The 72,089-nt window shown below is 44.2% G+C and overlaps 1 protein-coding gene across 1 annotated transcript; it reads left to right on the top strand.

Annotated features, from left to right (window-relative positions):
- Positions 1 to 27,601: 27,601 nt before the first annotated feature.
- On the top strand, positions 27,602 to 34,844 carry LOC142309811 (syncytin-B-like). Its single transcript, XM_075347267.1, has 2 exons — positions 27,602 to 27,760; positions 31,914 to 34,844. Exon 2 carries the CDS (start codon positions 33,083 to 33,085, stop codon positions 34,343 to 34,345), a length of 1,263 nt encoding a protein of 420 aa, XP_075203382.1. The 5' UTR covers positions 27,602 to 27,760; positions 31,914 to 33,082; the 3' UTR covers positions 34,346 to 34,844.
- The last annotated feature ends 37,245 nt before the right edge of the window (positions 34,845 to 72,089 follow it).

The raw sequence follows: 72,089 nt of genomic DNA, 5'->3' as shown, positions 1-72,089 counted from the left end.
GAGGTGGGCCTTGATGCCCAGAAATGGGAGAAGGAGGTTTGCGATTTTAAATCTAAAAAATTCCAGCGTGACGCCAATGACTATCATTCGAACAACGTTTACAAGTGGAGCCATCGCTTTTCAAGAGCCAGGAGTCTATCCAGGCAGAGCCGTTCCTCCAGATCTCGATCCACCTCGCTCATTTCTAGTTCCTCAGCTGATAAAATGCCTCCGGCTCCATCTGACAAGACACATTATATACCACACATTGGTGGCATAACGACTCGTAGTCGAGTAAGGGAGCCACGTGTACCACAGAAATTGGTGACTGAGGCTAATACATCTAAACATAAACTTCAGGTAATCAATTTATCTACACGTGTTTTTTCAGATGCTGAGCTGGAGGTTTTGTCCATGGGTCTTAACTTTTGCCCTACGAACTCTTTCAATTTATTTTCAGCCTTGAAGGATACAAATTTGTTTGCCAGGAAGATCCTTTTTAAAAGGCTCTATTCCCGGAAACAATCATCGAGCGAGCTGGATCTGACCGAGAGGAACGCCCTACAGGACCTCCAAGATCTTCTGGATGAGCAGAATTCCACCACGGGTAGGTCCCCTGACTTCCTCAAACCCAGGTCAACGAGGTTCCCCCCTTGTCCCTCTGCCCGGCAATTGACATCTTCACTAGGCTTGTAACCGAAGATTTTAAACAACTATCAACTGAACGTCGTCATGACAATCTTACTCACCATCAAAGATTGGCCATTAAACGGTTGCAGCTATGTGATGATGTCGTTGTCAAAGCGGCGGACAAGGGGGGCAACATCGTGATCTGGCCTGTCGATAAATATGAGAGAGAGGCTTATCGACAGCTTCGCGACAAATCCACTTATACACGCCTCTCATGTAGTCCAATAGCCTCCTTCTCCCAGGAGCTTAAGAAGATACTGATTTATGGCTCATGACCGGGGAACTATTGATGAGAAGATGTTTGAGGGCCTGCTTACTGGCTGTCCTCGTATTCCCACTTTTTACCTCTTACCAAAAATCCACAAAGATGCCCTCAACCCCCCAGGACGTCCCATAGTGTCAGGCATAGGAGGGGTTTGTGAACCCATTTGTAAGTTCATAGATTTTTATTTGAAACCATTGGTAGAGTGCCTCCCCTCCTATGTCAAAGACACTACGGACGTTCTGCGGCATCTTGATGGCATCTTTGTGGATGATAACATGCTCCTGGTTAGTGCCGACGTGGAATCTCTCTATACCTGCATCGGACACACGGACGGTCTGGAGGCTGCCCGCTTCTACCTCACAACCTCCGGTCTGGATGGCACCCTGGTGGACCTTTTACTCGAGTTGCTCAGTTTTGCCCTGACTCACAACTTTTTTGTATTCAAGGATGTAGTTTATTTGCAGCAGCGCGGCACTGCGATGGGCGCGGCCTGCGCACCGGCCTACGCCAACCTCTTCCTAGGCCACTGGGAGAGGTTGGTATTTGGCGACGGTTTCCCGCAGGCTAGCGCCCATGTGCAGTGCTGGCTGCGTTACATTGACAATATTTTTATTTTGTGGCAGGGTTCTGCTGAGCAGCTCGAGTCATTCATGTGTGGCCTGAACCGGAATTCCCTTAACATCAAATTGACTTATAGATATAGTCGGTCCAATTTGGACTTTTTAGATATTGGAATTTCGGTGGATTCCCGGGGGGGCATTCAGACGGACGTTTTCCGAAAGGACACGTCCGTCAATGCCCTCCTTTTGGCATCCTCAGGCCACACCCCTCCCACCATATGTGCCATCCCGACCGGACAGTTTCTGAGGATGAAGCGGGTTTGCTCCACCACTTCCAACTTTGAATCCCAGTCGTCCGATCTCCGATGCAGGTTTAGAGAGCGGGGGTACAGCAACAGATGCATAAAAAGAGGTTATCTTCGTGCTAAAAATACCCCGAGGGATCAGTTGCTTTGTTACCGACCACGTCGGCTGACCATGGACAATCACATCAGGTTCATTGGTACTTTTAACCATCAGTGGGACGCAATGAGGGGGATCCTCGGCAGACATTGGCCGGTCCTTCTTACGGACCCAATTTTGGCTAACGTCTTGCCGGAGAGACCCCTCATGACAGCCAGGAGGGCGAGGAACCTTGGAGATCTTCTCATCAATAGTCATTACATCCCCCCCCCCGCCTCATTCCATTCGGCTCTGGTGGTCCAATTCTTGGCTGCTTTCCATGCGGCCATTGCGTGGCCTGTCCCAACATTCTACGTACCACATCTTTTGTTTGCTCTAAGGGGAAGAGGACTTTCTCCATTGACCGGCGTATCACTTGCGCATCTACACACGTGGTATACTACGCGACCTGCCCGTGCTCCCTGATTTACATTGGTCTTACTTCACGCGAATTACGCGTACGAGTCAGGGAGCACGTCAGGGATATAAGCGCCGCTGTGTCCGTGGAGGATGTTTCCCTTTTAAAAACTCTTCCCCGCCACTTCCGTAAATTTCATGGATGTGATGCGAGGTCTTTAAGTGTACGTGGCATAGACGTGATCCACGCGGGTGTTCGGGGAGGCAACCTGCGTAAGACCCTCGCTCAGCGGGAGTCGAAGTGGATTGTCTCCCTCAACACTTTGGTCCCCCATGGCCTAAATGAGACAGTCAGTTATTCCCCATTTTTGTAGGTTCCTTGCTGTCTTTAATTATTACTTTTTGTTATGTGCATTTGGACCCTGTTCCGATGGTCCCTCTCTATAGGTTCCTTTCCTTTCCCCCCCTTCACCCCCCCTTAGCTTTTGCCCACTTAGTGGCGTGGACCACATTCTCCCTTCCTTGGCCCACGCCACTGGGTCTTTGGGGGCATAATTTTGCTATGAACACAATCGTTTGTCCTTCTTTTTACCATTGTTTTTAATCCCATTCTGTTTTTGTTTCTACTAAAATTTTCTCCTTTTTTGTGTATGATTTTTATATAGGTATTAGGTCGCCGTGGATTTGCATCCTTTTCATTCCATCTACATTCTTCTCTCATTGGTGCACAACTCGGATAGCACAGAATACCTGGATTGAAATATATTTGGAACTTGCATTTTTTCATACACTTTAATGTACGTTATTTATCAATGTCTCTGTGCTATCTATTTGTTATACATCTCACTTCTTTTTCTCTTTTTTTCTTTATCTGTTTTATGCATATTCATGCGCCTTATTTAATAATGGTTTGTTGTGCCACTATAATTGTTATTCATCTTACTCTCCTTGCTTTACACTTGGTGTCTGTGCGCGTCTGCCGGTTCGCCGACTGCTGGGGGGGCCTAGCTTGGCCGTGTCCGCCTTGTGCGCATGCGCGGGAATTATGGAGACGTCCGTTCTCCCGCGCATGCGCACTGTGCACGGTGGTCTTGGCCCGCTCCGCCCACTGGCCTCGGCTTCCGGCGCATGCGCAGCTACAGACACTGCTTACTTTTGAATAAAAACAAATGTGCTGACCCTTTATATAGCGGTCAGCACTACTTGACATCTTACTTCCCTCGAAAAAGCGTCCAGGCGAAACGGCTGTTGGGATCGTCTATCCGCCGCCACGTTCCACTACCCCACCAGGTATACTTGTACTCTCACTTAAATGTGCCAACAACGCATTATACAGCATTGTACTATCTTTGGCTGGCATATTTATTGTCTTCCCTCTTTCCTCTTTGCCTGTCCACTTCTTCCAGTCTAGGGGCTGTGCTGCACCCTGTCCGCACTCTCTCAAGATTTGGCCGTTATTTTTGCTATCAGGCTACGGCACCTCTCGACCCCATGACTACATGTGATAACTTCATCTACTATTTGAGTCTCCTCTCTTTGCTCCACGACTAGACTAGGAGCTGTGCTGCACCCTGTCCTCATTTTCTCATACCTGGCCGTAATTGTGCTATTAACTTATGACACCTTTCGGCCCCATGACTATACTTGATATCCTTATTTATCATCAGAGTCTCCTCTCTTTGCTCCACGACTAGTCTATACTATTCTATTACTATCCGTGCTGTACTCTGTCCTCATTTTCTCAGACCTGGCTGTAATTGTGCTATTAGCTTATGGCACCTTTCGGCCTTGTGACTACACTTGATTTTCTTATTTATCATCAGAGTCTCCTCTCTTTGCTCCACGACTAGTCCATGCTAATCCATTACTATCTGCATCTCTCTGTTCACGACTATTGTTCTCATCTACTTTATTATTCATTTTCTTGGTGTTCAGGTGTACCACTGCCAGTCCTTACCATCCAGATTTACTCAATTATGTTTACTACTTTTACCTTTGGCATTCCCTGTTATATACAGGTTTATGCATCTGGATTGTAAATTTTCCCACACCCATTTTTTAGTTATGGACTGCCACTGATACACCTGTCCCCCATTCTTTATTTTCCTCTCCTTGGATACTACTCCGATACCTCCTTTCAGCCTTTTGAATAGCCATTGTACTGTGTCCATACTTAGCGGTTTTGGGGCTTCCGGCTACTTGTTACTTGCTGGGGTTCAGGGGCTTTTTCCTGGGCCTATATATCTTGGACATACAATTCTTCAACATCACTTTTATCTTTTTCTATGGGCCCTCCCCCTGTTTTTCCCTAGTGGCGGGTGGACTGTTTTATATCAATTGTGTTCTACACCAATTCTTGTATCCATTTGCAGCTTTGTGACTCCATCCCCTTTTGTCTTACTTGATTTTGCAATTCCTATGACTAGCCTGATATTTATATACTTTTATATCGGTGTTAATAAAATTTGATACTTTTTGCATTCCATTTTGTGCCAATCTTCTTCTTTTCCTCATTGTTTATAATGTTCATCATTGAAGTAGGCACTTCCCCTGTGGGAACCATCGGTTTCTTTCCCTCAGTGAAAACATAATTAGCCATGTACTTTTTGTTTACAATATATATATATATATATATATATATATATACATATACTGTATATATATATATATATATATATATATATACTGTATATATATATATATATATATATATATATATATATATATATATATATATATATATATATATATATATATGTATATATATATGTATATATGTATATGTATATGTATATATATATATATATATATATATATATATATATGTATACACAGCTCTGGCAAAAATTAAGAGAGAACTTTAAAATTTTCAGTTTTTCTGATTTTTCTCTTTAAATTTTTAAGTAAAATGTAAATTGTTCTTTTATTCTATAAACTACTGACAACATGTCTCCAAATTTCCAAATAATAAATTTTGTATTTATTTTCTGAAAATACTAGTTTATAGAATAAAAGAGCAATTTACATTTACTGAAAAATATACCTATAAAGAGAGAAATCAGAAAGACTGAAAATTTTGCACCGGTCTCTTAATTTTTGCCAAAGCTATATATATATATATAGACCCCTCAGACCTCAATTTAATCAAACATTTGTGGATAGAGTTGAAGAAAAAGCTATATACATACCTAAGTGAGTCGACTACTATGCACCAACATTGGGAACGTGTAGGAAAGACCGAGGAGCAGATTTCCATTTTGAAATGCTTAAATCTAATTCAAAGTATGTCCTTAAGAATTCAGGCAGTGCTGGAAACTGCAGGTGGTGTGCAAACATGAGGGTCAGTGGGTGCTCTTGTCCGCTGGTGTGGCTGTCTTTAAAAAAACTACACGGGCCAGAGCTCATCCTATTGAGCAGCTGTACTCCTTTCACGTGATCAGAACACTACTTAGACAAGATAGGGTGAGGGTACCAAAAGCTGGTAAGACTTTTTTGGATTACTAACAGATAACAGAATATAGTACATTCCCTGTAAGGACACAAAATGGTGCAAGTGAAAGAGTCTCACACTTCCACTTACTTACATAGCATTAAAACCTCTTTGACTTCCAGGCATCTATGTCAAGATGTGACAGCACGATATTAACGGCGATGGAGGTAGATCTGTACTCACAGGCCGATACCGGAGGTCACGAGACGTGACCACGTGGATCCGGTGGTTGTTTGGTAACACAGGGCCATGTGATGATTCCTGTAGATCACATGACTAAGGTCCTGTAAGAAGCAGCCGAGTACTGCAGCTTACAGAAGATGATTATTTTTCCCGGTCTGAGCAATGCTGCTCTGATGGAGAGAAATGGATGAGTGATCAGACTGCTGATCCATATAGCCCTTTGGGGGACTAGTAAAATACAAAAAAACGTTTTAAAAAAAGTTTTAATTTTTTTTTAAAAAACTAAGTTAAAATCACCCCTCTTTTGCCCCATAGAAAATTAAAGGGTTAAAAAAATAAAAAATATACACACATTTAGTATCGCTGCGTTCATAAATGCTCGATCTATAAAAATATAAAATCAATTAATCTGATCGATAAATGTCGTAGTGGCAAAAAAATTCCAAACGCCAAAATTACTTTTTTGGTCGCCGCATATTTTCCGCAAAATGCAATAATAGGCAATCAAAACGTAGCATTGGCACAAAAATTGTACCGTTAAAAACATCAACCCAAGGCACAAAAAATAAGCTGTTACTTAGGCATAGATCCCAAAAAATAAGAACACTATGGGTTGCGGAAAATGGTGCAAAACATACACCCTTTTAATCGGACCAACTTCTGATTTTTTTAACCTCTTAGATAAAAGCAAACCTACATTTGTTTGGTTTCTACGAACTCACACTGACCATCACAAAACACATCAGTTTTACCATATAGTGAACATGGTGAATAAAATATCCTAAAAACAATAGTGCAATTTTTCCACATTTGGATTTTTTTGACGCTTTCCAGTACACTATATGGTAACACACATGATTTCATTTAAAAGTACAGTTTGTTCCACAAAAAATGAGCCCTTACATGACCAGATTGTCTGAAAAATAAAAAAGTCTCTCAAAAGAAGAATGGCGGAAAAAAAACCGGAAAGCCAAAATTGGCCAGTCATGAAGGGGTTAATATAGGTGATACATTTACTTTAGAAACTCACTTGAAAATCACAATGGATTGTGATTAAACTAATTTACAGATTCTTTAGGGGCTATATCATGTTAAAGACCTCAGCAGAGAAATAACAACTATATGAGAACATGACCTAAAATGCTTTTTTTTACAGTGTGAAAAGCTGGAAAAAAAAATAATAATGTAGTCTTTTACTTTTATTTACAAATTGATGCACTGGGTTTCATTGGTCATTCACGTGTTCATCTACACATAGCATGTGTGCTTTAACATTATGGTTTCAAAGTAAATTTTATTCCTACAGTATTCTTGCAAGTGTAGAACATAAATCGTCAATAAAATCTAATGGACTATTTGTGATTTAATAAATTTGAAAAGATACTAGAGGCAAGTAATTGGCTCTAAATGAAGTTGTCTTCTGCTGGAAATTTAAGGTCCATTATTGCGTCAAAGACTGGACAGTGTATGATACTCTGGAACTCTGATAAGTGATTACAACACTGATCAAGTAATTCTCTATTTCAATTTGGTCTTAAAGGGAAGCTGTCACCAGATTTTTGCCTTCTAAACTAAAACTGAGCACCTGAGCTGGATTCCATAAAGGTGTAAGTTACTCCCTGACCCCCCTGTAGACCTCAAAAATACCTTTAGAAAATCTACCGCCCTGTATGTAAATTTTCCAATCTGATCCGATGATCATTCTAATCTGTACCTTCTGTCCCTCCTTTCACCCTCTTTCTGTGCTGATTTACGTGGATGACACCTCGGACATCATCCATGTTGGCAGTTAACATCTACACATTACGGACTCACGCATGCGCACTTCGCTTTGCCCTTTTGCGGGCAGAGATGAAAACATACTATAGGTGTGTGGCACCCCTGACCTGGTCAGGCACCACTGAGTACTGCACCCATGCTGGGGACAGTACAATACAGGTAATCCAGAAGGCTGACCGAGGTGTGACTACACAGGCGCATAGTGATCAGGTCTCACACATGTACCTATGAGAGGACCCCTGGGGATCCCAGGAGGGGGAAAAGCCTTCACCTCCACTGGAATAGTGGAGGGGGCCAAAAGCCTCCATCTCCTCTCAAGGGGTGTGGTAAGAGAATCTGGTTGCTAGGTGGCGTAGGCAGGCACAAAAAGGGAAAAGAGAAGGAGGAGTAAACAGTCTGCAGCAGAGTGTGGAGGAGTGAGGAGCAGGAAAGTGAAGCTCTGACAGGAGCAGCAGTGAAGGTCCCAGATGTGAGCCGGTTCAGAGCAGAGTCCAGGGAGCTCCGAGGAGAGCTGACCCCTTCCCCTGGGCTGCTGTAGTCTGACAGCGTCCGCGCAGTGGCTACCGACGGGGGAGAACGGTCACCTAGGAGTGCTACCCGAAACCCATCTCCAGCTAGAGAGAGAGCACAGAGTGGGAAGTAAGGAGACTGCTAGGGAGAACCAGGCCCAAACGGGCGGCAGATCCCGGAGCGGGGATAGATCCACCTTTCCCTGCTAAACCTGCCGGTGTGGGGCCCTCAAAGCCCACACCACAACACCACAAAAGCCGCAGCCACGTAGCCACAGTTAGGGCCCATAGCTCACAGGAGGCAAGCAGCTGGAGTGAGCTGGTCCAGGCCACAAGCAAACGGCAAACGAAGGGGAGTGAGGCTTCAGCAACTTCCCTGGGTGACCCCCATAGGGACTAAAAGTCGGGGTCACCCCAAACCACCAAGGGCTAAGGAAGGCGAGTTGGTAGTCACCATCAGAAGTCAGCCTGAAGGATACCTGGTTCCCGCCTGGTTCATCCCAGCTACGCCTGGGTTACTCACCCTGCCACCTGAAGTGAGTAAAAACCCTGAAAGACATTCTGCCTGTGTGGAGTTATTCTGCGCCTTGTGGTTCTACGCACCTACACAGGGCCCTGGGGCTTGCCTCACTCTCAGGAGGCTATTCCAACTAACTGCACTCACCATCAGCCCCAGGCGTCCCTCAACCTGCAGTGGCGGTCCCCACTGACCGCAATACTGAGAGTGGCGTCACGACAAGAAGAAGATCTCCTACCTGTGACCAGATCCAGCTGCGTGGAGTCCCTGAAGGTAATGCACCGACACAACACCTGTGGGGCTTCACAGGTGCACCTGTGCGAACTGGCGAGTTCTCTGCGCAGATGTGACATTTTCACCGGCGATGTGGATGATGCAGGCAATAGGGTGAGCGAAGTGCGCCTAAGTGAGCCAGGAATATGTCTGTGCAGGCATGAGATTTTGCCCACCTACATGGATGGTGTTGAAGACGTCATCCAGGTCAATCAGCACAGGAGATGGATGAAAGGAGGGACAGGCGGCACAAATGAGGATGCCCATCTAACCGGACCGGACAATTTACATGCAGGGCAGGAGGTTTTATAAAGGTATTTGTGGGGTCTACAGGTGGGGTCAAGGGGTAACATGCACTTTTATAGAATGCAGCACAGGCGCTGCTTAAAGTGTTAGTTTTAGGTTAGAAGGCCAAAATCTGGTGACAGGTTCCCTTTAAACACCAAAATGAGGTAATAGGTTATATGAAAAGTGGCTATTTGTAGTAGACCTCACTTTTAAAAGCTATGAACACCTTTGACAAAGGAAAACTATTTTTAGGAATAGTTTTGGATGTCAATAACCACTTAGGGTATGACCACACTTTGCTTTTTACCTGCTTTTTTACTGCTTTTTCAACTGTAACTTTTAATGCCAAAATGGATGTGTTCTGCTTTTCAAGTATAGTCTATGGGAATTTGGGTTTCTTGTCCGTACTATGCTGTTCAAAATGCTGCCTTTTTGTCGCAGAAATTTGGGCTAAAACTCTGCTTTGCAGTTCAAAACGCAAATGGCAAAAACAATTGACAGGTGCATAGTATAGAGAAGGAAGAAATGCAGGTCACTACTCTGAAGGGTCGGAGAAGGTTCACAGTAAGCGTTTTCACCAATTAAATTACTGCCAGTCGTGCATATAGGTGATATACTGCCAGGAACTATACAGCTATGTGGTGCTCATGTACGAAGTCCACAATAATCCAAGAATCCAAAGGTAAGAAAAACATGGGCACTCACCGCTTACTGCTGTGTAGAAAAAAATGTTTTTTTTCACGCTTCGGAGTTACATGCTGTGCTGAGGGGGAGTGAGAGGGAGCGGACAGCACGTTAGACGACGGCTGTTTTGCACACCTCGAGGTGTCGTCTAATGGCCGTCGTCTAACGTGCTGTCCACTCCCTCTCACTCCCCCTCAGCACAGCATGTAACTCCGAAGCTTGGATAAAAGTATTTTTTTCTACACAGCAGTAAGCGGTGAGTGCCCATGTTTTTCTTACCTTTGGATGCAAAAACAATTGACATGTTGCTTCTTTGAAAAGCAGAGTTTTTGCCCAAATTTCTGTCACAAAAAGGCAGCATTTTGAACAGCATAGTGCGGACAAGAAACCCAAATTCCCATAGACTATGCTTGAAAAGCAGAACACATACATTTTGGCATTAAAAGCTGCAGTTCAAAAAGCAGCAAAAAAGCAGGTAAAAAGCAAAGTGCGGTCATACCCTAAATACGGAGATTGCAGAGCTATTACCTTTAAAATATACAACTATGTTCGAGTCTGCAATCTTCAATCCTTAATTTATTTTCACATTGATAGATTTACAGTTTGCAATCTGATTCAAGTTTAAAATTTTTCTCCTTTAACAGTTTCTCTCCCAGTAATATAGGCTGATTTATGTATTTATCTGCATTACTAGGCTCTTGAATAGCTAATATATCAGCACAACCTCTATCCTGTACTTCCTTTTCACATGATTTTCTCCTTTTCTGTGGGCTGTTTTTCTGCCTTCCCTAAGACCTCTTTCACACGTCCGTGAAAATCACACACGTTTTTCATGGACGTGTCAAAGGTGCGTGTGATGGGGTCCTTCTCCCATATCACACAATCAACAGAGCGAGAGATTGCTGTACATTCCAAAGAGCATGTATTCCAAGCAAATCAAATGGTCCAGGACATAATCCACAAAAACAAAGGTAAAATTAGTAAAGAAACATGAATATAGTCCAGAAAGCGATAAATAAATGTCCAGGTCTCCCTGAGAAGCCACAGCTACCCTCAGAGGTTCAATCTTCTTCCTTTTCTCTTCAAGTTCCCAACAGACTGCCCAATTCTTCAGGTAAGCAGAGAGTTTAGGTGGATCTCACGCTCCCTCCCCCAACTTAGGAACAAAATCCTGGCAGGGGAGGGATTAAACCTGCAAACAGGACAATGTACACACAAGGAATACAGAATGGACAGTGAACCATGCCTAAAACAGAAGCCTACACAACATGGTACATAACCCACAATATCCCACCATCACTGTGCGTATTGCCCTCCGTGTGCCGTGTTTATGGCACACGTATGTTCTCCGTGTGCTATCCATTATAACACACGGAGAACGGGAACTTTCTGCTCACCTGTCTCTGGTGTTGCTGTCCGTGGTGCTGATCTGCGGTCCCTGGTCCTGCCGACTTCCTGCTGCTGCTGCTTCCAGCCAGCAGTGGTGTGAATAAGCGATGAGCATAATGAGCAGGGATTGGAAGCAAGTGCCAGCAGTGGCAGAGACAGGAGGGCAGGAGAAGGTGAGTGTAGAAATTCATTTTATTTCATTTTATTTCACAGACACGTGTGTTTTCTCTGGTGCATGTTACACGGAGCACATCCGTGCAGTCTGTGTGCTGTCCGTGTGACACCCGTGATGCCGGAGAAAAATGGAAATGTCTATGTGTGGAACACACGGGTACACATATGCTCCACACGGACACACGGTCCATGGCAAAACACGCACATGAGTGCAGACCCATTGATTTTAAGGGATCTACATGTGCCCGTGTCTCCGGCACGTGAGGAAATGGACCAAACGTACCGGAGACACGGACGTGTGAAGGAGGCCTAAGAGAGTGAATGTTTTCTCCCTTCATGACACTACACAGATCTGTTTGAAACTCATTCCTATGCCTGCGTCCAATTCTTACACAGAATGAAGAAAAAGGTGAGTAGAGAGAGTCGTCAGAAAAAAAGAGCATGAGATCTGATGGTTTTATAACATTCTGCAACAGCATAATGAAAGAAAATATTTAATGAAGAGTTGAAGACTATTTAGAAAGTTGCTTAAAGAAACCTTCCTGTCAACATTTTCTTTCTTTAAATGTGTATATGTGTACCTACTGTAACATCACTGTGTTAATATACTTACCTATCTTCATCTTCTCCAGTATCCACAACCGTTCTGCTCCTCTTCTCAGTGACAACACTGATCCTCAGATTCTCTATGTGCTGTGTGACCCATAAGTGGCTTTTACAAGATAAGCCTATGGAGTGGGAAAATCAGGTTTCATTGGCTCACATTGTAAAATGAGACTTCTGGCTCACGCATAAAGCCTAGAGTGAGCTGGATAGTCTAAGGCCCTTTGCACATGCTGCGGTTTTTGATGCAATTTTTGATGCAATTTTTTTAAAACGTGCATCAAAATCTTCATGCCTCTCATGAATCTAGTAAAGTTTATGGGATTTTTGATTTGCTGTGCACATAGTGCGTTAGATTTTGTTACACAAAAAATCTGCAGCATGTCAACTATTGGTCCAGTTTAGCAGTGATTTTTACCCATTGACTGCAATGTTGTGATGAAAAAACACTGCAAAACTGCAGGAGTGTTCACACTGTGCAGTTTTTGTTCAGTTTTGAACATTTTTTTCAACTGTGGCAGTACAGGATCTCCGAATCTCTCCCTCTCTCTCTATCTCTCTCTTCTCTCTCTATCCCTCCCTCTCCCTCTCTTTCTCTCTCAATCTCTCTCCATCCCTCTCTTTCTTCATAAGTTTCTTTCTTTGTGGCCCAAAAATAAACGCATCAAAAACTGCACCTAAACCGCACAAAACACACATCTGGTTTTTCATGCAGTTTTTTGCCACACCTTGCAGATTTGCTGCAGAAAATTTCTGCACCAAACTGCAGCGTGTGCACATAGCCTAAGGAGCTGAACAGCGAAAGATACTGGGCAAGATAATGGTAGCTGAATATATTAACACACTAACATACACATACACTAGTTATGCATTTAGGAAGCAAAGGACAATTTAACAAATTCTGTGCAAAGGTGTTTAGGACCTGGATCCTGTTTCAATAAGCAGAAGCACTTGGCTGAATTCTCTTCCCTTATGGCCTCAGTAAACTTTATTCTGCTTTTCTGGGAAATCTGATCAGAGTAGTGTGCAATCTTAGAGTATATCAATTATAAACTGATAACCTGTTATCTTCTAAAATAAGCAGCTCATATAATAAGTGTTACATTGCTCAGTGGAGCACATCTGTAACTTTATTCTAGTGACTGATAGAGGATTTAGCACCTGAACACTCAGCACTCAATGCTCAAGACTTTCCATTTACCTGGAAGAAACTAAGGCTATGTGTCCACGGTAGAATGTACCTGCGGATTTTTCTGCATGAAAATCCGCGACTTTCGCGGCAAATCCGCACCTTTTTTTTGCCGCGGATTTACCGCGGAGTTACCGCGGAATTGCCGCGGATTTTGATACGGATTTTTTTTTTTTTTCCCCCATTCTATAGCCAAAATCCGCACCAAAATCTGCAACAATAATTGACATGCTGCAGATTTTTCTGGATCAAAATCCGCGGCAAATCCGCCGCGGAAAAATCCGCAGCATGGACACAGCATTTCCAAAATGCCATTGAAATGGCTGGGAAGTGCCGCTGCTGCAGATTTTCAGGAAATCCGCGGTAAATCCGCGATAAATCTGCGGCAAAATCTGCGAGAAATCCGCAGCGTGGACACATGGCCTAAAAGTTATATTACTGTATCACTGAACAACTTACAGTATAGAAAAACATATTCTAAATTATGATATTGCATCTGTATTTACCTATGCTCTACTACCTTGTTGGAAATGCTCTTGTGCTCTATTTACTCATGTCAAGTGCAAAAGTCTATTTAGCCTGTTTATGAGAATGACAGATTGTAAACATCTTTCATGATCATTACAATATTCATTTGCTTACAAAATTTCTTGTCCTTTCCAGATGGTTCAAGTCAAGTGAGATACTTTGGTAAATATTTTCGAACATGAAACTCCATCTGGCATCAGAAAACAGCTACACGATATTTACTGTATATTATATTATTTGGATGCAAACATTTTATATAACAGCCGTCTGAACAACTAAAACATTGTTAAGGTAAATGATGCATGTCCCCACTCTCGATTAATTTCAGTGTGTATTTTGTTTGAAGATACGATATATATACGTAGATCAGGGAGATCATGAATTTTATGATCTATGAGCTAAAGATTGTATTACTAGACATGGAAAATAATTCAACAAGAGTTATGAATCTATTGATTTTAAGCCTGTTGATTGTAATCTGGGGAATTACTAGAATTTAACCCTTTCAACCTCGTGCGTTTTTCCGTTGTTTTTTCTTTCCTCTCCTTCTTGCGAGAGCCGTAACTTTTTTATTTTTCCATCAATCTCGCAATATAAGGGCTTGGGGCTTATTTTTGTGGGACAAGCTGTACTTTTAAATGAAACCATAAGTTTTACCATATAGTGTACTGGAAAACAGCAAAAAAATTTCAGGTTTGGAAAAACTGCAAAAAAAGTGTGATTCCACAATAGTTTTTGGGATATTTTATTCACTATGTTTACTATATGATAAAACTGATTTGTTGGTGTGATGTCTCAGGTTGTTATGAGTTTGTAGACACCAAACATGTATAGGTTTACTTTTCTCTAAGGGATTAAAACAAAATTACAAGTTTGTACAAAAGAAGTGACACACTTTTTGCGCCATTTTCCGAAACCTGTAATGTTCTCATTTTTCAAGATCTATGGCTCATTGATGGCTTATTTTTTGTGTCTTGAGCTGACGTTTTAAACGGTACTATTTCTGCACAGATGCTACATTTTGATCGCCTGTTATTGCATTTTGCACAAAATTTGCAGCGACCAAAAAATATAATTTTGGAGTTTCAAATTTTTTTTGCTGCTACGCCATTTACCAATCAGATTAATTGATTTTATATTTTGATAGATCAATTCTGAATGCGGAAATACCAAATATGTGTGTGTATATATATATATATATATATATATATATATATATAAATATATATGTATATATATTTACATACGATGTGTATGTATATTGTGATAACACGCTCCGGGATCGCCTTCGCTGGGTTCAAAGGGCACGTATTCACCTCAGGCAGACAGCCGAATTCAAGGTGTAACTGACCCTTGGCCAGGTTTATTGCAGTGAAGCATAAACAAAAAAAAAAAAAAACACCAACAAAATAAATCCTTGCCTGTCCGGCACTAACTATACACGGTGTTATCCTAACTACCAACTGGAGGGCTTCTCCCTTCCAGCTAAACCATACAGACATCAAGCATTGCTCCAACTTACAAGTGTCTCCTACACAGACAGGCTTTCTGTGTTCCCAGATGGAGACCCTCCCCCAACTTCCCAGATTCCTTTTACCTCCGTCCTTCACCTCCCATTAATCCATTAGTAGCCAGGTGATCCTGACCAGGCTAAGTCACATAGGACCGATACCGGGGTGAGATATACCTGCCCTCATCCACTAATCCCACATGAGTCTCACACTATATATATATATATATATATTTTTTTTTTTTTTTTTTATTTATCTTTTTTTAACCCTTAGATTTTCAATGGGACGAATAGGGGGTGAGTTAAACTTTTATTTTTTTTATTTTTTTAACTTTTTAAAACTTTTTTGTTAATCTTTTTTTTATTTTCCTAGTCCCCTTAGGGGACTATAATGATCAGCAGGCTGATTGTTCTTCCATTTTTCCAGATCACAGCTACACAGCTGAGATCTGAAGATAAGCTGCTTTTCTTTCACCACGGCAGTCTGCCGGCTGTGAGAGAAAGTGACTTATGATAGCTACTGGCGTAATCACATAACCCTGTGCTACCATGGCAACCACTGGAAGTCATGTGATCACGTCATGTTACTTCCGATGGGGCTGGGTACGTTATGGTTATGGCAGTGCGCTGATACATTTCAGAATTTGACAGCGAGATCTAAGGTGTTAATAGGCGTGGGTGGAGCGTGATTCCACTTGCACCTAGCAAGCACACATGTCAGCTGTTCAAATCAGCTGATATGTGCGCAGATCGCCGCAGACTGCCCACGGCAGGCAGCGGGGATTAACTTGACACGATTCATGACGTACCTAGTATGTCATGTGTTGTGAAGAGGTTAAGGCCATTGTAAGGTGTATAAATTTGAATAAAATGAATAAAAATCATAGACAAGGCATTATTCTTGAAGATTTTGGAATAATTAATTTTATTACATATACAAGTGGCAGGAATTGGATGAAAATATGAATTGTAGGAAATGTATGCATTATTATCAATAAACATGCTTAACAGATCACTACTGTTCATGTTTAGAGAAGTTTGATGTATTTAACCCCTTAGTGACAAAACCAATTTTTACCTAATAACCAAGCCAAATTTTAGATATCTGATCACTGTCACTTGTATGTAGTAACAACTCTGGAATGCTTCAATAATTTTCAATGATTCTGAGATTGTTTTGTGATACATTGCACTTTATGTTCAAGGTAGATTACGGGTGATCATTTTTACATTTGTTTGTGAAAATATTGGAATTTTGGTGAAAATGTAGAAAATTTCTTCATTTTCAAACTTTTCATTTCTATATCCTTAAACCATTTAATCATGCAGTACAAATTAATCATAAATCATTAACATTGCCCATATGTCTACTTTACATCTGCATCATTTTCAAACGTCATTTTATAGAGTTAAAAGTTTAGCAGCAATTTCTGATTTTTTTTTCAATAAATTTCCAAAATCTTTTTCTTTTGAGAACTATTCAAATTTAAATGGACTTTCAGGGAGTCTATATGTTGCAAACTCCTCAAAAGTGTTACAATTTAAAAAAACACACTCTTTAAATAGTTCAGGTTCTTTTTAACCCTTCAGGAATTAAATTGGAACAAAATAAAAAATAATTTCACTCTAAAAGGTTGCTTTAGCCCCAATTTTTTCAATTTTACAAGGAATAGCATGAGAAAATGGATGACAAAAATTAGCAGCCAGTTTCTTTTCAGTGCGCTGATGCCACACATGTGGTAAGAAACCATAGTTTGTTCAAACGTAAGGGCTCTGAAGGGAAGAAGCACCATTTGAATTTTTGAACATAAACTTGTCTGAAATAGTGGGCCTCATTCACATTTGAAGGGTCCCTAAGGTGCTCAACCCCTTCACGACCAAGCACGTACCAGTTCTTCCTAAATCATGAAAGGGTAATCACTGCTGGCTGCTGCGGTGAGCCGGCGGGGATCCCTGCACGTGTCTGCTGATTTGAACAGCAGACATGTGCAGCTAACAGATGCACATGTCTGTGTATGCTTGTTTACCCATCTCAATAATTGACAGCGCAATTGAAATGGCTGCAGCAAGGACATCGTCTTTCCCTGCCGCCATCTCAGGCACCATGACGGGATCATGGGGAGCCGATAGTTGCCATCGCAGCGACGAATCATGTTATGACTCCTGTTGTTATCATGACATAGTTCTTGTTACAGTCAACAGAGCAGCATCTCTAACAGGAACACAGCAGCTCTGATCAACAGAAATGAATCAGCGATGAGACTGCTGACCCTTATAGTTCTCTAGGGGGACTAGTAAAATAAAAAAAAGTGAAAAAAAAATGTTTAAAAAACCCTTAAAAGTTCACATCACGCGCCATTCGTCCCTTTGAAAATTAAACGAAAAACGGAAAATCACCTGGGGTGAAGGGGTTAAATAGTAAAAACTCTCCACAGCACAAGTGACCACATTCTGTAAACTATACTGCTGAAGGATTGTATCCATGGGTTCAGTGAGCATTTTGAACCCATAGTTACTACACAGAATTTGATTTGATCGGCGATCTGATCAGCGAACCAAGGCAGTAGTATTGGCAATCCTGAACTGATCCAATCCTTGGCAGGATTGCTCAACTCTACTCTTTATAGCAATGTCCTCATATAATATTTAGATAGGTGGTGATCCAACAGTTAAATAACCCCTGGTCCTGAGAATGAGACCTATTAAAATGGACCAACGGCTGCAAGCCACCAATCCATTCATTTTGTATGAGACTGCTAAGCAATGTCAGCTGGGGCATTTCAGAGCCCATTTTCTGGATCAGTGGGGATCTCATTTGTTAGTTCCACACCAAGTTGTCAACTTTTCAATGGATAGTGAAACAAGAAACAGATCCTGCACTATAATTAAAAAAAAAGGACTTGTATGCACATCAACAACAGAAAGGATGCATACATGAAGTCAATTCTAAAAAGTTTTCATGTTATTGACAAAATACAAAAAATCAGATAGAAGAAAAAATAGACACTAAAACATTTAAGAATGCAAAAAGTGCACCCAAAGAACCAAGGATATGTTACAATAAACCAATAACCCAACATTTCTAACTACAGAGCAATTTAATAGAATGAATATAATAAATAATCTAAGCCATAGATGAACATTGCACAAATATCCAATATCCACAGCAAGATATCAAGCATGATCATAATCATACGTAAAGTATAATCCAAATGTTAAGAAATACAATAAAGTGCCTGTGCTGAATCTTAATGATCGGTGATGAAAATAAAGAAACGCAGCAATTTCTTGGGTCTGTTTTTGTAGCTTTAGTCAGTACAGTATACATTTTTATAATGTACTACATGTATCCGTTTTCTGATGTTGATGTATTATGAATAGGCGATAATTCCTAATGTTGGGAATAACCTTTTAAAAATGCATCTACAGTCTTTGTATATCATTTTTTTATATATTTCACTGACATTTTTTTAAGTAATTCACTGTCATATTTGTATTTATAGTTTTGTAACTCATAAGCATTATAAACAGCATTTACCATATTAAATAAATTAGAACAAAATCAGAGATGCTGGTGCTCGCTGCTTTTACATAAACAGCTGAATATTGAAATGAACAGTCATTTTGACATGAAAAAGCAGACAATAATTACATGAATAATTGCCTGCTCATTTTTAAGCTGTCATACAATTAAATTTAATTGAAAACTTGTACACTTGACTAATCTTGTATAAGAAAAAAGCTAGAAGATATGCCATGGGCGTGGCAATATTGAAGGTGACAATTTCAAGGTTACATCTAATAACTTGCAACAAAAGTAATTCAGAAAGTAAGTTCTTGTATTAAGCAATGTACTGTACAGCCTTGTCTGATGAGAATGTTACTCCAAGAAAATATGCACAATGGACACAAACTGTGATTCATAGAGACATGCAATACATTAAAGGGAACCTGTCGCCAGATTTTTCATGTGTGAACTGACTACTACCTTCAATAGTCTTGTGCTGCATTCCATAAAGGTGTATATTATCTCTTATCTCCCCCTGTATAGCGCACAAAAACTTTTTATATTCTCCCGTACTGAATGTAAATCTGGACGGTCGGGTCCAATGAGTGTGAATGTTTTTCTTTGGTTTCTCTCCTAATTTTAACTTACACATACTAATGCAAAATTTTGAAAATATACTACGTACAACTTAAGGTCTCCATACCAGGGACTAGGACCAGGGGGCATACACTGTGAGTGGAAGAAAAGCAATTCCAGAAGCTAAAAAGGAAAGGGTTCTTTACAGTTAGAGCAGTCAGACTGTGGAATGCCCTACCACAAGAGGTAGTGATGGCAGATACTATAACAACTTTTAAAAAAGGGCTGGATGATTTCCTCAGTACACATAATATTGATGGTTATAAATGACTTAGTGACAAAATGAATAATTGGTACAGGACGGTTGAACTAGATGGACCTAGGTTTTTTTCAAACTTTGTAACTATATAACGCTGCAACTATAAATAGTTACATAGTTTGAAAAAAGACCTAGGTCCATATAGTTCAACCTTCCTCCACCAATTATACATTAGCACTAAATCAATTATAACTGACAATGTTGTATGGAAATGATCCAGCCCTTTTTTAAAGTTATTATAGTACCTGCCATTACTACCTCTTGTGGTAGGGCATTCCACAATCGTACTGCTTTAACTATAAAGAACCCTTTCCTATTTAGCTGCCAGAATCACCTTTCTTCCACTCGCAGTGAGTGCCCACTGGTCCTTAGTATTGTCTTTGGAAGGAATAAGTAATGTGCCAGTCCTTTGTATTAACCACACATGTATTTATAAATATTAATGAGATCTCCTCTGAGACGTATTTTTTCTAAGCTAAACAAATCCAATTTTTCCAACCTCTCATCATATGGGAGACCTTCCATTCCTTATAATAATCTACTTGCCCGCCTATGAACTGACTCTAACTTCTGTATATCCTTATTAACATGTGGAGTTCAAAACTGGATCCCATATTCTAGATGTGGCCTTAGAAGTGACCTTTAGAGTGATAACAATACGTTGGGATCACGGGATCTAATCTCTCTTTTTATACACCCTAAAATCTTGTTTGCTTTTGCAGCTGCTGCTTGACATTGAATGCTGCTGCTCAGCTTATTTGTAATGAGAATACCCAAGTCATTCTCCTGTTCTGTAGTCCGGAGTTTACTTCCATTTAATGTATACGCAATTATGGGATTACTCCGTCCTAGGTGCATTACTTTACATTTATAAACATTAGATCTCATTTGCCAAGTATCTGCCCATTCTGACATTTTATCCAGATCATTTTGTAATATTGTACTATCATGGTCAGTTTTTAATATCCTACATAGTTTGGTGTTGTCGGCAAAGGCTGACACTTTACTATCTATCCCATCCACAAGGACATTAAGGCTATGTGCGCACTAGAAATGTCCTTTTTCTCAAAAACTTTCTTGAGAGACATTCTGGTAGTTGAAGATTCCCGCACCTGTGGGAAAAAAACGCACCAAATTCGCGGTAAAAACGCATGTGTTTTTACCGCGGATTTGCCGTGATTTTACCGCGATTTCACCGCGGATTTTCCGCAGGTTGTTCCTGACACATGCAAGTATAGAAATTCCGGGGGTATTCCACAGGTAATAATGAACATGCTCATTTTCTCAAGAAAGTTTCTCGAGAAAATTTTCTCAAGAAATTTTCTTGAGAAAAATCCGCAGCGTGCGCACAGCTATTTTTTTTTCCACATAGGTTTTGCTGGGAAATGTCTGCAGAAAGATTTCTAATCTTTCTCAAGAAATTTCCGCAGTAAATCCGCGGGTAAATCCGTGGGTAAAACGGTCTAGTGCGCACATAGCCTAATAAAGAGATTAAAAAGAATCGGTCCAAGCACAGATCCCTGCGGCACCCCACTGCTGACTATAGCCCATATAGAGAATGTACCATTTATGACTACTCTTTGTTTCCTATCTTTTAGCCAATTCCTTACCCATTTGCTTATAGTTTCCCCTAGTCCCTGCTTTTGGAGCATTACAAGACTGTTATGTAGCAACAGTATCAAATGTATTTTCAAAGTCCAAATAAATCACATCAGCTGCATTACCAATATCCAAATTTGCACTTACCCCCTCAACATGTTGGTTAGACATGAATTATCTTTCATGAATCCATGCTGTCAGTTATTATATTATTCTCTCTAATATATTGTTGCATGTCACCTTTTAAAATGCCATCAAAAGCCATGCATGGAACTGATGTCAGACTTACCGGATGGTAGTTGCCTGGATCCACCCTCTTACCTTTCTTAAATATCTGTACACTATGGATGTATGTTGGCACAGTGATTTAATTTGGATTGACAAACACCTGATGTGACTGGAGTCCTCCTAACTCTTCCCTACAGATTATGTAAGGGAAGAGAAGGATTAAGCTATTGAAATTGCCATGTAATATCCTTTTGTTTTCAAGGCAGATAAGCCACTACCAAAGGAATATTGCATCTGCTTATTTCTTTATTTCAATATTGAAAGGCCCTCCACCTTCTCCATTTGCTAAACATTTTATATCCTATTTAGTGATGAGCAAACCTGTAGATATTTGGGTTAGCCAAATCAGCCTGAACCCCAAAGAAATTTGGGTTCAGCGGTCGAACTTGAACACGAACAAAAAACCCTGTACAAGTCAATGGGGATCCCAAATTCAGGACTGTAAAATAGTCGTATTAAGGACCTAGGGAGCTGCAAAAGGAATCTAAATGGGGATAAAAGCATGCTATTTACCCTGCAAACATATATGGATCAGTAAATGATTAAAGGACTTCTGTCACTATAACAATTATAGTTACATAGCAAGTAAATGAAGAAACTAAACATTTTAACAGTGACCCCACAGAGATGGATTCCAGAAATTCTCCACAGACCAATTGTAAAAAGTACCCTTATAGAGCCAGTATTCCCAGTTCACCCACACAGTCAATATTGCCAGACTTTCAACACAGATCAACAAATTTAACCCCTTCACGACCATGGACGGATCTTTCCATCATGGATCGTGTCCCGGTAAGCCCCGCCCCCTGCCGCGGGCAGGCGGCGTGGATCGGCACACATATCAGCTGTTTTCAACAGCTGACATGTGTGTCTACATGTTCCGAGTGGAATCGCATTCCACCCGGAACATTAACCCCTTAGATCTCGCTGCCAAAGTCTGGCAGCGAGATCTATATGCGCGCAGCCATGTTTTTTACTTACCGCCGCCCCCTCCGGACGTCACGTGAGTGATCACGTGACGTTCGGTGGTTGCCATCGTAGCACAGGGTCATGTGATGACGCCTGCTGGTACAAAGTTTCACTTTCATTCTTCCTCGGCCGGGAGCAGAGGAAAAAAGAAAGTGACTATTTCTGCTGTTTACAGCGGTACAGCTGTGATCAGCAGATAGCGATCAGCAATCGGCAAAAAAAGCAAAAAAAAGTAAAAAAAAAGTTTTAAAAAATTAAAAAAAAAACAAAAAACCTAAAAGTTCAAATCACCCCCTTTTCCCCCCATTGAAAATTAAAGGGTTAAAAAATAAATAAATATACACATATTTGATATCGCCGCGTTCAGAAATGCCCGATCTATCAAAATATAAAATCAATTAATCTGATTGGTAAACGGCGTAGCGGCAAAAAAATTCCAAACGCCAAAATTACGTTTTTTGGTCGCCGCACGTTTTACACAAAATGCAATAACAGGCGATCAAAACGTAGCATCTGCGCAAAAATGGTACCATTAGAAACATCAGCTTGAGACGCAAAAAATAAGCCGTCACTGAGCCATAGATCCCAAAAAATAAGAACGCTACGTGTTTCGGAAAATGGCGCAAAACGTGCGCCACTTTTATTGAACAAACTTGTGAATTTTTTTAACCCATTAGATACAAGTAAACCTATACATGTTTGGTGTCTACAAACTCGCACCGACCTCAGGCATCATACCCACACATCAGTTTTACCATATAGTGAACACCGTGAATAAAAGATCCCAAAAACTATTGTGCCATCACACTTTTTTTGCAATTTTTCCACACTTGGAATTTTTTTGCTGCTTTCCAGTACACTATATGGTAAAACTTATGGTTTCATTTAAAAGTACAACTTGTCCCGCAAAAAACAAGCTCTCATATGGCAAGATTGACGGAAAAATAAAAAAGTTACGGCTCTCGGAAGAAGGGGAGCAAAAAACAAAAACGCAAAAACTGAAAGTGCCCCTGGGCTGAAGGGGTTAACAAATAGATTACAAGGCCTGTACACTGTTGTTTTTGACTGATACGCAAAGCTGCGTGATGCAATGCAGTGTGAGGTTCCAGACATATTCACACAAAAAATCATACTATACACAAATTGTTATGTTTTTTAGACTTGAAGTGGCTTACACATGCTGATCAGTGTCTATCCCAGGAATCTGAAGCATTTATTTAAAAAAAAAAAAAAATTGTTCAATGCTGGCAGCTATGTCTTGTATACAGTATACAACAGCTTTGAATAATGGAATAAGACTCTGTTTTTATTTTTGGGAGTTTGCTGGTACTGTGGCCTTGATGGAGAGGGGACTTGGACACGCTTTAGTGATGCAAGTAACCATAGTACTTTGATGTAGTAGTGGGATCCAGAAGGCTGTCATCAGTTGCAGATATTTTGCAGTTTAAAATTTAAAGATTTTTCCCTCACCTCCAGAAAAACCATTTTAAAAAGGCCTCTAAACCGCCTCTTTACCGAGTTTACTTTCACAGTTAAGATTGCCCGAGATCCAACTATCTGGCCTATTGGTGTAATACAGATGATTTTCAGAGCTTCGTAACACTGTGCCTACTGCAGTGCAGTTACAGGTTTGTGGTAGATTAGGTACCAAACCCGGCTGCAGACTGACGGCAAGTAGAATTTTATTAAAAAATAAGTCTACAGGCCCTTGCAAAAAGTGTCTACTGCAATTGTTTGCCAAAAAATTAAGGCCACAGACTGTGGTGAGAAGTGGCAAGAGGTTTTTTCCCAAAAAATTAAGGCCAGAGACCCTGGTGAGAATTGGTCAGAGGTATTTTTTTCCAAAAAGGTAAGGCCACAGATTGTGGTAAGAATTGGCGAGAGGTATGATTTTTTTTAAAAAAAAATTAAGGTCACAGACCCTGGTGAGATATGGTGAGAGGTAGCTTTTCCTAAAAATTAAGTCCAAAGACCCTGGAGAGAAGTAGCAAGAGATAGTTTTCTCCATAAAATTAAAGCCAAAGACCTGGCTGCCCACTGGTAACAAGTAGAATTTTGGAGGAAAAGGAGGAGGAGGCAGCAAGCCATTTATTTATTTGGTTTTCAATGTGAAAGTATATTTAGGGGTTACTGTATTTTTGCAGTCTACAAATCACTTGGCATGGCAAATAAAGTATACCAATGTCTTTTTGCGGGTGGTCCAGTTGTCTACTCAGCCAAAGGTATAGACACGTCCGGTGTAATCCATGATTTGCTAATTTTAATGAGAGTCAGCTTATCCACATTAGCTGAGAACAGGCGGATGCGCCTGTCTGCGATGCACCCCCCCCCGCCATGCTAAACACACGTTCAGACAGTACACTTGTGGCAGGGGAGGCCAATGCCTCTATATTGTGTAAGTTCAAGTTATGTATTTAATTTTGCCACTCCGAAATGTAATGGTGCAGAACCATTAGCTAGCACTGTGATATGTGTGGATACATCCTCTTCTACCATGCTTGTTAAATGCTGACTCCTGGAAATAGGCACCATAGCATATGGTGTTGCTGGATGATGAGGAGGGCTGCACATGAATAGTTGCTACATTGCGGCCATGCTGACCCTCCCTCTGGAAGTGTGGCCGGTGCAACCACTGCATTGTTCACTTCCTTTTCCTCCCTCTATGCTGTCTTGTTGTTCCACTGAGCCCCCAATGTCTGATGGGAATGCCATTAGTACAGCGTTACATAGCTTGGCCTTATATTTGCACATTTTTCAATCACACTCCAGTGGCAAAAGTAGTGATGCTATGTTGTCTTTGTAGCGTGAATCTAACAGGGTTGCCACTGAGTAAGCACCACTTTTCAGAATCCTTTTAACTCGAGGGTCGTTGTGCAGGCACAACAGCATGCATTGACTCATGCGTGCCAGGCTTCCCAGAGTTAAAGACGAGCTGCTGGTATGTGGAGTGGCTCCTCTGTATCCCCCCAGCCACGCTGCAGTGATGCCCCTGATCTAACCCCCGATCACACTGCTGGTCAAATGGTTCCTACTTCCCCAAAACTGTCCCTGGCTGGAAAGTTGAGGACATGGCCGCTTTTGGCTCAGAAATTGTACCCCGAGGCCTGAGTGGATGGCAGCCCAAATATTCAATAAGTCAATATTTCCTCCTACTCCTCTTCCTCCGGTGCCACCACCTCGTCCATCATAGCCTCCAGCATTTTTTTTTCTAGCAGGCATAAAATTGGTATAGTGACACTAATTTAGGCATCATCAGTGCTAGCCATGTTGATAGAGTATTCAAAGCAGTGCTAAACGGAACGCAGGTCCTGCATACAGGCCCACTCAATGGTAATGAAATGGCGTTTGCCTACAAACTGATTCTGCCATGCATGCTGCAGCTGAAACTAGACTAGTGCCTGCTGCTACTCGCACAGTCTCTCCACCATACGCAAGATTGAGTGCCACCTTGTTGGTATGTCGCATATGAGGCAGTGAGCGGGAAGTGACTTTGCAGCACAGACAAGCAAGCAGCATCAGGGGGAAAACGCTGAAAATGCACACATACAGATGAAACTAGAAGTTTACATACACTATCTAAAAAGACACATATGCATGTTTTTCTCACTATCTGACATGAAATCAGAATAAATCAGAATAAACCTCTCCTGTTTTAGGTCAATTAGGAACCAAACTATTTATATTTGCCAAATGCAAGAATATTGAGAGAGAAAATGTTTTAAGGCATTTTTATTACTTTCTTCAAAGTCAAAAGTTTGCATACATTGCATTAGTATACACTCCCTGACAAAAGTTCTGTCGCTTATCCATGTTATGTAAATAAAAGTTTATAACCTGACTTTAAATTCATCCATTGGTTTCATAAAATACTCTTTTGAAAGCTAAAACCTTCCCAAATTTTAGGTTATGAAAATAAAGTTGCTGCAAAGCTGAAATATTGATCATTTAATGAACACATAAAGGTCAGATTTTGACAAGACAAAAGTTTTGTCGCCCACAGAAAGTAATGTAAAATTGAAACAAATAATTAACTTCTAATACGAAGATATGTTGCATAACATTGGTGAATGAAGTTGTGGTGCTATTAGAGCCATATTTAATATTTTGTGCGACTTCGATGAGCTTGAAGGACAGCATCCATGCGGTTCAACAATGATTTATACAATTTATTGAGGAAGTCATCAGGAATAGCAAAGAATGTAGTCTTACATGCCTCCCAGAGTTCATCTAGATTCTTTAGTTTTGTCTTCCAAGCTTCCTCTTTCATCCTACCCCAAACATGCTCAATGATGTTCATGTCTGGTCTGGGCTGGCCAGTTCTTGAGCAGCTTGATCTTCTTTGACAGGAGGAACTTTGTTGTAGAGATGGATGTATGAAAAGGAGCACCGTTCCGCTGCAAAATTTGACCCCTTTTATGATTGGGAATGTAAGAAGTAGCTAATACTTCTTGATATTTTAGGCTATTGATATTGCCTTTGATAAGGCAGTAAGACCCTCATTTCAGGTTCTAGTATAACATAATGTTCAATACAGATTCAAAATGCTTAACACAGTTTTACTTGGTCATGATGACCTGTAGACTCTCAGTCAAGATAATACAAAAATACCAGTTTGTACCAGGCACACCTATGATTATATTACTGTAATAAAGATAATTACGTGCAAAGAATAATTTTCCACAAAAACACATTGATCAGCTATTACCTAACTATGTTGAAACTGCAGATGTCAGGAATAATATTAAAAAACATGATCATGCGATACATTAGCTCATAATGAACTTTGGTTAAACACGCCTACCCATATGTCTGTATAAATATGGGTTCTGTAATAAAGACGTTGCGCGATGCTATGGTATCCGCCATCTCTAGACTCATCATTGTGTCTGTCAGGTGGCATACGGTTGCAACCTTACCAGCCAATTTGGCATCCATCCAATATATCTGAAGTGGTCTCCTTCGACCCCAAAAGTATCAACTCGACATCTGGCGTCCCTTTGGGTGGGCAGGAGAAAACAGAAGACCTGAATATCCAAGACCCGGCACGGCAGACGGAGGACCAGAGGACACACAGACCCTAAACACCGGTGTAGGTAAGAACCTTAGATTCTTACAAATCTCTCTCTGTGTCTCCACTGCCTTCTGCTCTGTAGCCGGATCTTGTGGTATGTTATAGTCGTCATTCTGATAATATCCTGCCTATAAAGAACCGTAGAATATCCTAGTGATACATATATATATATATTGGATTGGATAGATCTATGTGCTGCTATTTTTGTTGTCTGTTACTCTGTTACCGTGTGAGTGTCTGAACCTATCTTGAAGGTGTGGGACGTTCTCCTGTGGTGTCTACCGTGAGGACTTGTTTCCCCTGTGATACTGGCTTGCCAGAGTCATATGAGGAGACGCCCAAAAACGGCATACCCATAAGGAGCGATACCACCTCGGGACAAGGGGATAAGTTTGTCATCTTTGTCCTCTTGCTATCTGTCTATTTTACATGTACCAACTACCCCATTTTGTTTTAGGAAACATTAAGGCTTTTGTTTTACTAGTTTGCCTAGGATTGTTCTGTTTTACCCTCTGGTTGGTATATAAAATCTACACATATACAAAGATAAATCTAGGGTACATACCGTCCCTCCCCATACGGCCTTGGGTATTTGTTGATGAGACTTCTGTTTAAGTCATTTTGGCCAGGTCACAAATAAAACTTCAAGAGTCCACACACCTACAGACTGATAGGGTGCACTGAAGTCAGTTTAAAGGTACCGCAAGTTGTGGGACTAGGGGCACTGTAGACGCCAGTAAGAGCCAAAAGGGAGGAGACCAAGGGTAGTACTACACTAGATAAGAACACAGAGGAAGACAACCAGAGGGAGGTAGGCAGAGATGGGTAACACACTTAGCCAAGACAACCATGAGGGGTGTGAGGGGTGTGGTGCTAGTGAAATAGTGGAGAAAAGGAAAGGTAAAATTGCAGTAAAGAATTCAGGCAAAATGTTGAAGGGTTAATCCAGGAATGCCAACTGACTAAGCCACTGCCCCTACAACTAGCTGACCATACGTGTATGACCAGGTTAATAGTTAGTGACAAATCACCTGTTAACTTGTTAGGTTCAGATGTCCTTCAAGCAATACAAGCACACATTACTTACAAACCAGACGGTACTGTGACTTTGACCTCAGGGATTTCAGAAGCCGCATTATGCAAGATACTAGCATGCCTGTATGTATCTGACTCAATCTCCCCGCCTGATGACGCAGCACTAACACAAGTTCCTGAGACGTTGTGGTCAAAGTCAAAGACTGACATTGGACACATGCCAGTTCCTCCGGTAATGATACAACTAAAACCAGGTGCCAAACCTCCTCAAATTAAGCAGTACCCATTGAGTGCGGCGCAAGAGGAGGCAATAGGCAAAAACATCATAGAACTACTTGCTTCAGGGGCATTAAAAACCACAAAATCTGTAGCCAACACTCCTCTGTTCCCAGTAAAGAAAAAGGGTGGCACCAAAGGGGAACCCGTAACTTACAGAATGGTACATGACCTCAGAGCAATAAATGCAGTCACTGAATTACTTACACCAGTAGTTCCCAATCCCAACCCACATACCATCCTGTCACAGATACCAGTCACAGCAGTCTGTTTCACAGTGATTGATTTAGCAAATGCATTCTTTTCTGTACCACTGCACCCCGACTGTCAGTACCTTTTTGCTTTTACTTTCAGGGGCCAGCAGTATACTTGGTTGGTGTTACCACAAGGGGCTCAGAATTCACCAACTCTCTGTACTGCTGCATTGCAACTTGTTTTGCAGGACTGGGTTATTCCACATGCTGAGGTTGTTTTGCTCCAGTATGTGGATGACCTACTTCTCTGTGCCCCAAACTGGGATGTGTGCTGTGAAGCCACTGTCTCACTATTACAACATCTTGCTTCCAAAGGATGCAAGGCATCCAAAGAAAAGCTACAATTTTGTCAGCCAAAGGTTGTGTTCCTTGGGCACTGCATATCAGCAGGAACACGCCACTTGACTGAGGAAAGGAAGAAGGCGATCGAGATATTACACCCACCAAGGGGAATCCAGCAACTCCGCACCTTTTTGGGTCTAATATCATATTGCAGGCCTTGGATCCGCTCTGCATCAATTTTCATGCAACCATTGTATGACTGTTTGACAACTCAGCCTTTCCAACTCACTCAAGAGGCATTAGACTGTTTCTACTCACTCAGACTCGCAGTAATCTCTGCCCCAGCCCTGGGAACCCCTGATTACACAAAGCCTTTTCTCCTCTACTGTACAGAGATGCAAGGACATGCCACAGGTGTCCTAGTACAACAGCATGGCCCACAGAACAGACCAGTTGCCTACTACTCAGCTCGGTTGGACCCTGTTGCCAGAGGGGCCCCCTCATGCATCCGAGCAGTAGCTGCTGTCTCACTCTTGTTAGACAAAGCATCTGACATTGTGCTTGATTATCCTGTCACCATCTACACTCCACATGACTTACATAGCATTCTCAGCCAGGTTCAGCCCAAGCACATTTCCATGGCTAGACAACTCAGACTTCAATGTGCCTTACTCATGCCACCAAATGTTACCCTAAAGAGATGTATGACTTTGAATCCAGCTACTCTAATTCCCATTGATGTAATGGATTCAAAGGAGGGAGAGGAGCAAGGGAAGCCACTCTTTTTACACGGTTTGACAGAAGAGCAACTCTTTGATACACAGCATGAACATGATTGCATGGCCCTTATGGCTCAAGAAACGTCAGGGTTTTCACATGTTTTCGATGCACCTCTGACTAATCCAGATGTTGAGCTTTTTGTAGATGGTTCCAGAAGCGTTGGAGAAGATGGCCGGCACTACACGGGGTATGCGGTGGTCACACAAAACGAGGTAATAAAAGCAGAACCACTCCCCCCTCACATGTCTGCACAAGAGGCGGAGTTGACGGCACTCATTGAGGCGCTTAGAGGGGCAGAGGGAAAACGGTACAACATATACACAGACTCCATGTATGCCTTTGGGATTGCCCACGATTATGGCCCTATTTGGAAGGCAAGGGACTTCCTCACGTCAACAGGTACCCCTGTCAAAAACGGACATCTAGTAAAACAGGTATTGGAGGCCCTATTGCTTCCAAAAGAGGTTGCTGTAATAAAAGTAAGAGCACACACAAAACTTAACACTGCTGAAGCACGAGGCAATGACAAGGCGGACCATGCGACAAAAGAGGCGGCAAGGAAACCAAGGCGAGAGGACACTCCAGAAACACCCCCGCTGATCATGGTAAGTTCTGAGTACAACCAGATGGACTTAAGCACCTTGCAGGCTCTAACCCGGCAGGCAACCGGGGAGGAGAAAAAGGTCTGGGCAAAAGCTGGCGCTCAGGAAAAAGAAGGTCTGTGGAAGGTGGGATTGCGAGTATGTCTGCCAAGGTCCTTGTATCCCATGATGGTTCAAGTTGCCCATGGTCCAACTCATTTGTCCAAAAATGCCATGTGTGCTCTGGTAGATAAACAATGGTTTGCACCAGGATTCACAATGATTGCCACCAGATTTGCACAAGCATGTTTGACATGTGCCCAACACAACCCAGGTAAAGTTGTAAAAACACCTCAAAAACACACACCAAAACCCCTCTATCCGTTCCAACGACTGCAAATTGATTTCATACAATTACCAAAGGTTGGCATATATGAATATGTCCTTGTGTGTGTTGACCTCTTCTCTGGGTGGCCCGATGCTTTTCCAATGCCTCAAGCCTCTGCTAGGGCCACTGCGAAAAAGTTGATGACAGAAGTTTTCTGTAGATTTGGGCTTCCTGAAGTTATAGAATCTGACAGAGGTACTCACTTCACAGGAGAGGTAATGCAAAATGCCATGCAAATGCTAAGGGTTACACAAGCATTTCACACACCATATCACCCACAAGCTAGTGGAAAGGTAGAGCGACTGAATGGGACCCTTAAGCTAAAGATTCAGAAAGCAAGTGAGGAGACGGGAAAACCCTGGACAGAGTGTTTGCCATTAGCCCTGTTTTCCATTAGATATACACCTAACAGGAAAACAGGACTATCTCCCTTTGAAGTCTTGTTTGGGTCAGCACCAAGGCTAGGCCTGTACTTCCCTCAGACACTACAACTGCAGTGTGACAGTCTTGTTAGCTACGTCCAGGGCCTTCAGAAAAGACTCTTCCTTGTACATAAACAAGTCTATGATTCCATTCCAGATCCAGAGAGTCAAGAAGGGACTCATTCCCTCCAGCCTGGCGATTGGGTAGTGGTCAAAAGACACACAAGAAAACCACTGGAGCCGAGATTTGATGGTCCATTCCAGGTTCTCCTCACCACAGCCACTTCAGTGAAACTCGAGGGAAAACCTAATTGGATCCATGCAAGCCATTGCAAAGCTATGGGACAAAAACATGATCTTACTACTGCTGATGCTGGTAACCTCACCCCAAAAGGGGGAGATGATTAAGATAACTCACGATGACAATATAGTAACCATGTGGTTTGATACTGAAAAATCAGTAGTTAGTTTTAGGTTTGAATTTTGCAAAATCGTGCAGTGTGAACTAATTAGTGATGAAAATTATAAATATGTGACCAGAGCGGAAGGAGCTGTAACATATGTTTGTGTAACAAGGCCTGGAAATGAGAACTGTAACTCGTGGTCAGATGCAGCCTGGAATACAGGTATTTCATGGGGATATGAACCAGAGGAGGCCATGACTCGTGTTAGCTCAACAGGGAAACCTCTCCTGGAAAGAATGACAATCCATAAAGTCAATCCTGTAACCCTCATATAATAACCATAATAATAATAATAATAATAATTTTATTCATTTATATAGCGCTATTAATTCCACAGCGCTTCACATACATTGGCAACACTGTCCCCATTGGGGCTCACAATCTAGAGTCCCTATCTGTATGTCTTTGGAATGTGGGAGGAAACCGGAGTACCCGGAGGAAACCCACGCAAACACGGGGAGAACATACAAACTCCTTGCAGATGGTGTCCTTGGTGGGATTTGAACCCAGGACTCCAGCGCTGCAAGACTGCAGTGCTACCCACTGAGCCACCGTGCCGCCCATAAACGAACCTTCCCCAGCAGATAAAGGTCTTTATGTCCTGGGGCTATACGTACCAGGGAAAAAGGTAAAGCAAGGAACTTTCTGGTTAAAACCTATCCCCATAGCTCCACATTTCCCTCCTAACGTCCCTACTGTCTCCAACATCACAAACACTCACACACAGGAGGATGAAAAGGAGGAAAACCCCTGGGAGTTACTAAAAAGAGACATAGACCTTAAAATCCTAGAGGAAATAAGTTATGAGGAAAGGGTAGCCATAGAAACAGGATATACGGAGAGGAATGAATGGCTGAACTGGATGAAATATACTGCTAACCAAAACAATCGATCTGATTGTATTGCTTGCGCCACTGCAAGACCCCATCTGGGAACCATTCCATTCAGACTTTCAGAGGAAGATCCAGATGGAATGCAGTGTATTTTAGCCATGTTTGACGTTTCATTTGATCCCACCGATGATGACATATGTAATAGCATTTCAAAGTTATATCCAATGGTTAAACTTGATCAGGTACCCCCTAGAGTATTTGTGTACCCCGGAAATTATACCTGTTTCCAAAGGAAAGGAACAGGAACAGGGAGATTAGTAGAGAATCTAACCTTTGAATTTTGTAAAAATACTATCCCTGTAGATGAAGACCAGGGTGGGTATGAAGCTAAGTGGTTTGTCAATCATACTGTAGCTAGAACTGACATATGGTGGTTGTGTGGGGACATGAAACTCAGACCTAGATTACCAGCGAATTGGATAGGTAGCTGCACCTTAGTGCAGATACTTATGCCATTTCAGATAATCACCTCAGAAGAAATACAGAAGGGAAGACTAAGCGCTGACAGTCTACGCAGAACTAAAAGATCACTGTCTGATGAATCTTTGGCCGATCTGCATAGAATTAAAAGGACATTACCCGGTGGATCATTTGACTCAAGAATCTACATAGACAGCATTGGAGTTCCTAGAGGGGTACCAGATGAATATAAAGCTAGAAATCAAGTAGCTGCAGGACTTGAATCATTTCTTTTTTGGTGGGTTACGGTTAATAAAAATGTAGATTGGATAAATTATATTTACTATAATCAGCAGAGATTTATAAATTACACTAGAGATGCAATTAAAGGGATCGCTGATCAGATTGGTCCAACTTCTCTAATGACTTGGCAGAACAGAATGGCTTTAGATATGCTACTAGCTGAGAAAGGTGGAGTCTGTAAAATGTTTGGTACTTATTGCTGTACTTTTATCCCCAACAATACAGCTCCTGATGGAAGCATCACGAAGGCATTGGAGGGCCTAACATCACTATCCGAGGAGCTTGCAGAGAACTCCGGAATAGATAACGCCTTCACGGATTGGCTCGAATCATGGTTCGGGAAGTGGAGTCACCTGGTGTCCGGCCTTCTTATTTCTCTGGCAGTTGTAGCAGCAATACTCGTCACTTGTGGATGTTGCTGCATTCCTTGTATCCGAGGGCTACTTCAAAGACTGATCGATGCATCCATCACTAAGACTATGTATCTGGGAGTGAGACCTCATGATGAAGACTATGAGGAAATGCTGTAATTAAGAAGAAGGATATGATCTTCTCTCACTAGGGGATTCGGTGAAGAAAATAATTAGGGAAAATCCGACACTAGCCTTTTGCTTTTGTATGTACCTAGTGATTAGGAAGAATCATATCTTATTCTCAAAAGGAGGGACTGATAAGGCAGTAAGACCCTCATTTCAGGTTCTAGTATAACATAATGTTCAATACAGATTCAAAATGCTTAACACAGTTTTACTTGGTCATGATGACCTGTAGACTCTCAGTCAAGATAATACAAAAATACCAGTTTGTACCAGGCACACCTATGATTATATTACTGTAATAAAGATAATTACGTGCAAAGAATAATTTTCCACAAAAACACATTGATCAGCTATTACCTAACTATGTTGAAACTGCAGATGTCAGGAATAATATTAAAAAACATGATCATGCGATACATTAGCTCATAATGAACTTTGGTTAAACACGCCTACCCATATGTCTGTATAAATATGGGTTCTGTAATAAAGACGTTGCGCGATGCTATGGTATCCGCCATCTCTAGACTCATCATTGTGTCTGTCAGGTGGCATACGGTTGCAACCTTACCAGCCAATTTGGCATCCATCCAATATCTGAAGTGGTCTCCTTCGACCCCAAAAGTATCAACTCGACACCTTCCACCTTGCAAATGTTACGCACACCCCCATACTGAATGTAACCCCAGACCATGATCTTTCCACCACCAAACTTAACTGTTTTCTGGATCCAGTAGGTCTCCTGCAGTATTTGCGGCGGCTGTGGAGTAATTCAACTGAAGATTCATCAGAGAAATCCACCTTCTGCCACTATTTCAGCGTCCATCTGTTTAGTAGGCTGTGGGACTTGGCAAATGCCACATGGTTTTTTAATTGCCTTTTGTTTAGTGCTGGCTTCTGGGCACTGATTCGACCATGGAGGCCATTTTGAGAAAGAATCCTACAAACTGTTCTAGTTGACACAGGGACTTGATGTGACCAGGCCTTTTAGAGCTCTGCTGCAGTCGAAGAGGGGCTTGCTTTGGATTTTTTAACCAACAAACGTTCCTCCAAAGCATTTGTCTTGCGGGGTCTGCCGGACCTGGGCTTGTCAAAAACATCTTCAGTTTCTTCAAATCTTTTTTTAATTCTTTTTACTTGATGCTGAGACACATTATAGGTGCCAGCCACCTCTACAGTGGATCTGGTCTTCAGCCTCTTGATAATCAAGGCTTTGGTCGCAGGGTGGATTTTTGGCATGTTGTCAGAGGTCAAGTTGCAGTTCAAGTGAAGGTCTGGGGTGCTGGGTTTCTTTTTATACACAGCCACTAATTAACCGATCATTTAGTGAGCACAGGTGAGGATGTAAACTAGGATTGGTTGCATTATATGGCAAGGCGACAAAACTTTTGTCTTGCCAAAATCTGACCTTTCTGTGTTCATTAAATGATCAATATTTACGTTTTGCAGAAACTTTATTTTCATAACCTAAACCAAATTTGGGAGGGTGTCAGTTTTCAAAAGAGTAATTTATGAAACCAATGGATGAATTTAAAGTCAGGTTATAAGCTTTTATTTACATAACATGGATAAGCGGCAGAACGTTAGTCAGGGACTGTATGGTACCATTGCCCTTAAACTGTATGACTTTGGTCAAACGTTTTGAATATCTTTCCACAAGCTTCTCACAATAGTTGGTAGGAATTTGGGCTCATTCCTCCTAACAGAACTGGTGTAACTGAGCCATGTTTGTAGGTCGCCTTGCTTGCACCTATCTTTTCAGCTTTGTCCATAAATTGTCAATAGGATTGAGATCAGGGTTTTGTGATGGCCACTCCGAAACATTGACTTTGTTATCCTTAAGCCAATTTGTAACCAGTTTGCCAGTAAGCTTTGGGTCATTGTCCATTTGGAAGACCCATTTCCACCCAAGCTTTAAGTTCCTGGCTGATGTCTTGAGATGCTGCTTCAGTATTACCACATAATTTTCTTTCTTCATAATGCAATCTATTTTGTGAAGTGCACCAGTCCATCCTGCAGCAAAACAACCCCACAACATGATGCTGCCACCCCTGTGTTTCAAAGTTGGGACGGTGTTCTTAGGCTTCAAAGCTTCTCCCTTTTTCCTCCAAATGTAATGATGGTCATTATTAGATATGAGCTCACCTGTTCAATAAGGGTTACCCAATTTCAAATTCGGTGCGAGCCTTAGCCTGTTCCGTTCAGGCTCGGTAACCCAAGCACTTTCCTCAAAAATCTGTAATATTCAGTTTTGTTCGGTCACTGATGGCAATTTAAAAAAATGCTTTTCTCATAACATGTTTGCTTTTGTAAAGAATTGGGGTGCAGTATGATGAATGGAGGATGTGTTTAATGAGTGGAGAGAGTGGGTACTCGGGAGAAGCCAAAGGCACGTGGCGCTATGTTTTTTTTTTTGTTTGTTTTTCTTGATTTTATTTGCGAATGTTCCTGCAGCCAATCATGGTGCAGCAAACATCCACAAGGTTCAGACACAAGGGCTTGTGTCATTGACTGCCTAAAGGCCCAGTCACACACAACGACTTACCAGCGATCCCGAAAACGATGTGACCTGATAAGGATCGCAGGTAAGTCGCTGGGAGATCGCAGGTGAGATGTCACACAGTCAGATCTTACCAGCGATGCAGGAATGATACAGGTCGCAGTAGCGACCTGTATAACGATCTCAGCAGTCACTGTGACCCTGTGTGAGTGTCAAACACAGCGATGTGTCCTGCTCAGCAGGACATCACCTTTGAAGAAAATGGCCTGGACCATTCTGCAACGACTAGCGATCTCACAGCAGGGGCCTGATCGCTGGTAGATGTCACACATAACGAGATCGCTAACGGGATCGCTACTGCGTCACCAAACGGTGACTCAGCTGCGATCTCGCTAGCGATCTCGTTATGTGTGACGGTACCTTAAGTCACATGCCCAGTAATAAAGAATATGGCTTGCACATGGTATAGATAATGGAGGTGCATGCAAATCAGGGTCCTAAATCCCTTCAAATCCAGATCAATTTAAAATGCTGCACACTCTCAGTTCAAAATGCAATCTCTTTATTTTACATACACATAAATGCTAAGGACAGCAGCACAAAACAGCAACTTAACTGTGAAGTTTTGACCTTTTGTGGTCTTATTCGTACAGTCGCTCTGTTAAGTGTATGTGTAGGGCATCGAGAGTGCAGCTAAATGATGCACAACCTCTATGAGCAAAAAAAGCTTAAATGAGGTATAGCCATATAAAGTAAGGTCTTGTTGGTGGCAAGTAATTTTGTATCTGTGCTAAAGCGCTAGAGAGAGCTAGCTTTGTGGAGGTATGTGGAGGAACCTGCCCTCTGGCAAGTATTAGGCCAAAGCAAACACACTATGAAGAAATGGGGGGGTAATTGATGCCACTGTCCTGCTGCCTGAACGGTTATTAATTTCAAGACTCACAGATAGGTCTCGAAGTTGTGTTTTGTCTGTATTGGCAGGGTTCTTGAAGCAAAAGGCCTATACCTGTCACTCATGCATCTCTTGATTTTTTAAAATTAAAATCCCAGCCTACATCCTGTGTGTTGCATAGACCATACAAACCCTGCTGTGAAAACACACTATGGGGAAATGGGGGGGAATTGATGCCACTGTCCTGCTGTCTGCCTGCAATGTTTTTAAATATCAAGACTCCAATATGGGTCTCCAAGTTGTGTCTTGTCTATATTGCCAGGAGTCTGGGAGCAAGAGGCCTACACCTTTCACTCATGCATCTCTTTATTTTTGTAAATTAAAATGGCAGCCTACACTGTGTGTTGCATGGACCATACTTTCTTGGAGTGCAAACACACTATAGGGAAATGGGTGGAGGGGATTGATGCCACTGTCCTACTGTCTGCCTAACCCTGTCTCTCTTCTACCTCTATATTTCTTATATCAATAATCTAGGAAGCTAATGGCTATGCTGCACTTGAAAATGTAATTTTGCAGTTTTGAAAGATTTTCAAGCCCCCCCCCCCCCCGCAAAGGTGTTTTTTCTGCCTTATGTTTGGATTCCCATTGAAGTTTGGTTAGGCAAATATAGCATTTGGTTAGTAAGGCTCGGTGAGCCGAACTTTAAAAGGTTCGCTCATCTTTACTCATTATGGCCAAATAGTTCAATTTTAGTTTCATCAGACCACAGGACATGTTTCCAAAAATTAAGGTCTGTGTTTCTGTGTGCATTTGCAAACATTAATCTGGCGTTTTTATGTTTCTTTTAGAGTAATGGCTTCTTTCTGGCAGAATGATCTTTCAACCCATGTTGATATAGTACTCGTTTCACTGTGGATAATGACACAATCTTACCAGCTTCCACCAGCATCTTCACAAGGTCTTTTGCTTTTGTTCTTGGGTTGATATGCACATGTCTGACCAAAGCACGTTCATCTCTGGTACTCGGAACCTGTCTCCCTCCCGGGCTGTATGATGGCTGGACATTCCTATCTTGTTTGTACTTATGCATAATTGTTTTTGCAGATGAACAAGGCACTTTCAGGTATCTTGAAATTGCACCCAATGATGAACCAGACTTGTGCAAGTCCACAATTCTCTTACTGATATCTTGGCTGATTTCTTTAGATTTACCCATGATGCTACAAAGAAGTGTTTTTCATGTGTGCATTAAAATACATTCACAGGTGTGTTTTTAATTAACTCAAATGTTGCCAATAAACCTATCAGAAGCTTCTAAAGACATGACATCATCATACGTGCTGTCTCATGTTGTTTAAAGGCATAGTACTCTTAGTGTATGTAAACGTTTGACTTTGCAGAAAGCAATAAAAATGCCTTAAAACATTCTCTGTCTCTTATTATTTTGGCATTTGGCAAAAATAAATAATTTTGGTAATCCTAACAGGAAAGGTTTATTCTGATTTATGTCAGATAGTAAGAAAAACATACATATGTGTCTTTTTAGATAGTGTATGTAAACTTTTGGTTTTAGCTGTACTGCCGGCACTTCCAGCAAAAGCTCTGACATATGTAGGTAATTTATTAGGAAGCTCTGCACCACCAAAATCAGTACATGTGCCAGGCAAGGGGTGTGTGTCAAGCCGCCTAGGCCCATACGTGAGTTGAGATTTCAGCCTTTATCGCACACTCCCAGGCCAAACTGTAGGTTTACCTTCAACAGCCACTTATCTGTTTTTTGCTTTTGCGTGTCCCCAGCTCCTGCATGGTGTGAGATTTGTCCCCCAGGCAAACACATTTAAGAGTGGCCTGCTGTCATGTATCCCTGGCTGTGCTAAAGTTGGTGGAGGAGGTAGAGGAAGCAGAGTAGGAATAGGAAGCAATACTGACCAACAAACGTCTAACGATCGGAGGTGGTGGTAGGATATGCGCTTGAACTCATGATGTCTTATGCCCAGCCGCCACTATGTTTACCCAGTGTTTAGTTAGAGAGATATACCATCCCTGCCCATGCTTACTAGTCCAAGTATCTGTAGTTATGTGGACCTTTCCACTTATGGCATTTTGGAATGAAGAAAAGATTTGTTCGGCCACATATGTGTGCAGAGCAGGGCTAGCACCCATGGAAAAATAGTAGAGGCTGAGAACAACATACTGCGGTACAGCCACAGACATCATTCGTTGGAAACGGTCCATCTCCACAGATTAAGTGGCAAAATTTCAAAGGCAAGCATTTTGGAAATGCTGTGATTAAGGGCCAGGGCTTGTGGTGGCTATGGAGGTATTTCTTTGAGGGTTTGAGGGATGGAGAGCTGCAAATTTCCATGGGACATTGTGGATATAGTCGGTGATGCTGGGGATGGTGGAGGTTGTGGTGGTGGTGCTGTTGCTGCCACATCATGTACTTGGGGAAAGGAAGGTGGCCTTGGTGGATAGTCAGTGTAAGCAAGATTCTGACACCGCAGCTGTTGAGGCCAACACCACAGCAGAAGAAAGAGTAGGAAGAGCAGAGTTCTTTCTCAGGAAATTACTCTACTGCACCTTGTGCACCTTGTGATGGAAGTCAGATGATGCATTATGCAGCTTGTGCTCAGGTTGAGAAGATTTTCCCTTGCTACAGGCTCTGACGGCATATCTTGCAAACCCCCACTCTCTTCTCATCAGTACATTCCCAGAAGAAATGCCATGCCAGAGAGCTCTTTTGAGCTGGCTTTGCTGGGAGGTTTTCACCCTGCCCTTCTTCCCAGTCTGCACACTGATGAAAGCTGCTGCAGTTGGCACCTGTGTTTCTCTGACCTATGATGTGGTGATCTGCAGACTGTGTCCTTCAGTCCTCTCACGGACTCATCCTAAAACACAACAAGTGGTTGGGTGTCAGTGCACTCAGTCTCTTCCACTTCTGAGGCAGAGCCAAGGGAATGGGCCATAGGACCCTAGCAAGCAGAGTCATCAAAAAGCACAAATGACTGCTGCATGACTTGTGGCTCACAATGCTTGGCTGATTTTGATTAGGTTGAGGAGGAAGGAAGATGACAATTGAAGTTAAGATAGGACTCTGAGCTTTCCCGTGTGGACTGGGTGGAAGATAATGCAAAGGAAATGGAGGCACTGGTAGCCTTATAATCTAAAATCGCCTCAACATGTTTTGGCCTCACCATTCATGCAGTGGTACTCAGGCCTATGAAATGACGAAGACTAGCCCACGACCTGCCTGCAATGGTGTAAGGTGTTTCAATTTGGAGCATAGCAGGCACATATCTACCACATCTTCAACCTGAAGCAGCTACACCACCAGCAGCACCACCACAGCCATGACCCTGTTAGATGTGCTCCCTAAACTTTGGCACACAAACATAACTTCAGATAATAGTCAGCCTGTATACAGATAACAATTATAACAAAGCCTGTATGCAGCTATTTTTGACAGCTATGACAGCTACGAAAAGCTGCATAATCCAACACACTATAAGATTTCAGAGATATTCACACAGCAAGGCACACTGGAGAACACTCGTTTATTGGTTGATTGAGCTAACAGATTAAACTGCCTATACACTGCTGTTTTGGACCACTACACAAAGCTGCATGATGCAGAGCTGTATTTGATTTAGAATTACATGCATCTACCAGTTTCCCTCACTCCTACAGTGTCCTATCCCTACATTATATTTGTTTTTCCTCACTCCACCTATCTCTGACCCTCACTCCAACAGCGTACTTTTCCTATTTCACTAAAAGGCAGAATGGCGGAGCAGAACTTCATCCAGCTTTTATACAGGCCAAGTCGTGGGGTGCACAGGCCAATCACAGCCATGCCAATACTTGGCATATTTGCAATGGCTCTGGAAGTGCCCAGAGCCTAAAAGCTTGCTGATTGGCTGCTCTGCAACCTTTCAACAAGCTTTATTTGGGTGACAAACCCAAACAGGAACCAAACATACAGTCAAAAGTCTTTGTTCGGGGTTGAGCACCGGACTTGTGTCCAGTACGGACCCCAAACTTTATAGTTCAGGTTCACTCATCTCTAGTCCTATTCCATTTGAAAAAATAATTCCTCACCTCTACTAGATACAAAGCAATTCTGTGCTCTAGAAAACGAAATTTGTAAGCAGAATTTACACATATAAGCCAATTATACCACTGAATGTAACTTCTTAAACTGACTTCTAACATCCCCATTGTTTAGGCAATGTTTTCTGCACTTTATAAAAAAAAAAAATCAATATTTAATATTGTGGTGCCACACATGCTAATGACCTCGGCAGGTCCAAGAGATCTTTTGCACCTCTCACACATAGTATGAATAGAGACACTAATTTGGGCCATGAGCAGTAATCTCCTGTTTTCAAACTAGTAGCCTTGACTTTAGACTGCACATGCTCCCAAAACTCTCACAGTGTTTCCTGGTGATTTTGCAGTGTTGACAGCTTGTACAGTATTTTTGCTTATCACAACACCATTGGATGTAATTTTTCCATTAATAATAATTACCTCTACTGCTTGCTGTTCTCCGTGGATTTTCAAGTTATCATGGGGTCTAAGAGGAAACGTTTCTCCATCTGGACAGTGCAAACCCACCATAAAGGGACTTATAGGCTATGCAACGCTCCTTTGTGACTTTAAATGGAATCTGTAACGTTCGATTTGCACCCAGAAGGAGCAGTTCTGGGTGCATATAGTTAATCCCTGCCTAACCGTCACTGTATACACTAGCATAGATAAAGAGATATTTAGAAAAAGTATTTCTAAAGATCTCTTATCTTAGGCAGGGACATTTAGGCAGGGATTAGCAATATGCACCCAGGACTGCTCGTGGTTCTGGGTGGATATTGGACCCGACAGGTTCCCTTTAAATATGCAAACACTTCTTTGAAAAGGAAAAGGTCTAAAACTCAAGCACCACCTATTAGATGTAGCAATCTTAACAGTCAATATTAAAATTTTAAGGAGTCTTACCTAACAATGCCTATTCAGCTCCTCCATGTGCAGGCATGTGTTCCAGGATGTTTGCCCCTCATCAGTGCAAAGCAGGAGATCTGATTTGTATGGCCTATATCCCATTACGCAAACTTGGCGCTATCCGCAAGAAGAAATGTCACCTCTAAGACCCACTATCTCATTGCCTAAAACAAGTTATTTTATGGGACATGATTAACATCAAACAGAAGGAAGATGGATTCTGAGGCTTATGTGAGGTTACAAATGTGTCGCCCGGGGACCAGGGGTACTCAGATCCGGGCCACGGGGTTACTTCTGTGGGTATCACGGTGGCGTGACCCGGTCTGTAATCCCAGGCTCCACAGTAAAAGAGGATTTGGTAAGGGAGATTGTCCGTGACGCCACCCACGGTTGTGGTGAGATTGGAACACCACCGCTGCTCTGGACGGGGATCCCGGGAGTGATGGTATGGAGCAGCTAGATGTTAGTTCTCCCCTCCGTGGGTAGAGGGTTGGTTTTCCCGGGGCCCGGTGAGGTAGGTGGATGGGTAGCAGGCGGGTCACGGGGCCCGGTGAGGTGCAGGGTCGCGGGGCAGCGTGGCGCCGCATGGCACGGCGGCACCCACTCAGCCGGTAATGATGATGACACAGTTCTCAGCAAAACACACGGCTGGATGGACGGGTCCCACAGACGGCTGCGGTTGTTGTTTCTCCCCTGACCCAGTTTGGTGGTGTAAGTCCTTTCTTTCACCTCCGTGCACACTCTTCCTGCGTTCCGGTTTCCAGCTGGCTCCCCGGTTCAGTACCGGTGGGCCACCGCCCAGCCCCGGCTACCTACAGTTCCACCAACTGTCTCCCCGGCTCCCTGCAGGCGGCCACTACCGTCTGCCTGACTTTCTGTACGAGGGCCCTAGGCTCCAACCTAGGCCCCTGGCTATGTCTGCCTCTCTGCAGACCTCCTCTCTCTTTCTCTGCCTGAACTTGACTGGGCTTGTTTCCTGCCTCAGGCCAGCCAACCTCCTGGGTGGGCGTCTCCATCTCCTGACTCCGCCCACCTGGTGTGTCTGTCTGAGCCCGAGGCAGAAAGCAGGTCACTTTGGGGATGTCTGCTGTGAACTGCTGGGGGTGGGGGTGTGTGTGTGTTGTTATCTGTGGCCCCTGGCTTGCCCAGGGCGCCACATTCCCCCTTAGCAAAATGCAGACCGTCCGCGGGCTGCCTGTCCATCACCGGTTTTATTTTTCTTTTAACTGCAAAAAGAATAAAACATTTTAAACATTTTCACACATGCTTTTTTGAATCTTCCCACAACGGGATGCACATTACTTTAACGTTGCAACAAAAATAAACACTTTTAATAATGGCAACGGAACGGGTCCTTTAGCCACCCACCCAAACAACCTGGCCCTGATGCTGCCCCTAAGAAGTGGGCAGCACCCCTTGACCCCAGTCCAGAACCAGGCTGCCCAGACAGTTAACGGGATGGGTGCTTCACTGCCGTTGCGGCCGGGCGGACTGCCGGAGCCGTCGTCATCTCCGTTGCGGCTGGGCGGACTGCTGGGGCCGTCGTCATTGGCGGTGCCGCTGGGATGGAAGCCGGGACCGGTGGCAGGGCGGTGACAAAGGTAAGACCTGGGGACCCCAGGTCTGGGCCCTCCCTTGCAGACGCTGCGAGCTCCGCTACCGGTGACAGGGATAACGGGTCGGTCGGGGCGTTGGCCGCGGGCACGGGCACCGAGGTTTCAGCGGTGCTGGACGGACGGGACATCTCGTGCAGCGGTGTTCCAGGAACCAAATGCTGGCAGAGTCCTGGCGTCCCTGCTTCCACAGCCGCGGTTCACATGCGGCCGGACGCCATCTCGTCCCCCTTAGCCTCTTTTTAGCACTTCCTTCTTCAGGGGGCGGGGCTCCACTTTCGTGCCTTTCCTGCTCGGGGAAGACGCTCGAGCGGGAAAATTTTCACGCCCAAGATGGCGGCTTTGCAAAATTTTCGGCCGGACACCTCTGGCGGTAACAAGGCGCACCTCTACCAAACGGCAGAGCGGTAGGATCCTGTTCGTGACACCAAATGTGTCGCCCGGGAACCAGGGGTAACCAGATCCGGGCCACGGGGTCACTTCTGTGGGTATCACAGCGGCGTGACCCGGTCTGTAATCCCAGGCTCCACAGTAAAAGGGGATTTGGTAAGGGAGATTGTTTGTGACGCCACCCACGGTTGTGGTGAGATTGGAACACCACTGCTGCTCTGGACGGGGATCCCGTGAGTGATGGTATGGAGCAGCTAGATGTTAGTTCTCCCCTCCGTGGGTAGAGGGTTGGTTTTCCCGGGGCCCGGTGAGGTAGGTGGATGGGTAGCAGGCGGGTCACGGGGCCCGGTGAGGTGCAGGGTCGTGCGGCAGCGTGGCGCCGCACGGCACGGCGGCACCCACTCAGCCGGTAATGATGATGACACAGTTCTCAGCAAAACACACGGCTGGATGGACGGGTCCCACAGACGGCTGCGGTTGTTGTTTCTCCCCTGACCCAGTTTGGTGGTGTAAGTCTTTTCTTTCACCTCCGTGCACACTCCTCCTGCGTTCCGGTTTCCAGCTGGCTCCCCGGTTCAGTACCGGTGGGCCACCGCCCAGCCCCGGCTACCTACAGTTCCACCAACTGTCTCCCCGGCTCCCTGCAGACGGCCACTACCGTCTTCCTGACTTTCTGTACGAGGGCCCTAGGCTCCAACCTAGGCCCCTGGCTATGTCTGCCTCTCTGCAGACCTCCTCTCTCTTTCTCTGCCTGAACTTGACTGGGCTTGTTTCCTGCCTCAGGCCAGCCAACCTCCTGGGTGGGCGTCTCCATCTCCTGACTCCGCCCACCTGGTGTGTCTGTCTGAGCCCGAGGCAGAAAGCAGGTCACTTTGGGGATGTCTGCTGTGAACTGCTGGGGGTGGGGGTGTGTGTGTTGTTATCTGTGGCCCCTGGCTTGCCCAGGGCGCCACACAAAGAGAGTTTAAGTTTACACATCGTTGATTATTTCCATATGGCAGGAATAAAAAAGAAAAAAGAAATCCCTGTTGAAATATAAATAGTTTAGCAAAAAAAAAAAATCTGATCACAGATGAAAATTTCCCAGGAACCAGTTTAGGAAAAACAAAAGTGCACGGTTCCATCCATCCATTGGTTGTCTGTTTTTATTTTTCAGATCATTCACTTAAATGGATGACTTTGGTCCACTATTAAATCAGCATAGGGTTTGTGTTAGTTTCCCAATGTGAACCATCATCCTGTGAAAAAAAAGAGAATAATTGTAAAAAAACCCCCATAATATATAAGGTGTCTGTGTGCTGTCTGAGGAAAAAATTACAACACACAACTGGAAAAGAGAACATCAGAAGGAGGCCTAATTCTACTATGGTATTTTTAATCATTATGTCACATACTTTTCAATAATGAAGTTGTGACTGGCGCTATGATATCTTACTAAGTCTGAAAATGTTTAACTGCAGTAAAAAAAAGCACCTACATGGAAAGCCCAAGGCAGTATCAGCTCTCATAAGACATCTTTTACAAATATATTATAACTCTGATAGGTGTACAGAGACTGTCGTCAATCTTCTCTTTATCTACCAACAGAAACATATCAGGTGGGAAAAAAAAACTAGGCTCACTTGTATGAGATGCTATTATAAATTGCCCTGCAGCAAAGCAAAAAGGATGAAAGAAATGAAATAATGACTAGAGTTGAGCGCGGTTCGTGGTTCGTGGTTCTCCAGTTCGCGGCTCGAGTGATTTTGGGGCATGTTCTAGATCGAACTAGAACTCGAGCTTTTTGCAAAAGCTCGGTAGTTCTAGAAACGTTCGAGAACGGTTCTAGCAGCCAAAAAACAGCTAAATCATAGCTTGGTTTCTGCTGTAATAGTGTAAGTCACTCTGTGAATCAAACTATTATCACATTTCAGTGTATAGTGTGCGTGAACAGCGCCTTCAGATCACTGCTGTTTCTATAATGGCGATCGCCATTTTTTTTTTTTTTTTTTCTTGTCTTCCTTCCCTAAGCGCGCGCGTCTTGTGGGGCGGGCCAGCATGTCAGCCAATCCCAGACACACACACAGCTAAGTGGACTTTGAGCCAGAGAAGCAACGGCATGTGTGATAGGATCTGCATGTCACATGTCCCTGCATTATAAAACCGGACATTTTCTTCACGGACGCCATTATCTGCCTTCTGCGTCTTTGGTGTCAGACATCACTGTCGCAGCTCCGTCTTCCTGAGTCCTATAGCCGATACAGCTGTATGCGCTGCATACACAGCGTTAGACAGCTTAGGGAGAGCACTTTATAGCAGTCCTTTTAAGGGCTCCAACCGGCAGGGTCAGAGAGCCATAGGTGACAGGTCCTGCAAACAGCAACAGCGTCTGTGTAGCCCAGGTCAGGGATTTCCTACCTGCATTTCACCATTAGGAGGGAATAGAAAGGCAGGCTTCCATTCCTCTACCCAGAGCACCACAATCCTGCCACTGTACCCTCTTGTCCTCTGCACACTCCAACTGATAACTAAGCCATTATACTAGCAAACACTCAGTGTACCTAGTGGCATCCTATACGTGGCTATTGGACTTTGCTATAGTCCCACTAGTGCAAAGACATTTGCAGAGCGCGTCTGCCTGCATTGCACACTACAACTCATTCTAACCAAGCCATTATACTAGCAAACACTCAGTGTACCTAGTGGCATCCTATACGTGGCTATTGGACTTTGCTATAGTCCCACTAGTGCAAAGACATTTGCAGAGCGCGTCTGCCTGCATTGCACACTACAACTCATTCTAACCAAGCCATTATACTAGCAAACACTCAGTGTACCTAGTGGCATCCTATACGTGGCTATTGGACTTTGCTATAGTCCCACTAGTGCAAAGACATTTGCAGAGCGCGTCTGCCTGCATTGCACACTCCAACTCATTAAAACCAAGCCATTATACTAGCAAACACTCAGTGTACCTAGTGGCATCCTATACGTGGCTATTGGACTTTGCTATAGTCCCACTAGTGCAAAGACATTTGCATAGCGCGTCTGCCGGCATTGCACACTCAAACTCATTTTAACTAAGCCATTATACTAGCAAACACTCAGTGTACCTAGTGGCATCCTATACGTGGCTATTGGACTTTGCTATAGTCCCACTAGTGCAAAGACATTAGCAGAGCACATCTGCCTGCATTGCACACTACAACTCATTCTAACCAAGCCATTATACTAGCAAACACTCAGTGTACCTAGTGGCATCCTATACGTGGCTATTGGACTTTGCTATAGTCCCACTAGTGCAAAGACATTTGCATAGCGCGTCTGCCTGCATTGCACACTCAAACTCATTTTAACTAAGCCATTATACTAGCAAACACTCAGTGTACCTAGTGGCATCCTATACGTGGCTATTGGACTTTGCTATAGTCCCACTAGTGCAAAGACATTAGCAGAGCACATCTGCCTGCATTGCACACTACAACTCATTCTAACCAAGCCATTATACTAGCAAACACTCAGTGTACCTAGTGGCATCCTATACGTGGCTATTGGACTTTGCTATAGTCCCACTAGTGCAAAGACATTTGCAGAGCGCGTCTGCCTGCATTGCACACTCCAACTCATTAAAACCAAGCCATTATACTAGCAAACACTCAGTGTACCTAGTGGCATCCTATACGTGGCTATTGGACTTTGCTATAGTCCCACTAGTGCAAAGACATTTGCATAGCGCGTCTGCCTGCATTGCACACTCAAACTCATTTTAACTAAGCCATTATACTAGCAAACACTCAGTGTACCTAGTGGCATCCTATACGTGGCTATTGGACTTTGCTATAGTCCCACTAGTGCAAAGATATTAGCAGAGCACATCTGCCTGCATTGCACACTCCAACTTTTTTAAACTAAGCAATTTTACTAGCAAACACTCAGTGTACCTAGTGGCATCCTAAACGTGGCTATTGGACTTTGCTATAGTCCCACTAGTGCAAAGACATTTGCAGAGCACGTCTGCCTGCATTGCACACTACAACTCATTGTTACTAAGCCATTATACTAGCAAACACTCAGTGTACCTAGTTGTATCCTAAACGTGGCTATTGTACTTTTGTCTATTCACAGTATTGGAACGATATTTGCAGCACGTCTGCCTGCATTGCACACTCTAACTTTTTTAAACTCAGCCATTTATAGTAGCAAACACTCAGTGTACCTAGTTGTATCCTAAACGTGGCTATTGTACTTTTGTCAATTCACAGTATTGGAACGTTATTTGCAGCACGTCTGCCTGCATTGCACACTCAAACTTTTTTAAACTCAGCCATTTATAGTAGCAAACACTCAGTGTACCTAGTTGTATCCTAAACGTGGCTATTGTACTTTTGTCTATTCACAGTATTGGAACGATATTTGCAGCACGTCTGCCTGCATTGCACACTCTAACTTTTTTAAACTCAGCCATTATACTAGCAAACACTCAGTGTACCTAGTGGCATCCTATACGTGGCTATTGGACTTTGCTATAGTCCCACTAGTGCAAAGACATTAGCAGAGCACATCTGCCTGCATTGCACACTACAACTCATTCTAACCAAGCCATTATACTAGCAAACACTCAGTGTACCTAGTGGCATCCTATACGTGGCTATTGGACTTTGCTATAGTCCCACTAGTGCAAAGACATTTGCAGAGCGCGTCTGCCTGCATTGCACACTCCAACTCATTAAAACCAAGCCATTATACTAGCAAACACTCAGTGTACCTAGTGGCATCCTATACGTGGCTATTGGACTTTGCTATAGTCCCACTAGTGCAAAGACATTTGCATAGCGCGTCTGCCTGCATTGCACACTCAAACTCATTTTAACTAAGCCATTATACTAGCAAACACTCAGTGTACCTAGTGGCATCCTATACGTGGCTATTGGACTTTGCTATAGTCCCACTAGTGCAAAGATATTAGCAGAGCACATCTGCCTGCATTGCACACTCCAACTTTTTTAAACTAAGCAATTTTACTAGCAAACACTCAGTGTACCTAGTGGCATCCTAAACGTGGCTATTGGACTTTGCTATAGTCCCACTAGTGCAAAGACATTTGCAGAGCACGTCTGCCTGCATTGCACACTACAACTCATTGTTACTAAGCCATTATACTAGCAAACACTCAGTGTACCTAGTTGTATCCTAAACGTGGCTATTGTACTTTTGTCTATTCACAGTATTGGAACGATATTTGCAGCACGTCTGCCTGCATTGCACACTCTAACTTTTTTAAACTCAGCCATTTATAGTAGCAAACACTCAGTGTACCTAGTTGTATCCTAAACGTGGCTATTGTACTTTTGTCTATTCACAGTATTGGAACGATATTTGCAGCACGTCTGCCTGCATTGCACACTCTAACTTTTTTAAACTCAGCCATTATACTAGCAAACACTCAGTGTACCTAGTTGTATCCTAAACGTGGCTATTGTACTTTTGTCAATTCACAGTATTGGAACGTTATTTGCAGCACGTCTGCCTGCATTGCACACTCAAACTTTTTTAAACTCAGCCATTTATAGTAGCAAACACTCAGTGTACCTAGTTGTATCCTAAACGTGGCTATTGTACTTTTGTCAATTCACAGTATTGGGACGTTATTTGCAGCACGTCTGCCTGCATTGCACACTCAAACTTTTTTAAACTCAGCCATTTATAGTAGCAAACACTCAGTGTACCTAGTTGTATCCTAAACGTGGCTATTGTACTTTTGTCTATTCACAGTATTGGAACGTTATTTGCAGCACGTCTGCCTGCATTGCACACTCTAACTTTTTTAAACTCAGCCATTATACTAGCAAACACTCAGTGTACCTAGTTGTATCCTAAACGTGGCTATTTTACTTTTGTCTATTCACAGTATTGGAACGATATTTGCAGCACGTCTGCCTGCATTGCACACTCTAACTTTTTTAAACTCAGCCATTATACTAGCAAACACTCAGTGTACCTAGTTGTATCCTAAACGTGGCTATTTTACTTTTGTCTATTCACAGTATTGGAACGATATTTGCAGCACGTCTGCCTGCATTGCACACTCTAACTTTTTTAAACTCAGCCATTATACTAGCAAACACTCACTGTACCTAGTTGTATCCTAAACGTGGCTATTGTACTTTTGTCAATTCACAGTATTGGAACGTTATTTGCAGCACGTCTGCCTGCATTGCACACTCAAACTTTTTTAAACTCAGCCATTTATAGTAGCAAACACTCAGTGTACCTAGTTGTATCCTAAACGTGGCTATTGTACTTTTGTCAATTCACAGTATTGGAACGTTATTTGCAGCACGTCTGCCTGCATTGCACACTCAAACTTTTTTAAACTCAGCCATTTATAGTAGCAAACACTCAGTGTACCTAGTTGTATCCTAAACGTGGCTATTGTACTTTTGTCTATTCACAGTATTGGAACGTTATTTGCAGCACGTCTGCCTGCATTGCACACTCTAACTTTTTTAAACTCAGCCATTATACTAGCAAACACTCACTGTACCTAGTTGTATCCTAAACGTGGCTATTGTACTTTTGTCAATTCACAGTATTGGAACGTTATTTGCAGCACGTCTGCCTGCATTGCACACTCAAACTTTTTTAAACTCAGCCATTATACTAGCAAACACTCACTGTACCTAGTTGTATCCTAAACGTGGCTATTGTACTTTTGTCAATTCACAGTATTGGAACGTTATTTGCAGCACGTCTGCCTGCATTGCACACTCAAACTTTTTTAAACTCAGCCATTATACTAGCAAACACTCACTGTACCTAGTTGTATCCTAAACGTGGCTATTGTACTTTTGTCAATTCACAGTATTGGAACGTTATTTGCAGCACGTCTGCCTGCATTGCACACTCAAACTTTTTTAAACTCAGCCATTATACTAGCAAACACTCACTGTACCTAGTTGTATCCTAAACGTGGCTATTGTACTTTTGTCAATTCACAGTATTGGAACGTTATTTGCAGCACGTCTGCCTGCATTGCACACTCAAACTTTTTTAAACTCAGCCATTTATAGTAGCAAACACTCAGTGTACCTAGTTGTATCCTAAACGTGGCTATTGTACTTTTGTCTATTCACAGTATTGGAACGTTATTTGCAGCACGTCTGCCTGCATTGCACACTCAAACTTTTTTAAACTCAGCCATTATACTATCAAACACTCACTGTACCTAGTTGTATCCTAAACGTGGCTATTGTACTTTTGTCAATTCACAGTATTGGAACGATATTTGCAGGACATCTGCCTGCATTGCACACTCAAACTTTTTTAAACTCAGCCATTATACTAGCAAACACTCACTGTACCTAGTTGTATCCTAAACGTGGCTATTGTACTTTTGTCTATTCACACTACTGCAAATCTATGTGCAGCACCTCTGCATGACAACCTCGTGCTCTGTTTTTAATAAGCTATAATGATAGCACAAAATACTGCCATTTTGTGGCATCATAGAACTGGCTGTTGTATTCCATTAGTGCCCCACTGGTGACAAGCTATTTCTAGCACCTCTACATCACACCCTCATGCACATTTAGCTACGCTAATGTTATAGCAAACTCATGGAATTCATTGCTGCATTTCATAATTCGGAGGGATAGAAAGTCAGGCTTCCTTTAGCTTTTCCTTCTGTTCATAGACAGCATCTCCAAGACAAATTTCCCCTCCACGTCTAAGTGTGGAGAGGCAGCTAGTGCGCATGCGTGTGCCGATGTACCCCAGCTGCAGCATAATTACAGTGTTTCGCCTAGTGAGTATGCTCAGCCTGACTGTGCCATTCCTGACGCTAAGTCTTCATTTCGGGATACAGCGCATGCTCCCACACTAAGTGTGAAAAGCCTCTTTGCACAGGTGCTTGCATTCTGTGCCGGGTCTAAGTCCTGTTTTGTGCCTAGACACCATGCTAAAGCTGATAGTCTTTTTTCAGAGACTGTATTTCATGCTACTGAGCATGCTCAGGCACTTCCTGCATCAGAGACTAGGTCCGGTAATGAACTCTTTGGCCCTGGCCCTGATGTGGGGGTCCCATATAGACCACAGGGCATCAGGTGTCCTCCCAAATGGCTTGCAGAGGCCCACACCTATGACTTGTCACCGCATTATTGATGGTCAGACGATGACTGGTGAGGTGTTTGGGTCATGGCAGCCATGAGGTCATCATTGAAGTTGCGTTTCCAAATAGGACGCTAGTTATGCCACTCATGACGTGTCACTCTGCTTTTGTCTCCAGGAGGTGCATTGTGGTTCACCCTGGTTTGGGGCGGACCCAGGTTATAAAAGGGGCTGGAGCCAACAAGGAGGTGCGCAGTCTTCTATTATGCTCCGAAAGAGCACACCTCCATGTGTTGAACCCATTGCGGCTTTAGGCCAGAGGTAGGCAGGGATAGGGTGGTGGATGCAGGCCACCACCACAGTTGGTAACGCAGAACGGTTAAGACCAGCTCCTGTCCTAACAGTCCTGCTTGTGCAGCCCAGTGGCATTAACAGGCCTGCTGCTGCTGATGCGCCTGCTGTCCACAGGTGTGGCCCCTACGCACACGGTCAGCGTACTCAATGGCCCCTGTGTTGTTAACAGGGAGTTCCTGGGCTGGGTGGGCATGTGGACCCTGTGACGCTAACAGGGCTCACAGTCTCCAGATCCGAATGGCGTCTAACTCGGTTCAGGCTACTATTAGTTTCATAGCCACACAGCTCTGTATCCTCCACCAAACCTTCAAGTTGCCAACCTCTCCTTTTCCAACTGGGAGCACGGTGGACACTGACTGCTGAAGGTGATATATACCTTTCTCTTTCTTTTCTTATTAATTTTTGTTATATAGCGGTCACAGATTATATACCACTTTATCCAAATCTGCCAGTCCCACTGTAACAGATGTTGTTTCTTCAGCAAATGTTACAGTTGTTTAACCACCAAATCCACGGACCAAAATTTTTTTCCCCTTTCCAACACACCTGTTCCCCTTTCCAACAGCATCTGTCCTTTTTCAACTCATTTTGGGATATGACCAAAAGTGCAACTGTGCAGGGACACCGTACTCAACGCCATCTCAGCACAGCAGCCATCCCTCGGTCCCTCCGATGTGGACAAGTAAAAGACCATTTCCTCCTATCCATGACAAAGTGTTGAGATTCACTCTGTGCAGCACTGGTGTTTAGTGGAAAAGTAGATCTAAGATTGCGTACCACATTCTGCAGATACTCCTGTATACGTGCGTCTATTTCTATGGCAGGAATTAGTTCGCCAAATTTTGTCTTGTACCGGGGATCTAACAGTGTGGCAACCCAGTATTCAGGATTACTTCAAATTCATACAATCCGAGGGTCATGTAGGTAGTGCAGCAAGAAGGCGCTCATGTGTCTTGTGCATCCAGGAGGACCAAGTCCTTGGTGTGTTGGTGGCAGAGAGGTGAGAATCGTGCATCCTTCCTCTGCCCTCTACCCACAACCTCGCACAACCGAAATGTGAGCAAGCTCTCACTCATCTGCTGAGTCTTCCATGCCCATCGCCAGTTCGTCCTCCATTTCTTCATGGGCTCCTGCACTTTCATCAACACTTTTTGCTGATACTATGCGCCCTTGTTAATCCCTCTCCCTCACCATGACTGCCGCATAGGTGCCGCTGACCATCTGGACCTCGTAGATCTTGTTATCCCTTCCGCATATGACTCCTCCTGTACTTCCTCCCCTTCCTCTTGTCCCAACACCTGACTCCGAATAATAATTACAGTGTGCTCCATCATGTAGATGACCAGAATTGTCACGCTGAGAATGACATTGCCAGTGCTAAACATCTTCGTCGACATTTCAAAACTGTGTAGCAGGGTGCATAGGTCCTTGATCTGACACCACTCCAGCAGCGTGATCTGCACCACCTCTGGATCAACTTATCCCAGGCTATATGTCTTACCGTATTTCAGCAGGGCTCTGCGGTGCTGCCACACACGCTGCAACATGTGCAGATTCCAATTCCTGCGTGTCGGAACATCGCATTTCCGGCGTTTAACTGCCAGACCCTAAGACTTCCGGAGTGATGAAAGTTGTTGAGCTGCTGTGTGCGCACGATGGAAGTGAGCACATAGCGAGCGTGCCCGCTGCACAAGGCCATGTAGGCCGTGATGGTGTTTTAAAAATTGCTGGAGAATTCGGATCAACACGTGAGCCATAAAAGGCACGTGTGTCACATTGCCCTGAGGATGGCCCGCAGCCAGGTTTGCATCATTGCCGCACACGGCTGTTAAGTCACCAACGGAGTCCGCTCCGTCAATTTGTACTCCGGTCGCCAGGTGACAACGTGTTCCTTTCATGAATAGTGCTGATGATGGGAGAGTAGTCGATGCCAGCGGCGCAGGTGGACGCAGGTTATGCTCACCCACTGGGCTGCATTACCTTGACAGATGCAGAATCTCTGGCTGAATGTAGCTGGTGGGTATCTCACAGATGAAATACCATCATTCAGCTACAACCAATGGGAAGACACCACACCCTTTTTTATGCCCATCCTGTCTGCAGACCACTGCCAGACATAGCTATGAACCTCTGGTTAATTTTACCCCCAGTTCAGTTTTATGATTTTGTGTGCTTGTTACCTGACTACTTTTCCTGCTTGCTGTTTATGTACCTTGTTGGCCGATACGCATTTCACCTCTGCTTGTTTTCTGATTAAGTCCTGGCCGTCCCATTCTGTTCCTGTTCCTCAATTAATGTTTTGACCCTGCCTGACTACTATTCTCTGTAATAGCGGTGTGACTCACATTTCCCATACATTTCAAAGTAAAACTTTGACCGCCTGATGGCATTGAGCTCTGCTGCCAGCATAGTAAGGAGGTGTGTGGTAGTCCTTGTGCGCAGTTGCAAGGAAGGGTGGCCTGACCACACAGGGTTTGCGCAAAGGTAGAGGACCCACACGAGGTTGAAGAGGCAGAAGCAGTGTATTAACTTCTACATACAGAACAAGGATTGAAACAACTCGTGGGGACGGCAAGACTTGTACAGCAGACCCTTCTCCATCTCTCACCATAGTTTGCCAGTGCCCAGTCAGTGACATGTAATGACCCTGTCTATGCTTACTGGTCCAAGTATCTGTGTTGAAATGCACCCTGTCGCACACAGATTTTCTCAAGGAAGTGGTGATGTTGTGTGCAACATGCCGGTGTAGCGCGGGCATGCTTTTCTTGGAGAAGCAGTGGTGATTGGGCATCTGGTACTGGGGCACAGCGACAGACATAAGGTCTGTAAAATCCTGTGTGTCCACTACGCGTAAAGGCAGCATTTCGGTAGCCAACAGCTTACAGAGGGATAGAGTCAACCACTTAGCTTTGTCATGGGTCGCAGTAAGTGGCCTTTTATTTGACCACATCTGAGGGACAGAGATCTGGCTGCTGTCTGTAGACGGTGTTGAGTAGGGTGTCCCTGGAAAAATGCAGGTTTGTGAGAAAAGTGCAGGCGGAGACATGATGTTGGCTTCATCTTGCCTTCAGATCTGTTCATCTTGTATCATTTTTAAAAAACACAGCAAGCAAGGGTTACTCCAAGCGGAGTCTCCCTTTTTTTCCAAAAATTGGGCCCCACACAGACACCTTATCAGTGGCAGCACTTGTGCCCTAGTTGCAAACAGGATGTTTTGATTTGCATCAAGCACATTCCAAATCCACAAGCATTTACTCTCCCCAGGATGACACAGGGGTAGTAAATTCCTTCTGGATCCATGACTTGTTCATTTTGATGAACGTCAGTCTGTCCACATTGTCACTGGACAGACGCGTGCGCTTATCTGTCAGCACACACCCAGCAGCACTGAAGACACGTTCAGAGACAACGCTGGCAGCTGGACACGACAAAATCTTCGAGGCGTAACTGGAGAGCTCTTGACATTTTTCTAGATTTGAAGCACAAAAGGAGCAAGGCTCCATTTGCAAAGTCATTGCATCGATGTTCATTTGGAGATACTCCTGTATCATCCTCTCCATCCGTTGACTATGTGTCAGACTTGTTGTCTCTGGTGGCCTTGCAAAGGAGGGTCTAAAAAAATTATGAAAAGATTCCATAAAATTGCTGTTACCAGCACCAGATACGGTCCTACTGGTACGGGTAGACTGTTGAAGATGACGAGGCCGTCCCATGTTTGTCAAGTTACAACTGGGAGAATCACTCCCTTCACCTGCACGGTTGTTTGGTGGAAAAGCCGAGCTAAGATCGAGTAACAGCTTCTGCTGATACTCCTGCATACGTGCGTCCCTTTCTATGGGTGGAATTATGTCACAAAATTTGGACTTGTCCCGGGGATCTAATAGTGTGGCAAGCCAGTAGTCATCATCACTTCTAATTTTGACAATACGAGGGTCATGTTGGAGGTAGTGCAACAAGAAGGCACTCATGTGTCTTGCGCAGCCATGCGCACCAAGTCCACGCTGTGTTTGTGGCATAGAGGTGCTAACCGTTCTTTCTTCCTCTGTCATCTCCCCCCAACCTCTTTCAACTGAAATTTGACCAAGGTCCCCCTCATCTGCTGAGTCTTCCATGTCCATGGACAGTTCGTCCTCCATATCTTCATGTCCTCCTGCACCTTCCTCAACATCTCACCTGCTACCATGCGCCCTTGTTGATCCCTGTCCCCCATGGTCCCATGCCTGCCGCGTTGGTGATGATGAACGTCTGGACCTTGGTGATGTTGTTGTGTCTTGCGCATATGAATCCTCCTGTAGTTCCTCCCCTTCCTGTTGTCCCACCCCCTGACTACGAATAGTGTTTAGCGTGTGCTCCAGCATGTAAATGACTGTAATCGTCATGCTGATAATGGCATTGTCAGCGCTAAACATATTCGTCGCCATGTCGAAACTGTGCAGAAGGGTGCATAGGTCCTTGATCTGAGATCACTCCATCAGGGTGATCTGCCCCACTTCTGCATCTCGTTGGCCCAGGCTATACATCATGACGTATTGCACCAGGGCTCGCCGGTGCTGCCACAGTCGCTGTAACATGTGGAGAGTTGAATTCCAGCGTGTCGCCACATCGCATTTCAGGCGATGAACCGGCAGGCCGAAAGACTTCTGGAGCGATGCAAGTCGCTCAGGTGCGGCGGTTGAACGGCGGAAGTGAGCACTGCAGACAGTTTCCGTGCCCTGGTCAGAAGGCCATCTAGGCCGGGATAGTGTGTTAAAAATTGCTGGACAACAAGGTTAAACACGTGAGCCATACAAGGCACGTGTGTCACCTTGCCCAGGCGAAGGGCCGCACCCAGGTTTGCAGCATTGTCGCACACGGCCTTACCAGGCTGCAGGTTGAGTGGAGACAACCATTTATCAAAATCAGTCTCCAGAGCTGCCCACAACTCAGTCGCTGTGTGACTCCTATTTCAAAGACATGTCAAGCTAAAGACCGCCTGATGCCGTTGCGCTCTGCTACCAGCATAGTAATGAGGGGTGCGTGATTCCTTCTGCGCAGTGAGAACGCTGGTGGCCTGACCAGGCAGGCTTGGGGCGGAGGTGGAGGACCCAGATGAGGTGGAGGATGCAGAAGCAGTGGCGGAACTTGGACAGACAGAGGATTGACACACAAGTCGTGGGGACGGCAAGACTTGTGCAGCAGACCCTTCACCATCTATCACCATAGTTACCCAGTGGCCAGTCAGCGACATGTAACGTCCCTGTCCATGCTTACTGGTCCAAGTATCGGTGGTGAAATGCACCCGTTCACACACAGAGTTTCTCAAGGAAGCGGTGATGTTGTGTGCGACATGCTGGTGTAGCGCGGGCACACCTTTCTTAGAGAAGTAGTGGCGACTAGGCATCTGGTACTGGGGCACAGCGACAGACATAAGGTCTCTAAAATCCTGTGTGTCCACTAGGCGGAAAGGCAGCATTTCTGTAGTCAACAGCTTACAGAGGGATAGAGTCAACCTCTTCGCTTTGTCATGGGTCGCAGGAAGTGGCCTTTTATTTGACCACATCTGAGGGACAGAGATCTGGCTGCTGTGTGTAGACGGTGTTGAGTCGGGTGTCCCTGGAAAAATGCAGCTTTGTGAGGAAAGTGCAGGCGGAGACATGATGTTGCCTTCATCCAAAGTTGGTGCTATCGATGTCTGAGAGAGCTGTACACACTCACTTGTTTCCCCTTCCAAACCAACTGACGACCTACCAAGCAAACTGCCTGTTGCGGTTACAGTGGTGGAAGTTGTGGGTGGAAAAACAGGTGTGACAGCTGTCCCCACAGTCCTAGAAGATGACGAGCGCGCGGATGCACTGGAAGGGGCAGGCGGTGGATGGTTCGCTCCGCTAGGCCGCATTGCAGCACGGTGAGCTTCCCATCGGGCCATATGATATTTATTCATGTGACGATTCATGGAAGAAGTTGTCAAACTGCTGAGGTTTTGACCTCTACTAAGAGAACCATGACAAATTTTACAGATCACATAATTTGGGCGATCTTTTTCTATGTCAAAAAAGGACCTGGCTAGGCAAGGCTTAGAGGCCATGCGACCTGTTGATCCACCCCGAATAATGCTCAGAGGCAGAGTGGTGGCTGAGGATGCAGTTGTAGACGTGCTACCAGTGCTCCGACTGTGTCCAGGAAGGCGCCAGGTTACTTCGACGTCGGTTGCATCCTCCTCCACCGCCTCTGTTGACCTCCTCGAGTGTCTGACTGTGGGTTGACAGTAGGTGTGATCTAGAACTTAATCATCAATTGTTGTGTTTGCACTCCCCTACCCCTCAGACCGAGTTTCTTCTTGCCCTGACCGAATATTTAAGTTGTCATCCCAATCGGGTATCTGCGTCTCATCTTCATCAGTATGTTCCTCATTGCCTATAACCACAGTTGTTGGAAAGGCAGCATTTTGGTAGCCAACAGTTTGCATATGATGAAAGTCAACCTCCAAGCCATTTCATGCCCTTCTAAAAGCATGTAAAACACAGCGAGGGGACTCCAACCACAGTCTCCCTCGTTGCCACTAACTGGGCCACACACACCCCACTTGACTGGCATCGGTTGAGCCCCCTTTTGAAAAAGAAAAAGATGCTTTGCATGAAGCACTCTCAAAAATACGCGTGCCTTTCCCGTCCCCTGGCTGACCCAGGGGAAGAAAAGTCCTCTGAGAGCCATGACTTGTTCATCTTGGTTCTTTTAGAGACACAGCGAGGGGACTCCAACCACAGTCTCCCTCGTTGCCACTAACTGGGCCACACACACCCCACTTGACTGGCATCGGTTGACCCCCCCTTTTGACAAAGAAAAAGATGCTTTGCATGAAGCACTCTCAAAAATACGCGTGCCTTTCCCGTCCCCTGGCTGACCCAGGGGAAGAAAAGTCCTCTGAGAGCCATGACTTGTTCATCTTGGTTCTTTTAGAGACACAGCGAGGGGACTCCAACCACAGTCTCCCTCGTTGCCACTAACTGGGCCACACACACCCCACTTGACTGGCATCGGTTGACCCCCCCTTTTGACAAAGAAAAAGATGCTTTTCATGAAGCACTCTCAAAAATACGCGTGCCTTTCCCGTCCCCTGGCTGACCCAGGGGAAGAAAAGTCCTCTGAGAGCCATGACTTGTTCATCTTGGTTCTTTTAGAGACACAGCGAGGGGACTCCAACCACAGTCTCCCTCGTTGCCACTAACTGGGCCACACACACCCCACTTGACTGGCATCGGTTGAGCCCCCTTTTGAAAAAGAAAAAGATGCTTTGCATGAAGCACTCTCAAAAATACGCGTGCCTTTCCCGTCCCCTGGCTGACCCAGGGGAAGAAAAGTCCTCTGAGAGCCATGACTTGTTCATCTTGGTTCTTTTAGAGACACAGCGAGGGGACTCCAACCACAGTCTCCCTCGTTGCCACTAACTGGGCCACACACACCCCACTTGACTGGCATCGGTTGACCCCCCCTTTTGACAAAGAAAAAGATGCTTTTCATGAAGCACTCTCAAAAATACGCGTGCCTTTCCCGTCCCCTGGCTGACCCAGGGGAAGAAAAGTCCTCTGAGAGCCATGACTTGTTCATCTTGGTTCTTTTAGAGACACAGCGAGGGGACTCCAACCACAGTCTCCCTCGTTGCCACTAACTGGGCCACACACACCCCACTTGACTGGCATCGGTTGAGCCCCCTTTTGAAAAAGAAAAAGATGCTTTGCATGAAGCACTCTCAAAAATACGCGTGCCTTTCCCGTCCCCTGGCTGACCCAGGGGAAGAAAAGTCCTCTGAGAGCCATGACTTGTTCATCTTGGTTCTTTTAGAGACACAGCGAGGGGACTCCAACCACAGTCTCCCTCGTTGCCACTAACTGGGCCACACACACCCCACTTGACTGGCATCGGTTGACCCCCCCTTTTGACAAAGAAAAAGATGCTTTGCATGAAGCACTCTCAAAAATACGCGTGCCTTTCCCGTCCCCTGGCTGACCCAGGGGAAGAAAAGTCCTCTGAGAGCCATGACTTGTTCATCTTGGTTCTTTTAGAGACACAGCGAGGGGACTCCAACCACAGTCTCCCTCGTTGCCACTAACTGGGCCACACACACCCCACTTGACTGGCATCGGTTGACCCCCCCTTTTGACAAAGAAAAAGATGCTTTGCATGAAGCACTCTCAAAAATACGCGTGCCTTTCCCGTCCCCTGGCTGACCCAGGGGAAGAAAAGTCCTCTGAGAGCCATGACTTGTTCATCTTGGTTCTTTTAGAGACACAGCGAGGGGACTCCAACCACAGTCTCCCTCGTTGCCACTAACTGGGCCACACACACCCCACTTGACTGGCATCGGTTGAGCCCCCTTTTGAAAAAGAAAAAGATGCTTTGCATGAAGCACTCTCAAAAATACGCGTGCCTTTCCCGTCCCCTGGCTGACCCAGGGGAAGAAAAGTCCTCTGAGAGCCATGACTTGTTCATCTTGGTTCTTTTAGAGACACAGCGAGGGGACTCCAACCACAGTCTCCCTCGTTGCCACTAACTGGGCCACACACACCCCACTTGACTGGCATCGGTTGAGCCCCCCTTTTGACAAAGAAAAAGATGCTTTGCATGAAGCACTCTCAAAAATACGCGTGCCTTTCCCGTCCCCTGGCTGACCCAGGGGAAGAAAAGTCCTCTGAGAGCCATGACTTGTTCATCTTGGTTCTTTTAGAGACACAGCGAGGGGACTCCAACCACAGTCTCCCTCGTTGCCACTAACTGGGCCACACACACCCCACTTGACTGGCATCGGTTGACCCCCCCTTTTGACAAAGAAAAAGATGCTTTGCATGAAGCACTCTCAAAAATACGCGTGCCTTTCCCGTCCCCTGGCTGACCCAGGGGAAGAAAAGTCCTCTGAGAGCCATGACTTGTTCATCTTGGTTCTTTTAGAGACACAGCGAGGGGACTCCAACCACAGTCTCCCTCGTTGCCACTAACTGGGCCACACACACCCCACTTGACTGGCATCGGTTGAGCCCCCTTTTGAAAAAGAAAAAGATGCTTTGCATGAAGCACTCTCAAAAATACGCGTGCCTTTCCCGTCCCCTGGCTGACCCAGGGGAAGAAAAGTCCTCTGAGAGCCATGACTTGTTCATCTTGGTTCTTTTAGAGACACAGCGAGGGGACTCCAACCACAGTCTCCCTCGTTGCCACTAACTGGGCCACACACACCCCACTTGACTGGCATCGGTTGAGCCCCCCTTTTGACAAAGAAAAAGATGCTTTGCATGAAGCACTCTCAAAAATACGCGTGCCTTTCGCCTCCCCTGGCTGACCCAGGGGAAGAAAAGTCCTCTGAGAGCCAGGTCCACATTGTCAGTGGACAGACACGTGTGCTTATCTGCCAGCAGACCCCCAGCAGCACTGAAGACAGGTTCCGAGAGAACGCTGGCTGCAGGACACGACAAGATCCTCAAGGCGTACGTGGCGAGCTCAGGCAATTTATCCAGATTGGAAGCCTAAAATGAGCAGGGCTCAAGTTGCACAATAATGGAATCGATGTTTCTTTGCATATACTCATATATCTGTGTGTCTCCCTCTTTTTCCTTGTCCAGCTGTTTTGTTTTCACATGAGTATATGTCCTTGTCACTTTCCCATGTGTTTGTGTTATGTTGTGAGTTGTTTGTCACCTTTTGGACACCTTTCAGGGTGTTTTCTAGGTGTTTTACTGTGTTTGTGATTGCCTGCCATTGTTTCCTATGGGCTCGAGTTCGGTTCGTCGAACGTTCGACGAGCCGAACTCGAGCCAGACCCCCCGTTCGGCGAACCGCCTCGAGCCGAACCGGGACCGGTTCGCTCATCTCTAATAATGACCATAGATGTATGTTATGGAATTATTGTGCGTGTTTCTCAAAACATATTACATAAACAACAATCTATTGTATGTGATGTTATGGCAGAGTGACTGCTTCAGTTATTTTAGTTTAGTTACTCAGTTCACATCATGTTTACAAACCACGCTGTTGTTTCTGCTGTAGAATTCATGAAATGGGATTTTTAAGAAATGTCTTCTGATAAGATGCATATACAGTATGTAGGGGCAGTAGAGATGAGCAGATAAATGCAAATTTGAACATTTTAAAATTCGATTTTTGATTTGCAAAAAAAAAAAAAGTAAATCTGCATACCACCATTTCCCACACTGCTGAAGCATCAAACAGTGGGCTAATTTTACTGTAAGTGGCCATGCAGGCTTCTCCATACTGTAATGCTTATAGTCTGTTGGATGTCCTACTGTAGATGTTTATCGTACCTCCACTGGCGGCCAGTACCTGACCCATCACTGATCAGCTCTTCCCAGAGGAGGATAGTTTTTACAGTAAAGTCGTTTTTCATCTCCAGAGTCTCTGGTTAAGTCTTTCTCTTGTAGAGTTGTAGAGTGTACGCTCTAATAGTCTGCAGGGTTCTATCTCTCTTCTGTAGAATGTAAGCTTTTATGGTCAGCAGGATCCTCTCTCTCCTGTAGTCAGGAGGGTTCTCTCTCTTTCTTTCTCTCCTGTAGAATATAAGCTGTTATAAATAGCGGGAGCCTCATCCCCTTTCTCTCTCCTGTAGAATGTAAGCTCTTATGGTGAGCAGAGTACCACCTATCTTTCTCTCTCTCTACCTATCTACACCACTTGTATTTTCCAAACAATTTTTTCACCATAAATAAAATGTTTGAAGAACATTCAAAAATGTCGGTAAGTTTGTATTTGAAAAGATCTGTGAAACTCTATCATTAGGCTCTGTTCTGATTTGGGTTCTTGCTTCCAATTGTAGAATCAGAATACCAAAAAATATAACAGATGAGTTTTCTGTGACACGTCCGTGTTCGAGTTCTAGCCCTAGACACTAGGTGTTTGGTACCAATCCTGAACTTTACCATTCAGGGTTGCTAATCTCTGGTGTGCCTTATGAGGTTCTGCAGCATTTGAGCTTCTGCAGCATTTGAGCTTCTGTAGCAGATCAGGTGTGTATTATGCTGTTCTGAAGTGGCAGAGGTGTGTATTATCAGGTTCTGCAGCAACTGAAGTGTATATTATGATGTTCTGCAACAGCTGAGGTATGTATTGCAAGTTTATGCAGCAGATAAGGTGCGTATTATAAGGCTCTTCAGCAGATGAAGTGTATATTATGCTTTTCTGCAGCAGCTGAGGTGTGTACTATCAGGTTTGAAGCAGTTGTACTGTGTATTATGAGGTTCTGCAGCAGCTGAGTTGTGTAGTATGAGGTTCTGCAGGAGCTGCGGTTTGCAATATAAAATTCTGCAGCAGCTGAAGTATTTATTATGAGGTTCTGTAGCAGCTGAGGTGTTTATTATAGGGATTTGTAGCAGCTGAGGTTTGTATTGTGATGTTCTGCAGCAGCTGGGGAGTGTAATATAATGATCTGCAGCAATCTGTGGATTTTAAAATCCTTGACTTTTTTCCATTTCAGAACTTGCAAGAAAATCAAAGACAAATCAGCACTGATAACACATGATTTATTATGGATTTATTTCACAGACTATACGTAAAATTATTTTTATTTTCAGCATTGCTAACTGGTATGAGCCCAGACTGATTAATAAGGGGGTTATTCCAGATTAATATGACAGCGCTCCCCTGTCCTCATGTTGTGCATTTGGTACTGCACCTCAGCCTGTTCAGATCAGTAAAGCTGAGTGACAACACCAGATATAATGAAAGGATACGTTATTATTATGCAGGAAAGCAGAGATTTTTTTCTTGTCTCTGTGTACATGCAGCACAGGGCCACCAGCTATATTGTGCATTGTCTGGTATTCTCAACATCTATATCTATAATATATCCAAAAGATTTACCAGAAATGTATAGTAGATGCAGGTCCCACCAATGGGGCCATGACACGAGACGCTCTCAGCCAAGAGATGGCAGAATTCCCACTCATGTGTATATGAAATTTTACCACCTCTCCACAAAAAGAAGCAACAGCTCATTCTCTAAATACAGCCATGGCCAAAAGTTTTGAGAATGACACCAAAATTATATTTTCACATGATCTGTTGCCCTCTGGTTTTTAATTGTGTTTGTCTGATGTTTACATCACATACAGAAATATAATTGCAATCATATTATGAGTACCAAAAGGTTACATTGACAGTTAGAATGAGTTAATGCAGCAAGTCAATATTTGCAGTGTTGACCCTTCTTCTTCAGGACCTCTGCAATTCTCCCTGGCATGCTCTCAATCAACTTCTGGACCAAATCCTGACTGATAGCTGTCCATTCTTGCATAAGCAATGCTTGCATTTTGCCAGAATTTGTTGGTTTTTGTTTGTCCACCCGTCTCTTGATGATTGCCCACAAGTTCTCAATGGTATTAAGATCTGGGGAGTTTCCAGGCCATGGACCCAGAATCTCTATGTTTTGTTCCATGAGCCATTTAGTGATCATCTTTGCTTTATGGCAAGGTGCTCCATCATGCTGGAAAAGGCATTGTTGGGCGCCAAACTGCTCTTGGACAGTTGGGAGAAGTTGCTCTTGGAGGACATTCTGGTACCATTCTTTATTCATGGCTGTGTTTTTAGGCAAGACTGTGAGTGAGCCGATTCCCTTGGCTGAGAAGCAACCCCACACATGAATTGTTTCAGGATGCTTAACAGTTGGTGGTAGCGCTCACCTCTTCTTCTCCTAATAAGCTGTTTTCCAGATGTCCGAAACAATCGAAAAGGGGATTCATCTGAGAAAATGACTTTACCCCAGTCCTCAGCAGTCCACTCCCTGTACCTTTTGCAGAATATCAGTCGGTCCCTGATATTTTTTCTGGAGAGAAGTGGTTTCTTTGCTGCCCTCCTTGAAACCAGGCCTTGCTCAAAGAGTCTCCGCCTCACAGTGCGTGCAGAAGCACTCACACCAGCCTGCTGCCATTGTTGAGCTAGCTCGGCACTGCTGGTAGTCCGATCCCGCAGCTGAAACAGTTTTAAGATGCGGTCCTGGCGTTTGCTGGTCCTTCTTGGGCGCCCTGGAGCCTTTTTGGCAACAATGGAAGCTCTCTCCTTGAAGTTCTTGATGATGCGATAGATTGTTGACTGAGGTGCAATCTTTGTAGCTGTGATACTCTTCCCTGTTAGGCTATTTTTGTGCAGAGCAATGATGGCTGCATGTGTTTCTTTAGAGATAACCATGGTTAACTGAAGAGAAACAATGATACCAAGCACCAGCCTCCTTTTAAAGTGTCCAGTGGTGTCATTCTTACTTAATCATGACTGATTGATCGCCAGCCCTGTCCTCATCAACACCCACACCTGTGTTAATGGAACAATCACTAAAACAATGTTAGCTGCTACTTTTAAGGCAGGAATGCAATGCTGTTGAAATGTGTTTTGGGGGTTAAAGTTCATTTTCTTAGCCAATATTGACTTTGCAAGTAATTGCTGTTAAGCTGATCACTCTTTATGACATTCTGGAGTATATGCAAATTGCCATTAGAAAAACTTAAGCAGTAGACTTTGTAAAAATTAATATTTGTAGCATTCTCAAAACTTTTGGCCATGACTGTACATGTAGGTTCCATTGGTGAGATGCGCAGGTACTATGGATATGGTATAAATGTATGAGATCAGAATACCCCATTCATTAACGGTGAGTTCAGACAAGATGGATTGTGAATTCAAGTGGATTTGAGGTATTTGAATAGAATATAAAAAAAGGCTCCTGTCCTCATCTGTGTTCTGGGAAACTGGGAACAAAAAAAAACATCTGATGGGAGCACCAAAGGATGATTTTACACAGGGCAGTATTTAGGCTAAGGCTGCCCCTGATAACTCAAACTCACCTGTAGAGTGGGAGCAGAACCAAGTTCTTACTAGAGTTGAGCGCGGTTCGAGGTTCGAGGTTCTCCAGTTCGCGGTTCGAGTGGTTTTGGGGGGTGTTCTAGATCGAACTAGAACTCGAGCTTTTTGCTAAAAGCTTGATAGTTCGAGTTACGTTCGAGAACGGTTCTAGCAGCAAAAGCAGGGCTTTTTACAGCTACAGTGTGCAGGGAGCCATAGCTGGCAGCCTGCGGTAAGCTGGTAACCAAGATAAACATCGGGTATCCAAGCAAAGCGCTTTGGTTAGTAACGCGATATTTACCCTGGTTACGCGTGCAGGGAGCCAACTCTTCCCCACTCAGCTCGCCTCGCCCCCTCCTGCACTCAGCATGTACACACACACTCACACTCACCTGTACCAAGCCATGCAGTCCCCGGCACTGGTGTCCTCAGCGCACATGGCCCCGCTAAGCTACACCAACTTCGCACTCCGCCGCCCGCACACATAGCCCCGCTAGGCTCCGCCCACCTAGCACCCGCACACATTACCTCGCTAGGCTTCGCCCACCTCGCACCCGCACACATTACCACGCTAGGCTCCGCCCACTTCGCACCCACACACATTACCTTGCTAGGCTACGCCCACCTCGCACCCGCACACATTACCTCGCTAGGCTACGCCCACCTCACACCCGCACACATTACCTCACTAGGCTCCGCCCACCTCGCACCGCACACATGGCCCCGCTCGGCTTACCTGCGGTGATGAAGTCCCGCCCTCCCGACCTCAGCGCTGACACGGTCTTCCATGGCTGCCGCTTCACATCTGTCACTGCGGCCCGAGACTATCACTAGCGGTGACATCACGGGCCACTCGCGATACTTGGCTGTGAAGCTGATTGAAGTCAGTGTGCAGTATCAGCAGTGCAGGAGATCAGCGCAGGTAATGTACCTCGCTGACAGCAGCACTTGTCATGCCCTGCAGTGACCTGGGCTGACCTTCTGATGTTAGCTCAGGTGACTGCATTGCTCTCCCAGCCAATGGGGAACATTCTGTTCTTCATTGACTGGGACAGTGACTATGGTATGGATCATCATGGGAACAGCTTGGATTACAGCAGACCTGGATTTGTTTTTCTTTCTAATAAATTGGTTAAAGAGGGAATGTGTTGGGCAGTGTTTTTTCAAATAAAAATGTGTTTGTCGTCTATTTTTTTTTATTACTGACTGGGTTGGTGATGTCGGGTATCTGATAGATGCCTGAACTCACCAACCCCAGGGCTTGATGCCAGGTGACATTACACATCTGGTATTAACCCCATATATTACCCCGTTTGCCACCGCAACAGGGCACGGGATGAGCTGGGGCGAAGCACCAGGATTGGCGCATCTAATGGATGCGCCACTTCTGAGGCGGCTGCGGCCTGCTATTTTTAGGCTGGGGAGTGTCCAATAGCAGTGGACCTCCCTAGTTTGAGAATATCAGACCCCAGCTGTCTGCTTTACCTTGGCTGGTGGTCCAATTTTGGGGGGACCCCTACGTGTTTTTTTTTTTAAATATGTATTTAATTTAAAATACCAGCGTGGGGTGCCCTCAGTTTTGGATTACCAGCCAAGGTGAAGCTGCCAGCTGTGGTCTGCAGGCTGCAGCCGTCTGCTTTACCCTACCTGGCTGCAAAAATAGGGGGAATCCCACGTCAATTTTTTTTAATTTATTTATTTATTTTGGTAAATACAAGGCTAAGCACCCCTTAGTGCCACATGAAAGGCACCAAAGGGTGCAAAATTACAAAATGCAGGAGAGTGGGACATTATGTGTCTTTCTGCCATTATAATGACAGAAAAGACTGATATGAAGTGTACAAGCACAAGAAAATCACGAGAGCACTCTACGCTGTGAAAGGCAGTAGAAAATGGCGCTGGAGTGAACATGTGACCGCCTCATGTAGGATGAAGCTATGGATCCTGGGTAAATTTATGTATTTTCCCTCCTTCAGTTTTTTGGCAGTACGCCAAAAAAACGGAAGGCACACGGATGACAAACAGATGACATACGGACCGTATACATGTCACGCTCCCGATGCCTCGGCACTGCTCCTTACCCACTGATCCGGTCACACCTGCATGGCACTGCTCCTTACCCACTGATCCGGTCCACATGTCCACCGGTCACGGCTGCCGCTCCTGCTCATGCTTTCCTGTGTCCTGTCCCCAGTCTCATGTGTCTGACTCATGCTTCTGTATAGGGTCGGGCCACGCCCACTCACCTGGTCTTATGGGCCCAGCACTGCTGAAGCAGGATATGACATGAGGCTATGCTGGGTAAGTAAGACTGGCCTTTCCATGTGGGCGGGGCCTGATCAACGTGTCTTGTAAGCCTTGTCTTGAAAGCTAGGTGCTCAGGTCCCCCTTGTGCCGTGTCCTGTGATCATACTATTGCCTGACATTCCTACCCGACACCTGTGCCAGATTCCTGCACTGTGTCCAGGAACTCTGAAGCCCCAGTGACTGTTCTACCCGTCCCCTGTGGGACGCAGTCCCTGCCATGCTAGTGCTCCGGCTACCGTGCACCCAGGCCTCCGGTGGGGTGCACGGCACAGTGGATCCACCACCCGGACCTAACAATACGGAATGGAAATGGATGCCACACGGATGCACCCGTGAAAAAACTGACCGTTTTTTGCAAACCGCAAAAACGGATCAGACGTGTGAATGTAGCCTTATTTTAATCTGCCATTTATAAACAGCAGGCAGAAATAAGTGAATAGCGCCCCCCAGCGTCAGAAAATCTCTGGGGTTTCGGGCGGTAGTTGAGACCCTGGAGATCAGGATTCACATCGGTTTGTCCGGTCCCCGCTCATGTGATCACCGGTATACACCGTATACCGGTGATCACGTTACAGTAAATGACAGCGCCGGTAAAAAATTATTTATCTCCCATCTGGCATGAACAAACAAGTCAGATGGGAGATAAATCTCCTTCTTGGTCCCCCGGTGTCGCCAAAGTGCCCCCCCCGACCCCCTCCCGGAAAATCCAAGATGGCCGCGCGCACAGCAGCGCCCCGGCCGCATTCACCCTACTCCTCTGATTTCTGCCGCATGTGCCATGACACATGCGACAGAGAACTCCTCCCCAGGCCCTGCCAGGTCACCCCCTATAACCCCACTGGTGTTCCCCGGTGTCCCACGGTACCTATGCAGCATTGATCCCCCGCGGCCCCCTCCTTCACAATAGACGCTGCCGCACGCACAGAGCGGCTGTCAGCTCAAGTTCCTGTGTTCATACACAGTGAGTGGTGGTAACCATGCATCTGTAAGCTACTGCAATGCCCTGCTCATGAGGTAAGGAACCTAGTTGATCAGGAGAGCTATACTACATTTCCAAATGGAGGGATTTGCTTTTATAGTTGCCCTGCTGAACGACTACCAAACATGAGAGTCCGTTATATGCCACAAGAAAACATGTCTAAGTAGCGAGCTCTGTTGTTTAGTATTCATTCAGCTGGATAACTGGACTTAAAGGGGTATTCCATCTCCAAGATCCTATCCCCAATATATAGTAGGTGGAATAGCAATAATATCAGCAAATATTAATATTTGGTAATGTAGAATAGTTCTCCTGATTAGGCATGCACTTACCTCATGAGCAGGGCATTGCAGCTTTGGTAGCAACAGTTACGACATGGACTCTGCTACTGTGGACCCGGGGAGAGTGGGTGCAGATTCATTCCACCCACACTCCTCACATGGAGGGTCTGCACTCCTAGAAAATGGGGGATACGTTCCCTGAGCGTGTCCCCCCATATTCTAGACGGTCCAGAGTCATCGTGGGACCCCTTTATTTTTTTTTCTTACAATAAATTGGTGAAAGAGGGAATGTTTTGGGGAGTGTTTTTTCAAATACATTTTTTTTCGTCTATTTGTTTTGTTAGTACTGACAGTTTGTGATGTTGGGTATCTGATAGACGCTATGACATAACAAACTGCTGGGCTTGATGTCAGGTGACTTTACAGCTAGTATCAACCCCATTTATTACCCCGTTTGCCACTGCACCAGGGCACGGGATGAGCTGGGGTGAAGCGCCAGGATTGGCGCATCTAGTGGATGCGCCAATTCTGGGGCGCCTGCGGCCTGCTATTTTTAGGCTGTGAAGGGCCAATAACTATGGACCTTCCCACCCTGAGAATACCAGACCACAGCTGTCCGCTTTACCTTGGCTGGTGTTCCAATTTGGGGGGAACCCTACTTTTTTTTGTAATTATTATTATTTATAAAATAATTATAAAAAAGAGCCTGCGGTGACCTCCACATTGGATCCCCAACCACGGTAAAGCTGCCAGCTGTGGTTTTCAGCCTACAGCCTTCTGCTTTACCCTAGCTGGCTATCAAAAATGCGGAGACCCCACGTCATTTTTTTTTAAACTATTTTTTTAAATAAAAAAAATTAATGGGCTTCCCTGTATTTTAATTGCCAGCCAAGGTAACGCCAGGCAGATGGGGGTGGCAACCCGTAGCTGTCTGCTTTATTTGCGCTGAGAATCAAAAATATCGCGGAGTGCTACGTCATTTTTTTAATGATTAATTTTTACAGCACTGTCATGTCAGGCAATCAAAATACAGGGAAGCCCCTTTTTGTTTTAGTTATTTAAATAAATAATTAAAAAAAATATATATGGGCTCCCGCTGCATTTTTTGTATTGCTAGCTGAGGGTAATCCGAGCAGTTACTGGCTGCTAATCCCTACTGCTTGGTGTTACCTTCACTGGCAATGGAAAATCCAGGGAAGCATTTTTTTGCCAAAAAACTAAAAAAAAAATGACGTGGGCTTCGCCATATTTTTGTATGCTAGCCAGGTACAGCAGGCAGGTACGGGCTGCCCGTAACCCCCAGCTGCCTATTTGTACCCGGCTGGGAACTAAAAATATAGGGAAGCCCTTTTTTTAATTATTTCATGAATTTCATGAAATATTTAAAAAAAAAAATGACTTGGGCTTCGCTCCATTTTTGTGTCCAGCCGGGTACAACTAGGCAGCTGGGGATTGGATCAAGGTTTCTGGGCCCCTCTGCTGCGAATTGCAGTCCGCATCTGCCCCAGAAAATGGCGCTCTCATAGA

The sequence above is a fragment of the Anomaloglossus baeobatrachus genome, chromosome 5, assembly GCF_048569485.1.
Source record: "Anomaloglossus baeobatrachus isolate aAnoBae1 chromosome 5, aAnoBae1.hap1, whole genome shotgun sequence".
Lineage (NCBI taxonomy): Eukaryota > Metazoa > Chordata > Amphibia > Anura > Aromobatidae > Anomaloglossus > Anomaloglossus baeobatrachus.
This window is presented reverse-complemented; position numbering and strand designations above follow the sequence as displayed.

Excerpts from the sequence above, each read along its gene's own strand:
- LOC142309811 (XM_075347267.1), top strand. The coding sequence starts at position 33,083 with ATGAAATATACTGCTAACCAAAACAATCGATCTGATTGTATTGCTTGC.